Source organism: Xenopus tropicalis, chromosome 6 (assembly GCF_000004195.4).
Source record: "Xenopus tropicalis strain Nigerian chromosome 6, UCB_Xtro_10.0, whole genome shotgun sequence".
NCBI classification, from domain to species: Eukaryota; Metazoa; Chordata; class Amphibia; order Anura; family Pipidae; genus Xenopus; species Xenopus tropicalis.
In genome coordinates, this window is record NC_030682.2 from 5904704 (window position 1) to 5965651 (window position 60948).

General features: G+C 44.5%; 2 protein-coding genes across 7 annotated transcripts; both read left to right on the plus strand.

Moving 5' to 3' along the window:
• The first annotated feature begins 375 nt into the window (after positions 1-375).
• LOC100489238 (oocyte zinc finger protein XlCOF6-like) lies at positions 376-9488 on the plus strand. Of its 5 annotated transcripts, none has more exons than XM_002931752.5 (5): positions 376-520; positions 2410-2506; positions 3139-3249; positions 3492-3584; positions 6698-9488. In XM_002931752.5, the coding sequence occupies exons 2-5, from the start codon at positions 2458-2460 to the stop codon at positions 8947-8949; spliced, it is 2505 nt and encodes an 834-aa protein (XP_002931798.3). In that variant the 5' UTR covers positions 376-520; positions 2410-2457; the 3' UTR covers positions 8950-9488. The 5 variants fall into 5 exon arrangements, with proteins under 5 accessions (XP_002931798.3, XP_031760212.1, XP_031760213.1 ...); XM_031904351.1 differs by lacking the exon at positions 376-520 and adding an exon at positions 734-1154; XM_031904352.1 differs by lacking the exons at positions 376-520; positions 3492-3584 and adding an exon at positions 728-1154.
• A 19242-nt stretch (positions 9489-28730) lies between these two features.
• On the plus strand, positions 28731-47092 carry LOC100493516 (zinc finger protein 585A-like). Of its 2 annotated transcripts, none has more exons than XM_012965701.3 (5): positions 28731-29052; positions 38341-38437; positions 38856-38966; positions 39591-39683; positions 42507-47092. In XM_012965701.3, the coding sequence occupies exons 1-5, from the start codon at positions 28885-28887 to the stop codon at positions 45224-45226; spliced, it is 3189 nt and encodes a 1062-aa protein (XP_012821155.2). In that variant the 5' UTR covers positions 28731-28884; the 3' UTR covers positions 45227-47092. The 2 variants fall into 2 exon arrangements, with proteins under 2 accessions (XP_012821155.2, XP_017950219.2); XM_018094730.2 differs by lacking the exon at positions 28731-29052 and adding an exon at positions 31972-32078.
• Positions 47093-60948: the final 13856 nt, after the last annotated feature.

A 60948-nucleotide genomic window follows, 5' to 3' on the forward strand; every position in this document is an offset into this window, starting at 1 on the left:
CACACCCCACTGCCGCCGGACGCTTCATAGGCAGGCCCAGTATGGCACACTGATGGGGGGCAAGCACCTGCCCCCAGACCCACTAACCGCAGTTGGGAGGGCACATGGATCAGGAACAAACAAGTGATATCTGCCATACAACCAACCGTGCCCTCCTGATCCCAGACATCAAGGACTCCAAAAAAATGAGGTAATGTGCTTGGGGGGGATAAAAGATCTCAAGGACCAAAACCCCCAGTTCCTAGGATTCTTTCAGGCAGCCCTAATGCTTCCCCAAGGCTAAATGGGAGCAAAACAAAAAGACACCAGAATGGAGGTAGGATTTGTCTTTTAAAGCTTTGGGGAGGGGCCTTCTGATGGGAGCAGAGGGGAGGGGCCAGGGAAAGTAAAACAGAGCTGGGCAGGTTAATGAATAGATGCACCGTGCAAGGGTTTGGGATTCCCGTTGGCACTTCCTGTGGGATAACCCTGCCCCCCCCCCACATGGGGAAGTTTTAGTGCACACGGATCTGCTCCCTGGGTAAGTGGCTGCTCCCATGTAATGTCATTGCTATATATTCTATTCCCTGTTATACTGTCCTACAGCCTGGCCTCCCCCCGCTGCACTGCTTATTCACCCCCAGCAATTAGCTACTAATTAGCAATTAGCTGTGTGTGTGTGTGTGTTAGTGTGTGTGTGTAGGGGAGCTGAGTACACTTGTCTCCCCTCTGTGCTGTTACTGTGCAGGAGGAGCCCCCCCCCCTGTGTGAGCCGACAGGAAGGAAGTGAGAGAGACAAGGGGCTGGGAGCGCACACAGGGTTCTGTATAAGGAAGTAATTGGGAACCCTCAGTGGCAGGAAGTGCGTTATTTTAGGGTGCGGAAGGAAAGGGGGTCCCTGTCAGATCTCTGAAGTACTTGCCCCATAAGTGGGGATTCCCCTCAGCAGTTCAGGAAGTACCGGCTGGGTTATGTGAGGGAAGTTGCCCCTGGCTGGCAGGCTGTAGCTAAACTGCACCTCCCAGAATCCTCTCTGCCTGTATTCAGCAGTCTCCCAGAAGAATTTAAGTGTGCAACGAGAAATAAGTTCCCCCAGCCTATGGATCTGGTACACAGACAGTTACAAACAGCACATAATGCAAAGTTTTCATTTCAGTACAAACACAGACAGAGAGGTAATTGTTACTGGGAACCCCTGGAACTATAGCGGGGTGACTGTTACCCCAATGTTTCTATATATCTGTAACCTTGTTATGGGCTAAGGGGGCCCAGCCTGAAGGCCAGTTAGGGGGGGATTTGGGGTGAGTGCTTATTTGTGCCCTGGGTACCCCTGGAACTATAGCGGGGTGACTGTTACCCCAATGTTTCTATATATCTGTAACCTTGTTATGGGCTAAGGGGGCCCAGCCTGAAGGCCAGTTAGGGGGGGATTTGGGGTGAGTGCTTATTTGTGCCCTGGGTACCCCTGGAACTATAGCGGGGTGACTGTTACCCCAATGTTTCTATATATCTGTAACCTTGTTATGGGCTAAGGGGGCCCAGCCTAAAGGCCAGTTAGGGGGGGATTTGGGTGAGTTTCTATTTGTGAATATCTAAAATACATCTGTGTTTGGGGATGTATCTGTAAGTGGCCAAATATAGAAGTGGCCCTAGAACCTAAAAAGTCTGCAAGCAACTGTAGATGGTTTCATATGATTTATTTCTTTTCAGAAATGAGAAGTTAAATGAAAATGATCTAAATTCTTCTTGTAGTGACATGTAGCTTTTAAATGGGCAGCCAAAACCTATTGCTCTGTGAGGCTCCAGTTTTATTGTTTTTTTTATTGAGGTTCTCTCCTATTCATATTCCAGTCTCTCATTATAACCACTCCCTGGTTGCTAAGGTAATTTGGACCCTAGAAACCAGATAGCGCTTGAAACTCCAAACTGGAGAGCTGCTAAATAATTCAAAAACAACAAAAAATGAAGACCAATTGCAAAATGTCTCAGAATATTAGTCTCTACATCATACTAAAAGTTAACTCTACGGTGAACAACCCCTTTAAGAGCCCCACTTCTAGCTTCAGTGGCGTCTATGTATAGACGTGCGTCCACCCAGCCCTGCCCCCACTGAAGCTAGAAGTGGGGCTCTTCATGGGGTTATTCACCGTAGAGTTAACTTTTAGTATGATGTAGAGACTAATATTCTGAGACAATTTGCAATTGGTCTTCATTTTTTGTAGTTTTAGATTTATTTAGCAGCTCTCCAGTTTAGAGTTTCAAACGCTATCTGGTTTCTAGGGTCCAAATTACCTTAGCAACCAGGGAGTGGTTATAATGACGAATTAGAGTCGACTTGGACATCCCTGACTTTTTGGTTTAAATCACAATAATTGTGTTATTATGTAACATCTGTATAACAAACTGCTATAAATGTTGCTTCTGTATCAGTCTCAGCTCCCCGGTCAGAGATACTGCGGCGCCTGTTCTGCTGCCGATATGGACAAAAGGCGACTTACCAGTGATACCCAGGATTCCCGGCTGCTCAGTAAGGAAATACTCCATGTGATATCTCAGACCCAGGGCTGGAACTAGGGGCAGGCAGAAGGGGCAGGTAGGTAGGGAGCATTGGTTGGGGGGTGCCCCTTCTGTTAACCCCTCTTTAACTTTGGTTTTTGCAAAAGTTGTGAGGGGTCTAATGAAGGTGGTGACTTGACTTGAGCACCCAATATTAATGAATCAGATGTTGTTATTAACACATATTTAAAAAGCACCAACATATTCTGCAGAGCAGTACAATAAATGGGTGTATATACATGGGTATTAACCAAGCAAGATTCCATACAAAAACAACCAATAACCCATAAAAAAGGTAAAGATGGCCCTGCCCAAAAGAGCTTACAATCTAAATGGAGGAGGGAGTATGAGACACGGGGTGTGGGGAGGGGCAAGATGGGGAGTTGGCAAGGTGAGGGGTGTGGCACTGAGCATTACATGTAGCAGCATATAGAGCTCACTGAGGGTATGTAAGGCTACATGGGGGGAAGCTTCTCTAGAGAAATGTGTGTAAGAAACTGTTTAAAGGCTGAGTAATGGGATGGGTTGGGCCTGAGTTAAGGGAGATTTTCATAGTTCAGTTTCTCAGACTCAATGCAATTCATTTAAACCCCCCCCCCCCAGGTTTCCCAGTAGTTAGACTGGAAAGGATAAAGAATGATTCTGGGAAATATCAGCCAATATCTGAAGAATTGCAGAAGATGGAGCAAAGGAAAATGAGTGGCCTTCCCCAGAGTAAGTATCAAATAAGCCTTGTACCTCATGCCCAGAATATTAACTGAGCCCCTAAATGTCACTGTGCCCCCAACTGTCATTTTCCCACCGGAGAAATGTGTGTAAGAAACTGTTTAAAGGCTGAGTAATGGGAAGTTGGGAGTTGAGGCAGGTTCAGTGGGAATAAGCAGAAAAGAGAGAGATTTTTTCAATATAAGATTATCAGGCATTCCAATGAATAAATTTTATTCTTGCATTTAAAGGATCCCCAGTGGTTCTGTTGGAGAGGATAAAAGTTTATTCTCTGAATAAATATTCTGAAGATCTTCGATGGGAACTGAATGGCCCTCAGATGAGTAAGTGCCCCCCATTCCTTCCCTAATGTATGTGTATCATTTAGGCTCAGATCTTGATCCGGCAGATTTCTCCGTCAGATCAGGGACTGCATCAACTCATTGATGGCGCCTATGCCCACCATTTTAATTTGATTGAATTAGCCCGATATCACCCACCCGTAGGTGAACATATCGGGAGAATATACGCTCGCTCCAATCGAGCAGATCTTACCCCTGACTACATTTCCCAGATTCCCAGTAACCGGAAACCTACCGGGCTTTCATAACCTTGTCATGCCCCGTCATCTTGACCCATTTTTATTTTTTCCTTGGGGCCCATTTCTACTCCAAACTGCAATTCTTTCCTAAGGTTATCTTTTATAAAAAAAAAGAAAATCCTTAAATGTTTTGAAAAATCAGCACAAGGTGTCCAGTTTACAGAATCTTATCTCCCACAGGTCATTTGGTACTCACATAATATATTCTAAATATAAATTACAGGGGAACAGTATGCATAGGTTTACCCGTGAGGACCGCCAATATATAAAAAAAATACCCCACTATGATCTATCATTTGTCATTTCAGCTACTGCAAAATCAACGCGTTTTAGTTATACATATATGTATATACCATGGGTCAACTAAATAGCAATATGAATAAGTTTACCAAACCATGTGGCCTGTAGGGAGGGGAGCCTAAATGAAATTTTCCATATTTAACGCGCTACTTCATCCTTCACCTAATGAATCAGTCGTATCTGAACCCCCCCAGGACTTTGCTGACTTTAAAAGCAAAGTCAATTCTATCCGCAAACAATTTTTCCAACCTTCACATACCGGTAATCTCAACCTTCCAGAATCTCATCTTTCCTTATTCAGCTCCTTTGATCTCGTAACAAAGTCTGATGTTTCTCAGCTTCTCCGTTCCTCTCCGCCTTCTCCCTGCTCACTGGGCCCTATGCCCCCATCCCTACTAACAGTGTGCCCCTGCCCTTACTCCAGCTCTTACCCACATATTCAATTCCTCTCCGCCTACTCCCTGCTCACTGGGCCCTATGCCCCCATCCCTACTAACAGTGTGCCCCTGCCCTTACTCCAGCTCTTACCCACATATTCACTTCCTCTCCGCCTACTCCCTGCTCACTGGGCCCTATGCCCCCATCCCTACTAACAGTGTGCCCCTGCCCTTACTCCAGCTCTTACTCACATATTCAGTTCCTCTCCGCCTACTCCCTGCTCACTGGGCCCTCTGACCCCATCCCTACTAACAGTGTGCCCCTGCCCTTACTCCAGCTCTTACTCATATATTCAGTTCCTCTCCCCCTACTCCCTGCTCACTGGGCCCTATGCCCCCATCCCTACTAACAGTGTGCCCCTGCCCTTACTCCAGCTCTTATTCATATTCAGTTCCTCTCCGCCTACTCCCTGCTCACAGGGCCCTATGCCCCCATCCCTACTAACAGTGTACCCCTGCCCTTACTCCAGCTCTTACTCATATATTCAGTTCCTCTCCACCTACTCCCTGCTCACTGGGCCCTATGCCCCCATCCCTACTAACAGTGTGCCCCTGCCCTTACTCCAGCTCTTACTCATATATTCAGTTCCTCTCCACCTACTCCCTGCTCACTGGGCCCTATGCCCCCATCCCTACTAACAGTGTGCCCCTGCCCTTACTCCAGCCCTTACCCACATATTCAGTTCCTCTCTGGTTTCTGGTACTTTTCCCTCTGTATTCAAACAAGCCTGTGTCAAACCCATTCTTAAAAAGGCGACACTGGACCCGTCTTGCCTATCTAACTGCCGTCCCATCTCTCTCCTGCCCCCCCCCCCAGCCTCTAAACTCCTGAAACGTCTTGTCTTTTCTCGTGTAACTAACTCCCTCTGCCCCATAATCTGCTGGCCTCTATGCAGTCTGGTTTTCGGCCTGCGCCCCACTGAGACAGCCTTATGTAGAGGGGCAAATGATCCCCAGACTGCCAAGGCCAAAGGGCGCTACTCAGTCCTCATTCTCCTAAACCTTTCCTCTGCTTTTGATACTGTCGACCATTCTGTCCTGACAAATTCTCTATTCTCTGGGTATCCGGGATCAGGCTGCATCCTGGTTCTCTTCCTATCTCTCTAACCGCTCCTTCTCTGTTGCTCTTACTAACAAATCCTCTACCCCGGTTCAGCTCAGTGTGGGGGTTCAGTTTAGTGTGGGGGTGCCTCAGGGCTCTGTACTTGGCCCTTTGCTGTTCTCCCTGTACACTCTCTCTCTAGGAGACCTGATCTCTTCTTTTGGTCTTAAATATCGCTTATATGCAGATGACATCCAGATATATTTAGAAACTGCCAAAACCTGCCGCATTTTCCTCCACAATATTGCCAAGAAAATCACGGAAGTTTCCTCTCAAGGCAACTTCCATGATTTTGTGTAATTGGAATTAAACAAAAATTCTACCATATTTTGAAAGCATAGGTAGTCCTGAAAAAAACTATATATTGTTTTCCTGGGTAAACTAAAAGTCCCCCCGAGGCCCCTAAAGTGAAACAGTGCAAAATGTTCAAAAACTGTCTGGCAATACAAGTTCCGCTTTGACCAAAACAGCTGGCAGTAAAAGGGTTAAACAAGATGGGAAAAATGGGAGCAGATTGGCTTTTTCCTTCAGTGGTGTAGAAGTGTTGGCCATTTGCTTTCAATGGAAACTGGGGCCCTAAACCCATGGAAAAGTGCCCCCCGGCCATTATTCCTGCCCCCCCAATATTACCATCAGTGTTATACAGTCAGGCAGGTAGTGTCCTTCTGGTATGTGCCAAACCCAGGCTCATCCCTCAGCCTGACACATGGTGAGATGCCATTTATCCCTCCAGAGAACATGTACCCCCTGCTCCAGAATCCAGGGACGGTGCCTTTATACCTCTCCAGCGATGCCTGGCATTGCACATGGGGATATTAGCCTGGTTTGCCCCAATATATTATTTTCAAGGGTTAAATAGAATAGAAACTAAATTCCTCTGTTCGAATCAAGTTGTACTGGCTTGTATTTAAGGATAAGGGCATACAAGTAAAAAACACACATATAGTTATATAAATCACACAATGGAACTATTTTCTATGACTGAAATGGGTAAGTTCTGTGTTTTTATTTGGGCAGAGAACAAGGAGGAGAGGAGGAGACTCAGTGCTGCTGGATACAGACTGGATACTTATGAATCAGGAATCACAGAGATGAACAGGGAGAGGAGAGAAGGGCTTGGTGCAAGGAAGCAGACAGGAAGTGACACAAACAGGAAGTCCTCTACATGCAATGGCTTTGTTGCCAGATCTGCCCACAGTAACCAACCTCTGGTGCTTCAGAAACCTCACGCCCAGGAGATGAATTCTGCCCCAAAAGCCCAACAGAACCAAATGCCCCAACTTTGCACAGTAACTGGGGGGAAGCTGATTGTAACCCCCAAATTAACAAAACACACACAGCCTGATGCTGAGGAAAAGCTACATGGAAGTCAGAAAAAGATAAACATTATTTCAGGGAAAAACCTAAAGCCAAGAAAGACATTAGCCCAAAGCACAAAGCAAACTGTGTTCCCTAAACCATTTGGGGTTATAAATCCGTTTGCCTGTGTTAAGTGCAAGAGAAGGTTCGGCAGCAATGGGAACCTCCTCATCCATCAGCGCATTCACACAGAGAGACCGTTCTCTTGCACTGATTGTGGGAAATGTTTCTCCCACAGAACCATCCTCCGAGAGCACCGCCGGGCTCATATGGGAAAGGGGCCCTTCCCCCACAGCACTGGGGGCAATAAAATCCCATCAGGTAAGGGCAACTTTCAGAGGCACCAAGGGGCGAGTGCTAAAGGGAAACCACTTACCTGCACTGAGTGTGGGAAATCATTCAAACACAAATCTTATTTGCTCATACATGAACGCACACACACCGGGGAGAAACCTTATGTTTGTACCCAATGTGGTAAAGGCTTTTCCCAGAAGGTGCATCTTGAAACACATTCACTTAGTCATTCTACAGAGAAACCTTTTAGCTGCACAGAGTGTGGGAAATGTTTCCGTTTGAAGCAACATCTCAAAATTCACGAGAAGACTCACACTGGGGTTAAAGATTTTGTCTGTACAGAGTGTGGGAAACGGTTCATTCAAAAACACAGCCTCCGCCAACACCAGCGGATTCACACTGGTGAGAAACCATTTGTGTGTAATGTGTGTGGGAAAGGCCACAGTCGAAATGAGCATCTAAAAGCTCATCTGCGAGTTCACACAGAAGATAAACCCTTTGCCTGCACAGAGTGCAATAAAACCTTCCGATCAGATCGTTGGCTCCATGCCCACAAACTGACTCACACTGGTGTGAAGCCTTTTAAGTGCAAAGAGTGTGATCAATCCTTCACAACGAACGGGGATCTTACAAAACATTCACTTATACATTCTACAGAGAAACCTTTTATCTGCCCAGAATGTGGGAAATGTTTCCGCATAAAAAGCAACCTCAAATCTCATGAGAAGACTCACACTGGGATAATAGATTTTGCCTGTACAGAGTGTGGGAAACGGTTCACTGACAAACGCAGCCTCCACCATCACCTGATGATTCACACCGGTGAGAGACCGTTTGTCTGCAGTGAGTGTGGGAAAAGCTACAGGCAGAAGAAGAGCCTAAATATTCATCTGCGAGTTCACACAGGAGAGAAACCCTTTGCCTGCACAGAGTGCAATAAAACCTTCCGATTAAGGAGAGGGCTAGATATCCACAAACAGACTCACACTGGCCTGAAGCGCTTTCAGTGCAATGAATGTGGTAAATCCGTTAGTACAAAGTCAGACCTTAACACTCATCATCGGACACATACAGGAGAGAAACCCTACCCCTGTTCCAAATGTGGGAAGAGTTTTTCCACAAAGAAAAGCTTACACCAACACGGTCACACTCACACTGGGATAAAGCCATACGCCTGTACAGAGTGTGGGAAATGTTTTAGAAATAAGGCTGATCTGAAATGCCACCAATCTGCCCATACTGGGGAGAAACCATTTCAGTGTACAGAGTGTGGGAAAAGCTTTCCATCTCAAACAGTGCTTAATATTCATCAAAAGATTCATACAGGGGGAAAACCATTTCAGTGTACGGAATGTGACAAGTGCTTCTGTTATAGACAGGCTCTTACAGCTCATCAGCGGATTCACACTGGGATTAAAGCTTTTGGATGCACCGAGTGTGGAAAACAGTTCCTGGCCAAGTACAGCCTCCAGCGGCACCTGATGATTCACACCGGTGAGAAGCCGTTTGTCTGTACTGAGTGTGGGAAAAGCTACAGGCACAAGAGGAACCTAAATATTCATATGAATTCTCACACAGGAGATAAACCTTCAGCCTCTAGAGACTGTGGCAAATGAATCAGACACGCGTTTCACACAAATATAAAGACTATTAAGGGCACCGTGCATGGAAATGGTTTCTCAACAAAGACAGAACCCCAGGTTCCTGGGAGAACTTGCACTAAAGAGAAGGGCTTTTATACAGGGGGGTCACTTGCGGGAGCCAGGTCCCCCCTTCAAAAGAATTCCCTGGTGTCTGGGGTGGCAGTGGGGGCTGGTGTGGGAGCTGCTACGATACAGCTGAGCCTCTGACCACATGTATAAAATGAGTGGCCCCCCTTGTACTCCTGTATTGTACAGGTTCCAGCTATTGAGTTTGTCTGCATTCAGATTATGTAGAGGGGCACATCTGGGGGCAACATGGTGCGTGTAGTCAGAACCACTGGTACAGAATAGAATGGGATAGCAAAGGCCAGACACAAACTGCTTTTAATCCCAACTGCATAAATACATGACTTTTAAGTTGGAACATTTGTGTATTTAAAAGAGTTACATTTGCCTACAAATGTTATATTTGGGTTAACCCTTTAAATAAAAAAACAACCATTTTATAAATATATTTTGTAAAGACTTATTTTGGTCAGTGGAAAAATGCTTTGAAAAGAATTCAATGTGGTGACATCCCTCCATTAAAAATAAAATAAATTACTAGGTTTCCTGCTAGGCCCGGTCTGGCAATCTCTAGTCTCTGGGAAATGTGAAGGGGCTGCTGTAAGGTGCCACAGACAGTCACTATTTATTGGGCTGGGGGGGGCTGTTTGTTCCTCTGGGTACTGGGAATGCCAGGGGGGCTGTAAGGTGCCACAGACAGTCACTATTTATTGGGCTGGGGGGGGGCTGTTTGTGCCTCTGGGTACTGGGAATGCCAGGGGGGCTGTAAGGTGCCACAGACAGTCACTATTTATTGGGCTGGGGGGGGGCTGTGTGTGCCTCTGGGTACTGGGAATGCCAGGGGGGCTGTAAGGTGCCACAGACAGTCACTATTTATTGGGCTGGGGGGGGGCTGTTTGGGCCTCTGGGTACTGGGAATGCCAGGGGGGCTGTAAGGTGCCACAGACAGTCACTATTTATTGGGCTGGGGGGGGCTGTTTGTGCCTCTGGGTACTGGGAATGCCAGGGGGGCTGTAAGGTGCCACAGACAGTCACTATTTATTGGGCTGGGGGGGGGCTGTTTGTGCCTCTGGGTACTGGGAATGCCAGGGGGGCTGTAAGGTGCCACAGACAGTCACTATTTATTGGGCTGGTGAAGCTTGTCGGGTAAATTAGGGGAGACCTGGTGGGATGAAAAATGCGACTGGGCTGTGAATTTAAATGGTTATACACTTTTTAGGAGGGACAGAGAGATTTAAAAGGGTGGAGGGGTTTGTCTTTATTACATGGCTTTAACTCAAGACATTACCAATGAAAACGTTGAATCTCTTTGGGTAGAAATTTCAGTAGGGCTGAAGGTCACAAAGAAAATGATCATTGGTGTATGCTATAAACCCCCCCCCGTATAGATGAGGGGGATGAGGCCCAGCTATTGTTGCAAATGGAGGAGGCTTCAAAACTGGGTCAAGTTGTTATTATGGGGGACTTTAATTATCCGGACACTGACTGGAGTAATGGGGGGGCTAAGTCCAAAAAAGCTAGTAGGTTTGTAAACATGCTAAATGGCAACTTTTTATTTCAGGCGGTTCAAGAACCTACTCGGAATGACTCCATTTTGGACCTGGTGATTTCTAATAATAATGAACTGATCTCTAACATTTGTGGGGGGGGGGCATTTGGGGAACAGTGATCACAACATGGTCTCCTTTGGGATAATGCTGCAGAGACAGCGCTATAAGGGAGTAACTAAAATGCTCAATTTTAGACGTGCAGACTTTGCCAGTATAAGGGCATCTCTGCAATGTGTCAACTGGGAAAGGCTTTTCATGGGGTTAGGCACAGAAGGAAAATGGAACATCTTTAAAACATTGCTTTGCAGGTATACACAACAGTATATCCCCCTAGTAAGCAAGGAGAGGCATCGCAAAGCAAAACCTTTATGGCTGAATAAAAGTGTTAGTGTCGAGGTTGGTAAGAAAAAGCATTCAAGTTAGCTGGGGCAGCTGGGGCTTTCATCAGGTACAAGGGGCAAATAAAGCAGCAAAAAAGCTATCAGGCAGCTAAAATAGAAATGGATAGGGATATTGCAGCTAGGAGTATAAAGAATCCAAAAAATTGAAGCAACAAAGGGGTGGGAACCTTATTATCACAGGGGGTAAGTTGGTTGTAGACAATGGGGGGAAAAGTAGAAATTTTAAACTCAAGAGACCTGAACATGTAAAGGGAAACAAAGGTCCAGGGCCGGATGGGATTCATCCCAGGGTATTAAATGAGCTGAGCGCTGTGATTGCCAAACCTCTTCACTTAATTTTTCAGCATTCATTGAGGGCTGGCATGGTGCCGAGAGACTGGCGGATTGCTAAAAAGAAATTCCGTTCTCAGCCTGAAAACTATAGGCCTGTTAGTCTGACATCAGTAGTAAGAAAGCTTCTGGAAGGGGTAATAAGGGATAGGGTACTTGCATACATTGCTGTTCACAATACTATTAGTTTGTGCCACATGGTTTTATGTGTAACAGATCTTGCCAGACTAATTTAGTCGCCTTTTATGAGGAGGTGAGCAGGAACCTCGATGCGGGAATGGCAGTGGATGGGATCTACTTGGACTTTGCTAAAGCGTTTGATACAGTACCTCACAGAAGGTTAATGATCAAATTGAGGAATATTGGCCTAGAACATAATATCTGTAATTGGATAGAGAACTGGCTGAAGGATAGAGTACAAAGAGTGGGGTAAATGGAACATTTTCTAATTGGACCAGTGTGGTTAGTGGGTACCGCAGGGGTCAGTCCTTGGTCCTTTGCTTTTTAACTTGTTTATTAATGAGGGGGGCATAGACAGTACTGTTTCTATTTTTGCTGATGACACAAAATTGTGCAAAACCGGAAAATGGGGTTCAATGTTGACAAGTGCAAAGTTATCGTTCAATAAAATACTCAAGTGTTTGGACTTTAGCAATGAGGTCTTATGAGGAAAAGAAAAGAAAAAATATATAGCGTAATACTGTTATTGCTTTACAATGTGCACTCTCATGTTCTTTTTAACACCTGTGATGACTCTTACTTATATCACCTTTTTGTGCCCAGTTGTGATATTAGGCAGTGTTAGGAACTACTTCACATAGGTAAATTTCCAACTTTAGGTTAATTCCACGACTTTTCCGTTTCCCCTTCTGTGCACTTACTGTGGAATAAATGCATACGCCATATGTGTAAAAACCTAAATACTTTAATACAAATAAAACATCCCAATACACTCACAAAGTATAGGATGCGTATGTCAGTGGTATGGATCAGGGGGCTGCTCCTTTTTCTTTCCCTGTTCACGACCTGCAGTGTCGTTCCTGGGTTCAGCAGTCCTGCCCTGTATAGTGCTCCTCTCTGCGTCCTCTCTCACCGCTGACGCATTTCAATCTGATCACTCAGGAGGAAGCCGGAAGTGGTGAAACACGTCAGCAGTGAGAGAGGATGCGGAGTGGAGCATTATGCCATTTGTCCAAAGTACATTTCGTCTACAAAATTCATTCTGTATACAAAGGACACTCCCCAGTAAATAATGAATATGCGGCCATATACACTCATATACACTGGTAACAATTTTTTAAATTATATATTTTTGAGAATAAAATCAATTTTATGCACAAAAAGATATTATTATATTACAAACTTCATTCTGTAAATTTTAACAAGCATTCTGTCTCACAAATATTTAACATCCATACAGCAGAACCAGTTTTTTTTACAGAATGAACTATATAAAACAAAACTTTGACAAAATATATAATGGTGTAACTGAGTAGCATATTGCAAGCTGGATTTCATGACAAAATAGATGCTTGTGACAAAAAGGAAGATTCTATAGCACAGAATTCATTCTATCGACAAAATGAATACTTAGTTCATAGTAACATAGTAAGTTGGGTTGAAAAAAGACATACGTCCATCAAGTTCAACCATAATGCCTATATATAACCTGCCTAACTACTAGTTGATCCAGAGGAAGGCAAAAAACCCCATCTGAAGCCTCTCTAATTTGCCGCAGAGGGGAAAAAATTCCTTCCTGACTCCAAGATGGCAATCGGACCAGTCCCTGGGGCAACTTGTACTGAGAGCTATCTCCCATAACCCTGTATTCCCTCACTTGTACTGAGAGCTATCCCCCATACCCCTGTATTCCCTCACTTGTACTGAGAGCTATCTCCCATAACCCTGTATTCCCTCACTTGTACTGAGAGCTATCTCCCCTACCCCTGTATTCCCTCACTTGTACTGAGAGCTATCTCCCCTACCCCTGTATTCCCTCACTTGTACTGAGAGCTATCTCCCCTACCCCTGTATTCCCTCACTTGTACTGAGAGCTATCCCCCCTACCCCTGTATTCCCTCACTTGTACTGAGAGCTATCCCCCCTACCCCTGTATTCCCTCACTTGTACTGAGAGCTATCCCCCCTACCCCTGTATTCCCTCACTTGTACTGAGAGCTATCCCCCCTACCCCTGTATTCCCTCACTTGTACTGAGAGCTATCTCCCCTACCCCTGTATTCCCTGACTTGTACTGAGAGCTATCTCCCCTACCCCTGTATTCCCTCACTTGTACTGAGAGCTATCCCCCCTACCCCTGTATTCCCTCACTTGTACTGAGAGCTATCTCCCCTACCCCTGTATTCCCTCACTTGTACTGAGAGCTATCTCCCCTACCCCTGTATTCCCTCACTTGTACTGAGAGCTATCTCCCCTACCCCTGTATTCCCTCACTTGTACTGAGAGCTATCTCCCCTACCCCTGTATTCCCTCACTTGTACTGAGAGCTATCTCCCCTACCCCTGTATTCCCTCACTTGTACTGAGAGCTATCCCCCCTACCCCTGTATTCCCTCACTTGTACTGAGAGCTATCCCCCTACCCCTGTATTCCCTCACTTGTACTGAGAGCTATCCCCCCTACCCCTGTATTCCCTCACTTGTACTGAGAGCTATCCCCCTACCCCTGTATTCCCTCACTTGTACTGAGAGCTATCTCCCCTACCCCTGTATTCCCTCACTTGTACTGAGAGCTATCTCCCCTGCCCCTGTATTCCCTCACTTGTACTGAGAGCTATCCCCCCTACCCCTGTATTCCCTCACTTGTACTGAGAGCTATCCCCCTACCCCTGTATTCCCTCACTTGTACTGAGAGCTATCTCCCATACCCCTGTATTCCCTCACTTGTACTGAGAGCTATCTCCCCTACCCCTGTATTCCCTCACTTGTACTGAGAGCTATCCCCCTACCCCTGTATTCCCTCACTTGTACTGAGAGCTATCTCCCCTACCCCTGTATTCCCTCACTTGTACTGAGAGCTATCTCCCCTACCCCTGTATTCCCTCACTTGTACTGAGAGCTATCCCCCCTACCCCTGTATTCCCTCACTTGTACTGAGAGCTATCTCCCCTACCCCTGTATTCCCTCACTTGTACTGAGAGCTATCTCCCCTACCCCTGTATTCCCTCACTTGTACTGAGAGCTATCTCCCCTACCCCTGTATTCCCTCACTTGTACTGAGAGCTATCCCCCCTACCCCTGTATTCCCTCACTTGTACTGAGAGCTATCTCCCATACCCCTGTATTCCCTCACTTGTACTGAGAGCTATCCCCCCTACCCCTGTATTCCCTCACTTGTACTGAGAGCTATCTCCCCTACCCCTGTATTCCCTCACTTGTACTGAGAGCTATCTCCCCTACCCCTGTATTCCCTCACTTGTACTGAGAGCTATCTCCCCTACCCCTGTATTCCCTCACTTGTACTGAGAGCTATCTCCCATACCCCTGTATTCCCTCACTTGTACTGAGAGCTATCTCCCCTACCCCTGTATTCCCTCACTTGTACTGAGAGCTATCCCCCATACCCCTGTATTCCCTCACTTGTACTGAGAGCTATCCCCCCTACCCCTGTATTCCCTCACTTGTACTGAGAGCTATCTCCCCTACCCCTGTATTCCCTCACTTGTACTGAGAGCTATCCCCCCAACCCCTGTATTCCCTCACTTGCTAAGAATCCACCCAGCCCCTATATAAAGCTATATAATGTATCAGCCAGTACGACTGATTCGGGGAGGGAATTCCAGAACTTCACAGCTCTCGCAGTAACAAACCCTTTCCGAATGTTTAAATGGAACCTCCCTTCTTCTAAACGGAGTGGGTGCCCTCGTGTCCGTTGGAAGGACCTACTGGTAAATAAAACATTAGAAAGGTTATTATATGATCCCTTTATATATTTATACATAGTTATCATGTCACCTCTTAAGCGCCCCTTCCCCAGTGTAAACAAACCCAACTGGGCCAGTCTTTCCCCATAACTGAGACTTCCCATACCCTTTACCAGCTTAGTTGCCCTTCTCTGGACCCTCTCTAACTCAGTAATGTCCCGTTTGAGCACTGGAGACCAAAACTGAACAGCATAATCTAGATGGGGCCTTACCAGCGCTCTGTAAAGGGGAAGAATAACCCCCTCCTCCCGTGAATCTATACCCCTTTTAATACAGCTCAAAACCTTGTTTGCCCTTGCAGCTGCTGCCTGGCATTGCTTGCTACAGCCAAGTTTATTATCTACAAGGACTCCAAGATCCTTCTCCATTATGGATTTGCCTAGTGCAGTCCCATTAAGGGTATACGGGGCTTGCATATTTTTACATCCCAGGTGCATGACCTTACATTTATCCACATTAAATCTCATCTGCCACTTAGCTGCCCAGATTGCCAGTTGGTCAAGATCCTGCTGCAGGGATGTCACATCCTGGGTAGAATTGACTGGTCTGCAGAGTTTTGTGTCATCTGCAAACACTGATACATTACCCATAATCCCCTCCCCTAAGTCATTTATGAACAAATTAAACAAAAGTGGACCCAGTACAGAACCCTGAGGGGCCCCACTGAGAACCTTATTCCAAGTAGAGAATGTACCATTAACAACCACCCTCTGTACCCGATCCTGTAGCCAGTTTTCTATCCATGTGCAAACGGCTTCACTAAGACCAATAGACCTTAGCTTAGAGAGCAGTCGTTTGTGGGGAACAGTATCAAATGCTTTGGCAAAATCCAAATAGATTATATCTACTGCCCCCCCACTGTCCCACTACTGCCCCCCCACTGTCCAGCTTCTTACTTACCTCATCATAAAAAGCAATTAAATTGGTCTGACATGACCTGCCCTTCATAAAGCCATGCTGATTACTGCTCATAATGCCATTCTCCACTACATAATTTTGAATGTGATCCCTTAACAAGCCTTCAAATAACTTGCCCACCACGGATGTCAGACTTACAGGCCTATAATTGCCAGGTTGAGATCTTACTCCCTTTTTAAATATGGGAATGACATTCACCTTCTTCCAATCCCTAGGTACCATACCTGATGAGAGCAAGTCTGAGAATATCAGAAACAGGGGCCACTGCAATTCTGCCCCTAGCTCTCTCAGTACCCGAGGGGGTATTCCATCTGGCCCAGGTGCCTTGTTTACATTTATCGTGTGTAACCCTTTAAGCACCATATCCTGTGCCAGCCACTGTGTAGTTGGAGCTGAGGCAACAGTGCAGCTATTGGGTGGGACTTGGCCCTCTGGCTCCCCCTACTGGATACACAGAAGAAAAGAACTGGTTAAGCACATCTGCCTTTTCTGTACCCGCTGTAACCATATTGTTATTATAACTCAATGGGGCCACACCCTCAACCTGCATCTTTTTACTATTAATATACTTAAAAAACTTTTTGGGGTGAGTCTTGGCCTCGGCCGCGATGCGCTCCCCATTTTCTATCTTTGCCTTCCGGATTGCTGTTTTACCCACTTGTTATAGTGTTTATATTCATTAAACGCATCTACTGTCCCCTCTGACTTATATTTCTTAAAAGCTTTCCTTTTTCTCCCTATTAACTTCTTTACCTCAGAGTTAAGCCACATGGGGGGATTCTTACACTTCTACTTTTTCTTATTAATGGAATGAATTGAGAACAGTAATGATTTAATATCAGTTTAAATGACAACCATTTCTGCTCTGTGTTTTTATCAGAAAACATAATGCCCCAATCTATGCCCTGAAGCGCTGCCCTTAAGGAGCTAAAATTTGCCTTCCTAAAATTCAGTGTCTTTGTTGCCCCCGTGTAAATTTGTTTCCTGCACCAAACATCAAATGAAATAACATTATGGTCACTATTACCCAGGGGTTCAACCACTTGCACATTTGCTATACGTTCTGGGTCATTAGAGATCACTAGATCTAGTATAGCAGGTTCCTGGTTGGCTCCTCAACAACCTGTGACATAAAGTTGTCATGCAGCAAGTTTATAAAATTGTTCCCAGTTACTGTCCTGGCAGTACTATTGCCCCAGTCAATATCAGGGTAATTAAAATCCCCCATTATTATCACTTGCCCCAAACTAGCAGCCTTTTCTATTTGCAACAGGAGCTGGACCTCCTCCTCTTCGCTTACATTAGGGGGGCTATAGCATACCCCTACAATTAGTTTGGTAGATTCTTTACTATCTGTGAGAAGCTCAACCCATAAGGATTCAGCTCCCTCTGTTACCCCCATCACTTCCTTTATCAGTTCAACAAAACTGATAAAATATCCATTCTGTGAAAGAACACGGTCAGTCAAATTACTGAACCAATTAGAAGCAAGTATATTCATTATCCAATAACATGCCAGTTTCAATTGAAGTCCATTTACTGGTGTTTCTTTCCACTGTTTGAATTGTTTCTATAAAGCAGCGTTTTTCAACCGCTGTTCCTGGTGTGCCGTAGGCAGGGCCGCAATTTTTACTTTCAAAAAAAAAATCTGGGCCCTGTCATTGGTTGCGCCCCGTGTGTACGGGTGACGTCAGTACGCACGGGGCGCAACGTTATAAAAGGGCCTGTGTGCGGTCGCGTGTAGGCAGAAGTGCAGAGGCGGCGCGCGTGGGGGGAAGATGCTGCTGAAGCCGCCGAAGAGTAAAATGCTGCTGGGCACCAATGTATTAGGGGGGGCCACGGGGCACACTGACTTATGGGGGCACTGCTGCTGGGCACCAATGTACTAGGGGTGCTGGCTCTTGGCACCAATGTACTGGGGGGCACTGCTGCTGGGCACCAATGTACTAGGGGGGCACTGCTCTTGGCACCAATGTACTAGGGGGGCACTGCTGCTGGGCACCAATGTACTAGGGGGGCACTGCTCTTGGCACCAATGTACTAGGGGGGCACTGCTGCTGGGCACCAATGTACTAGGGGGGCACTGCTCTTGGCACCAATGTACTAGGGGGGCACTGCTGCTGGGCACCAATGTACTAGGGGGGCACTGCTGCTGGGCACCAATGTACTAGGGGGGCACTGCTGCTGGGCACCAGTGTACTAGGGGGGCACTGCTCTTGGCACCAATGTACTAGGGGGGCACTGCTGCTGGGCACCAATGTACTAGGGGGGCACTGCTGCTGGGCACCAATGTACTAGGGGGGCACTGCTCTTGGCACCAATGTACTAGGGGGGCACTGCTGCTGGGCACCAGTGTACTAGGGGGGCACTGCTCTTGGCACCAATGTACTAGGGGGGCACTGCTGCTGGGCACCAGTGTACTAGGGGGGCACTGCTGCTGGGCACCAGTGTACTAGGGGGGCACTGCTGCTGGGCACAGAGTTAAATTTTTTAAAATTTTCTAATGGTGGTGTGCCTCGTGATTTTTTTCATGAAACAAGTGTGCCTTTGCCCAAAAAAGGTTGAAAAACACTGCTATAAAGTGTTGACCCTGCCCTCCCACGTGCACACACATAGAAGGATTTGTTTGTAGGATTTATTTAACAAGATAAAAAAAACTGCCAGCTCTGCCCCACATGGCTGCACCATCCCCAGTGCATAGATGATGTGTAGCCTGATATACAGGGTGCCCTCTAATGTCAGCTATGCTACATAGCAATAACCATTAACAAAGGGCAGCTGTTAAATATTACAGGTTCTTAAATGGAATGTCTCAGAGATGGATGAGAAATATAATGCTGTACTGATTCTGTGGTACAAAACTGAGCTAATGATGTTTGTATGGATTGTGCAGCTAAAATGAATTTTAAATTAAAGCATCCAAAACATAAATATGATACCTAGAAGTAAGTCAGCTATCACCATCATTATAATAGGCCTAATATCCCCTCATTATTTGGATAGTGAATATACTTGTTTCTTATTGGTTCAAGAATTTGATTGACATTGTTGTTTCACAGAATGGATATTTTATCAGTTTTGTGGAACCAAGTATTCATTTTGTTGATGAATGAATTCTGTGCTATAGAATCTTGCTTTCTGTCACAAGCATCTATTTTGTCATGAAAATCTAGCTGGAATATGCGATTCCGCCATTGTAGATTTTGTCGAGGTTTTGTTTTAAGTAATTCATTCTGTAAGTAACTTTACAAATAACTGGTTTTGTTGTATGGATGTTATACATTTGTGAGATAGAATGCATGTTAAAATTTATAAAATAAAGTTTGTAATATAAAAATATCCTTTTGTGCACAAAATTGATTTTTGTTCATTCTTCACTAGAAATATATCTTTTGTATATTTTTTACCAGTGTATATGTCCACACATTAATTCTGAGTACTATGGATTGTTTTTTGTATATAGAATGTATTTTTATAGATAAAGTGTGCTTTGGACAAATGACACCCCATATTTCTCATCCATCTCTAAGACATTCCATTTAAGAACCTGTAGTGTTTAACAGCTGCCCTTTTAAGAGTGTTTGTTCTTTGTTAATGGTTATTGATATGCAGCACAGCCACCATTAGAGTGTGCCCTCTATATGAGGCCACACATCATCTATTCACTGGGGATGGTGCAGTCATGTGGGGCAGAGCTGGCAGTTTTTTATCTTGTTAAATAAATCCTACAAACAAAACCTTATTTCCTTCTTTGTGTGTGTGTGGGGGGGGGTGCATGGTCAACAAAAAAGTAAATGGACTTCAATTGAAACTTGCATTTAATTGGATAATGAATATACTTGCTTCTTATTGGTTCAGTAATTTGACTGACAGTGTTGTTTCACAGAATGGATATTTTATCAGTTTTGTGGAACTAAGTATTTATTTTGTCGATATAATGAATTCTGTGCTATAGAATCTTCCTTTTTGTCACAAGCATCTATTTTGTCATGAACCAATGTGTTAGAAGCGCATAAAAAATACAAATACAAAATAGTGCAATATGTTTCAAAAGTTATTGAAACTAAAGTGAAAGAGTTGTGCTTATAACTCTAAATAATAAAGTGCACATAAAATCCAAAATGGCAGTGTGGTGTAGTTGCACACTCACCAGATGGTAATTAAGAAATGCAGAGGTAAATAAAATCCACTGTTGATAGAAGCTCTACGCGTTTCTGATTTTTTTCTTTGGAGGAAGAGATTTGAGCACTACGTTTATTGCCTACATTGAAGACTGAACGTAATCCAGCTTGCAATATGCTAGTCAGTTACACTATTATATATTTTGTCAGTAAGTTTTGTTTTATATAGTTCATTCTGTAAAAAAAACAGATTCTGCTGTATGGATGTTATATATTTATACTGTATATACTTACAGTATCTGGAGCTCTACGCATTTCTGATACGTTTTTTTGTTATTCAGATACTTTAAGTAGCCTGTACTGCAGCATTCTACCTCCCACATACTATTAGGTACCAAGGTAAAACACCCTAATTATGAGCCCCAGGGGCCCACTGAACAGTTTGATGCCCAATATGTGTAGGTTTAGCTAAGTATGTGGCATGTAGGGGCCCCAATGGGAACATACACCCATATGTACTGTCATTTCTGTCATTTCAGCTCCAGCAAAATCAACACATTTACATCATTTTATGTGGGATAAAGCTAGTAAAAAGAAAATTCATATATTTTTGGAAAGTACACATTCCCCCAAATCTAAAATGGGTACCCATGTCTTTCTACTCCAAAGTACCAAGCCGCAAAGCTTTTCTAAAAGTGTCGATTTTGACGAAACTACTGAAAATCACCTCAATACTTCCACTTCGCACCATCTTTTCTCTCACATGTGATTAGGTAACCATATAAACCCCCTGTCAGGAGCAGCCACAGGTGGGGGGCTGGCAGGTAGGAGCTTATATGCCGTGTAATATGGATAAAGGGGGTACTGCGCTTGTTGATAGGCAGGAAACACCGTTATGTTGCTGAAACATGATTTATTAAGTAAGCAATGAGAATGAGCGATAAGAAATATGGATGTCCTTACAACGGGCCAGTGGTCAGAGGCAGGCAGAAGATGAAACAAATCCGTAAAACAGGCAGGGGCAGCAAACAAGGAGGGTCTGGAATAACAGGCAGTGGTCAGGGGCAGGCTGAAGACAGGGAAAGTCCAATAATCAGGCTGAGGTCTATACCGGGAGATCCAACAGAGGTCAGGTTGTGGGAGCAGGTTCCACTGCTTAGGGGGGCACATGAGATGTGCTGGTTTTGGCCATGGGTCTGACGTGGTGTTGTGGAGTTTCCGCGGGATCATCCTCAGAAAATAAGGCCACGTCACTGCCACATTCCCCAGACCGTCTGTCACTAGCATCCCCACTGAATATTGTTTCTTCCATTTCAGGATTGCGTTGTTGTGGCAAGTGGAGATGACTAGTGGACTGTCCTGCGCATCTTTGGCCGCCTTTTGGAAAAAAAAAAAAAGGTTTTGAATTATGTTCATGATGCCAGGAAAACTTCATGGACAATAATGTTTATCATTTCTTTTACAACATGACAAAGTTTATTTTTGCAAAAATATTTGTGGACATTGATTCATTCCAAATGAGCAAAAAAGGTAAATTGTTTTGCCATACAGAGTGCAGGGGCAAAATCAAGTTGGAAAGATTGACTGTCCAAAAGTAGAAGATGAACTGACTGCACCTAACCCAGCAAGGCACACTTGGCCAATAACACCCCTATCTTATTAGCAATACACTGCACTTATGGAATTGAAACACCTGCAATATACACAGACACAATTCCCTCTCATCCCATTGCACAAGCCTGACACAAACCCACGTCCTACAAAATTAGTAACAATATTACCTGGAATGGGAGCAACTGAGCATTGTCTGCCTTTGCTTGTGCCAGGTGGGGGAAAGGATGAATCTGTTTTATAAAACATTGTATTCCATTAATATTAAGCTTCTCTGCAAGAGAAAATACACTTGTATTAAAGGAACAGTAACATCAAAAAATTAAAATGTTTTAAAGTAATTAAAATATAATGTGCTGTTGCTCTGCAAAAAACTGGTGTTTTTGCTACAGAAAAGCTACTATATAAATAAGCTGCTATGTAGCCATGGGGGCAGCCATTCAATCTGGAAAAAAGGAGAAAAGGCACAGGTTACATAGCAGATAACTAGTAGATAAGCCCCATATAATGTGGATTTATCTGTTATCTGCTAAGTAACCTGTGCCTTTTCTCCTTTGAATGGCTGCCCCCATGGCTACACAGCAGCTAAGTTATATAAACTATAGTAGTCTTTCTGAGGCAAACACACCAGTTGTAGCAATGCAGGGCAACAGTACATTATATTGTTATTACTTTTATACACTTTCATTTTTTGGTGTTACTGTTCCTTTAAAGTCATTACACTTACCTTGGCCAACATTCCAGTCTGAATCAAAGAAGCAGGCCACACCAGTCACGCTCCACCATGTATGCAAGGCGTAAGCTGCTCCTCATACCTGATGAAAAATGCTTTCTTTGAAGGGCCACCTCCAGTTCCAGACCTAAATAAAATATACAAATGATTTTATTGTGTTGGCTCCAATAAGCAAGCCATAACAATGCACTCACTTTTTGTTACTCATTGTTGCCCATCAATTCCCTTTACCTTCAAGTGTAACAATACTAAGGCTCTGACACAAACCCTACTAACCTGCTGCTGCTAAGTGGCCTCACTAACTCCCAGGGCTCTCCCTTATACTCTGTATTAAACACTGCTTCCACAATAATCCTCCTTCATAAAGGAGAGTACAGGGCATTAATTATTGTGGGAAATATTTATTAAATGACCCCCCCTATTTACTGGCCTAATTTGTTGTTCTACTCCACAGCTTTGAGGCCATAAGTTGCACATAATAGGCGTGCCATACATACATACATACATACATACAAGTAAAGTAAGCAGGAAAGCAGACAAAAAGGAAGGAAAGACAGTAAGCCAAAAGGAAAAGCTGGTTGAGTAGAAAAGCAGATGAGCGAGTGTTAAATAGAAAGATGAATGTAAGATATTTACCTGTATCTGGAGTCTGACAGTTTTTTCTTCAGGGCCCTCTTTATGTCCTGGTAGCACTTTTTACAGTTCTGCACACTCCTCAGACACACCCCTCACTATTCACATAGTCCGCGATACCTTCCATGCCCTGTTTTTTTACACCTGTCGGGGTTTTGGCTGCATATTTCTGATTATTTTGTGGTACACAGGCACCATTTTTTCCACCAGAGCCTCATTTTCATATTCTGAAAATTTTAGATTTCGGAGCCTGCTCTCCTGCTTTATTTTCTTGCTCCTTTTTGGTGATGGGGGGGAGCTCCTCACTTTCCTCCCCACTGGCTGATATTCTCTATCTGTGCCCCCCATATCAGACACATCTGGGCTGCTGATGAAGCCAGGCCTCTGTCCCTCAGTGTCACTGCTGGAGCCATGTGATGGGGCAGAAGTGGCAATACTTGCAGTTGTGGGTTTGGCAAGTGTCCCTTCCTGTGCAGCTTTGGGGCTGTGGGTTCTCATGTGGAACCTGCTTGGTTCCTGTAGGCTTTTCCGTTTTGGCCTCTGATCTAAAATCTAAAGTATGCAGCTTTCAGAAGCAGTGCTTTAGGAATTTGGTAGTGTACTGCTGGGAGTTTTTGATTTATATAAGTGAGAAATCTCCATAAAACTATATATATTTGGTATTGGAATGTTCCAGAGGCATTTAACTTTCTGTAGGGACCCCAAAGAATTGGGCCCCTTCCAGGGTCAGACTGGGGTTTGCAGGGCCCACCGGGCTCCCCCCTAACCCCCATGCAGGCCCCCATCTGATGTCCTCCCCGAGCGCGTATAAATTGAATGTGTCAGGGGAGGAACAGTCAGTAGGGGGATCACCGGCAAAGGTCAGACTGGGCCACTGGGGCCCACTAGGGCCGGAGCCCACCGGAATTTGTCCCGGTGTCCCGGCGGCCCAGTCCGACCCTGGCCCCTTCAGGATTAGTTCCCCTTTAGACAGGCACCATGAGGGTGGCTTTATGTGATTTGGATACCTAAAGGTGATCCTAGCTGTTTATGTGTGAAAAGGGAGTTTCCCTGTTGTTCAGCAGCAACCACTAGGTGGCAGTGTGCTGCAATATAAAAAGGGATGACACCCATTTTGTGAAGGTCTTTCTGCCTGGGACCCCTCTGTAAGGAGGTTAACAACAGGCTAGTGTTCTAGTACAGGAGGTACTGTAATAGGTCACTCTAGGAGTGAAAGGCAGGCTAGAGATAACGGAGAGAGAGGGGTTAAGACCCCCCAGCACTCATGGCTGGAGTTAAGGACCTGTAGTGTGCAGTAAGAGGAGCCAAGTCAGCACCTGGGAGTGTTCCCAGTGAAGGGGCCCTACGCATGGACCGGGGTGAGTTCCTAGGTGGGATCATCCGGCGGGAGTACCGGGGGTAGCCCAAAGAGAGAGTGTGTGACTTGAGCCGTCTGTGGGACATCCTCTGAATGTTCTGCCTGCATCAATAAAACAAGTTCATCTGGTTCACCATTTTAACCGGTGTCTTGGCTCTTCATATACTGAGGATCCTCAACTGCCTGGTAAGCAGCTACCCCAAGGGAGGGGCAAGGTACCGGGAGTTGCTGGGAGTCCGGGTCCAAGGAGGACTTCATAGAGTTTTCCCAGGGAGGAGACATATAGTTCTAGCTATACCTACCCTGGGTGGAGGAACGCCATTCATTTATATCATACCTGTCCCCCATAATAAGTGGGGGCTCAGGGCTCCTGTAGCACCACACGCAGGTGATTGCATGTTATAAGTACCACAGTAGCCAAAATAGGGTTACATTTCCAAATCACTAAACGTACCAGTTTTTATAAAAAAATTCTGATAACCATTTCAAAGCTTCCACTCTACAGCTTCTTATATTATCTTCCACTCTATCTTCTTATCTTTAGAGTCTTTTATCTTTACAATGTTAAAACACCCTAAATATGAATGCCAGGGGTCCCCTGAACAGTTTGATGCCCAATATGTATAGGTTTAGCTAAGTATGTGGCATGTAGGGGCCCCAATGGGAACATACCCCCATATGTACTGTCATTTCAGCTTCTGCAAAATCAACACATTTACTGCATTTTTGGGGGGTAAGCTATAAAAGCTATTAAAAAAACTAAGTTTACCCTAGAAAACCATATATATTTTAGGAAAGTAGACATTCCTCCAAATCTAAAATGGGTACCCATGTCTTTCTACTCCAAAGTACCAAGCCGCACAGCTTTTCTAAAATTGGCGATTTTGACGAAACTTCTGAAAATCACCTCAAAACTTCCACTTTGCACCATCTTTTCTCTCACGGGTGATTAGGTAACCATATAAACCCCCTCAATATGAACCCCAGGGGTCTATCAATATCAGGAATCTGCAGAAGATAATGCTGGAAGGACTCGTTGAAGAAGGACCTCGCGTCTATCACAAGGAAACGATCACTTCGCAAAGACTCCCTGTTTCTGGCGTCCCTTTAAACACAATGCGCATGTGCCGGCGTCAACGCGCACGCCACGACTAGGCGTGCGCCGGTAGTTATGTGCGCGCTGGCGATAACGCGCGCGCGGGCGACTATTCGCGCATTGCACATTGGCGACAATGCGCGCACCAGTCAGGACGAGCGCCGGCGGCAGGACACGCGCCAATCTTGGCGGCGGGCGGACGGCCACGGAGACCAGGTACCTTACAATCAAACAGTTTGATGCCCAATATACATAGGTTTATCCAAGTACATGGCTCTTACAGATCCCCAAATATACCCTGTGCACTAATTTCATGGCTTACATTTACCTAATTCATAAGCACACAGACAGTTTTGTGTGGGGTAAAAGAGGCAAAAATTTAGGGTGACACATTCAGACAAATCAAACATGGGTGAAGGAGTCTTTCTACTCCAAAGTACCAAGCTTCCCCAAAGTTAGCATGTTTTATGCATTTTTGAAAGTCACCTGCAATTTGCCATTTTTTGCAATTTTTTACATACTGTAGTACTGCATTTTGGATATTCAGTAGTGAGCCCACATGTACACAAAGGGTTAACAGATATCTTTGCTTTCCATCACATGACATCTGCTGAGGTGTAATTCTGGACAATAGAGATCCTGCCATAAAACTACACGACAACCCTTACAGCAATAGTACAGTTCATATGAAAGAGAAGCAAATGACTGTACGCACTGGGGTGGGGGCAGGGCCAGAGTTCCTAAGGAAAGGAGACCCCACTGAATCAACAGGAATGCCTGCAGCATTGGGCTCAATGGGGTTTGCTCTACAGTGCAACCTAACTTAAGCTACCTCTCTTAGCTGACTGAGATGAATCATTGTAAAAACAACTCACATCGACCTGATTGGCTGGGACTGTCATTTGGGTGTGTCTTGGGAAAAAGGGTAGTATGGGTTATGCTTGGTTGAATGGTCTTCATCATGTATATAAACAGCATTTGTAAATACTTTGTTAGTAAGGCACTTTCCTCTCCCCTCCATTGCACCTTTCCTCTCCCTTCTTCCTCCCTCCTTTTTAGTTATTTTCCCTCCTTATGTTTTACCTTTTATCTCTTTGTAAATAAATATATCACTTATTTAATAAACCAGGCTGCCTCAGTCCAATAGTTAAATACCCCAGAATAGAGCAGGTCCAACACATACAAAGGCAAATCTCCCCAAATATCAGCGCCAGAGGTCTACTGAAGAGTTTGATGGCCAATATGCATATATATATCTTCTCCCGATTCCCCACCTAAGGTGAGCAATATTGGGCTAATTTGATTGGGCCCTAGGGTATGATTTGGCCCAATCAACAAGCTGATGTAGTCCCAGACTAGAGATCAACATCGGGCCAATTGTAGGCCAGATGTCAGTCAGGGGGGGTGCCCCCACACAAGCAGATAAGCTGCTGAATTGGTCTGATGGACTTGAATCAGCAGCTGAAATCTGCCCGTGTATGGCCACTTTTAGACTCAACAGTCTCCTTGGTCCTCTCTCAGGCCATGTCCATAAAGTCTGTTGCGTGTAATTGGTCTCCTGCCAAACCCCCAACTTCTATCATAAGATAGAGACTTTGCATTCTCACGCATTTTCATGCGTATATCGGCTACTTGTGCCTGCACCCGAGCGTATTCCATTTATTCGGGTGCAGGCACAAGTAGCAGGCATAGGGCTGAATTTTCGGCAAGTGTTTTTCAGCTTGCCGACAATTTTAGCCCTACGCCTCGTGTGGCATCAGCCTTATGTCTGTAATGTGTGCTAAAGTCTGCTGCATTGGTTTTAATGCAAGGGTTCACACGGGTGAATGGTAAATTTCCTATGTTCTATTTTTCCTTCTTTCCATGGCCCCTAATGCACTTTTCTGTCTTTATTCTGAATCTGTCAGCGCCTGTCTGTCATGTATTTTGTGTTATATTTAAATGTGCAAGATATTCATGTATGGGAAAAGTAATGCATTAGTTAGACGTATTGCTATCAAGGCATTTAAAATACTTAATTACAAGTACAACTTTAAATGTACAAGTATTCCCATCGCTCTGATCCAGCCGGGTGTGGGGGCTGCACCTCTAAGAGGCGGGCCAGCAGCACTTCCTGGAATTTCAAGGGAATATTGCAGTGCATTGTGGGAGCTCTGACTCCTATAAAAGGCTGAAGCCAGCAGGAAGTCATTGTAAATGGGAGGGGCAGTTTCCAGTGTCAGTGAGCCCCTCAGGGGTTGCCCCTCTGAAAACACACTTGGGCTTCTCCTGTAGGCATACTCACTAACCCGGGAGCAGAACCAGTGCCAGTGAGCCCCTCAGGGGTTGCCCCTCTGAAAACACACTTGGGCTTCTCCTGTAGGCACTCGCTGACCCGGAAGCAGAACCAGTGCCAGTGAGCCCCTTAGGGGTTGCCCCTCCGTTAAAATGGGCTTTGCTTGGTTTATCCCCAAAGCCAGAAAGCAGAATCCGTGCCAGGTGGATTCCCAGCGGTTGCCCCCACACAGTTCCAGGGCCTGTCAAACACCATATGGGGCCCACATTGCCACCTCTCCTTTGCGGATCAGTTTTTGATGCTTGTAGTGACTTAGTAATCCTATACTTGGGAGGGAGGTTAGTTATGATCCCTCTCTGTGTGCTACTTTTAAGTCCCCCTACACCTATTCCCACCCCCTAGTTTTCCCCTCCTCTATAGCAGCCCATTGTTTCCAGACAAACTCCCTAACTGGCTCCACTGCCCATTGTTTTTCAATTAATAAACCTCCCAGACTGATTTCAGTGCCATTCCCATCACCCATTGTGTATTAATTAATAAGCCCCCCACACTGATTTCATCCGGCCCATTACCCACACAGCCCTTATGGGGCTTCTTTTGCATTCACTGCACTCAGTCTCTTCTTATCCTGCACCTTAAACACACACTTTCCTGTACATATTTAGGCAGCTGCGTTTCCTATACACACTGTCACACCAAACTGAAACTTTTACTTTATCTATTGTGCTCTCTGCACTAGTGATATGACCTTTCAGGGAGGCACAGACCCCAGAGACATTCCTGTTCTCTCCCTATTTTTTACCCATAAACAGTACAAAAATAAGGAATCTGGGGCTAAAGCACCGTGACTGGCTCATACTCCTTCCTATGTCTCCCTATGGCACCCAGCTGTGCCTGTCAGTCTAGCCCAAGGGGGGCTGCACAAGTGTTTGGGATTTGGGACTGGGCCGGTGGGTGGGATTCACATTGGCACTTCCTGTGGGATAACCCTGCCCCCCCACATGGCAGAGAGGGAAGTTTTAGTGCACACGGATCTGCTCCCTGGGTAAGTGGCTGCTCCCATGTAATGTCATTGCTATATATTCTATTCCCTGTTATACTGTCCTACAGCCTGGCCTCCCACCGCTGCACTGCTTATTCACCCCCAGCAATTAGTTACTAATTAGCAATTAGCTGTGTTTGTGTGTGTGTGTGTGTGTGACTTTCCTGCTAAACTGCAACTCCCAGCATCCTCTCTGCCTGCACTAAGAGTGCTTATTTGTGCCCTGGGTACCCCTGGAACTATAGCAGGGTGACTGTTACCCCAATGTTTCTATATATCTGTAACCTTGTTATGGGCTAAGGGGGCCCAGCCTGAAGGCCAGTTAGGGGGTAGAGATGTAGCGAACTGTTCACCGGCGAACTAATTCGCGCGAACATCGGGTGTTCGCAAGTCCGCAAATTCGCGAACTTTTCGTGATGTTCGCAATTTGGGTTCGCCGGCACCGAAAAATCGCAAAACTTACGATAACGGTACGAATTCTCCGAAAAAATCGCAAAACTTACGATAACGGTACGAAAAAGTCGCAAAACTTACGATAACGGTACGAATGATCCGAAAAAGTCGCAAAACTTACGATAACGGTACGAATGATCCGAAAAAGTCGCAAAATTTACGATAACGGTACGAATGATCCGAAAAAGTCGCAAAACTTACGATAACGGTACGAATGATCCGAAAAAGTCGCAAAACTTCCGATAACGTTACGAAAGCTACGAAAAAGTCGCAAAACTTACGATAACGTTACGAAAGCTCCGAAAAAGTCGCAAAACTTACGATAACTTTACGAAAGCGCCGGAAAATACGAAAAAGTCGCAAAATTACCGATCATTTCGAAAAACGGCGTGTGTCAATTTTTCAGAGGTTTTTGCCCTTGATCCCCCTCCTGCATGCCACTGTCCAGGTGGTGGCACCCTTTAAACAACTTTAAAATCAGTTTTCTGGCCAGAAATGGCTTTTCTAGGTTTTAAAGTTCGCCTTCCCATTGAAGTCTATGGGGTTCGCAAAGTTCGCGAACGTTCGCAATTTTCGGCGGAAGTTCGCGAACAGGTTCGCGAACTTTTTTTTTGAGGTTCGCTACATCCCTATTAGGGGGGGATTTGGGGTGAGTGCTTATTTGTGCCCTGGGTACCCCTGGAACTATAGCAGGGTGACTGTTACCCCAATGTTTCTATATATCTGTAACCTTGTTATGGGCTAAGGGGGCCCAGCCTGAAGGCCAGTTGGGGGGGGATTTGGGGTGAGTGCTTATTTGTGCCCTGGGTACCCCTGGAACTATAGCGGGGTGACTGTTACCCCAATGTTTCTATATATCTGTAACCTTGTTATGGGCTAAGGGGGCCCAGCCTGAAGGCCAGTTAGGGGGGGATTTGGGGTGAGTGCTTATTTGTGCCCTGGGTACCCCTGGAACTATAGCGGGGTGACTGTTACCCCAATGTTTCTATATATCTGTAACCTTGTTATGGGCTAAGGGGGCCCAGCCTGAAGGCCAGTTAGGGGGGGATTTGGGGTGAGTGCTTATTTGTGCCCTGGGTACCCCTGGAACTATAGCAGGGTGACTGTTACCCCAATGTTTCTATATATCTATATATGCTGAAGCCAGCAGGAAGTCATTGTAAATGGGAGGGGCAGTTTCTCAGAGGAGCTGCTGTATGCTGTGAATAGCAGGGTTTTGTTTTATTTTTTGTAACAAAGTCTGCTTTGCTTTGTAAGTCTCTACTATATGTGTAAATAAGAGCCTTGCTTATTTATTTATTTTTTTATGGAGGTCTTGTGAAATAAAATAAATCTCTGATTTTTTTTTTTATATCAAGACAAGAATTCTCCATGCCTCACAGTCATGTTTATTAAAATGTTTACTTTAAATTCACCGAATAAAATGCGGGCCCCAAATCATTCCCATTAAAGGGAGAACACACTTTGCACTGTTGGAAATGGGCAGGCCCACCCCCAGTTGTCATAGTAAATATATATGGGCTTCTCCTGTAGGCATAACCCGGGAGCAGAACCAGTGCCAGTGAGCCCCTCAGGGGTTGCCCCTCTGAAAACACACTTGGGCTTCTCCTGTAGGCACTCGCTGACCCGGAAGCAGAACCAGTGCCAGTGAGCGGCTTAGGGGTTGCCCCTCCGTTAAAATGGGCTTTGCTTGGTTTATCCCCAAAGCCAGAAAGCAGAATCCGTGCCAGGTGGATTCCCAGCGGTTGCCCCCACACAGTTCCAGGGCCTGTCAAACACCATATGGGGCCCTCATTGCCACCTCTCCTTTGCGGATCAGTTTTTGATGCTTGTAGTGACTTAGTAATCCTATACTTGGGAGGGAGGTTAGTTATGATCCCTCTCTGTGTGCTACTTTTAAGTCCCCCTACACCTATTCCCACCCCCTAGTTTTCCCCTCCTCTATAGCAGCCCATTGTTTCCAGACAAACTCCCTAACTGGCTCCACTGCCCATTGTTTTTCAATTAATAAACCTCCCAGACAGATTTCAGTGCCATTCCCATCATCCATTGTGTATTAATTAATAAGCCCCCCACACTGATTTCATCCGGCCCATTACCCACACAGCCCTTATGGGGCTTCTTTTGCATTCACTGCACTCAGCCGCTTCTTATCCTGCACCTTAAACACACACTTTCCTGTACATATTTAGGCAGCTGCGTTTCCTATACACACTGTCACACCAAACTGAAACTTTTACTTTATCTATTGTGCTCTCTGCACTAGTGATATGACCTTTCAGGGAGGCACAGACCCCAGAGACATTCCTGTTCTCTCCATATATTTTACCAATAAACAGTACAAAAATAAGGAATCTGGGGCTAAAGCACCGTGACTGGCTCATACTCCTTCCTATGTCTCCCTATGGCACCCAGCTGTGCCTGTCAGTCTAGCCCAAGGGGGGCTGCACAAGTGTTTGGGATTTGGGACTGGGCTAGGGGGGGGGTGGGATTCACATTGGCACTTCCTGTGGGATAACCCTGCCCCCCCACATGGCAGAGAGGGAAGTTTTAGTGCACACGGATCTGCTCCCTGGGTAAGTGGCTGCTCCCATGTAATGTCATTGCTATATATTCTATTCCCTGTTATACTGTCCTACAGCCTGGCCTCCCCCCGCTGCACTGCTTATTCACCCCCAGCAATTAGCTACTAATTAGCAATTAGCTGTGTGTGTGTGTGTGACTTTCCTGCTAAACTGCAACTCCCAGCATCCTCTCTGCCTGCACTCAGAGTGCTTATTTGTGCCCTGGGTACCCCTGGAACTATAGCAGGGTGACTGTTACCCCAATGTTTCTATATATCTGTAACCTTGTTATGGGCTAAGGGGGCCCAGCCTGAAGGCCAGTTAGGGGGGGATTTGGGGTGAGTGCTTATTTGTGCCCTGGGTACCCCTGGAACTATAGCAGGGTTACTGTTACCCCAATGTTTCTATATATCTGTAACCTTGTTATGGGCTAAGGGGGCCCAGCCTGAAGGCCATTTGGGGGGGATTTGGGGTGAGTGCTTATTTGTGCCATGGGTACCCCTGGAACTATAGCAGGGTGACTGTTACCCCAATGTTTCTATATATCTGTAACCTTGTTATGGGCTAAGGGGGCCCAGCCTGAAGGCCAGTTAGGGGGGGATTTGGGGTGAGTGCTTATTTGTGCCCTGGGTACCCCTGGAACTATAGCAGGGTGACTGTTACCCCAATGTTTCTATATATCTGTAACCTTGTTATGGGCTAAGGGGGCCCAGCTTGAAGGCAAGTTAGGGGGGGATTTGGGGTGAGTGCTTATTTGTGCCCTGGGTACCCCTGGAACTATAGCAGGGTGACTGTTACCCCAATGTTTCTATATATCTGTAACCTTGTTATGGGCTAAGGGGGCCCAGCCTGAAGGCCAGTTAGGGGGGATTTGGGGTGAGTGCTTATTTGTGCCCTGGGTACCCCTGGAACTATAGCAGGGTGACTGTTACCCCAATGTTTCTATATATCTGTAACCTTGTTATGGGCTAAGGGGGCCCAGCCTGAAGGCCATTTGGGGGGGATTTGGGGTGAGTGCTTATTTGTGCCCTGGGTACCCCTGGAACTATAGCGGGGTGACTGTTACCCCAATGTTTCTATATATCTGTAACCTTGTTATGGGCTAAGGGGGCCCAGCCTGAAGGCCAGTTATGGGGGATTTGGGGTGAGTGCTTATTTGTGCCCTGGGTACCCCTGGAACTATAGCGGGGTGACTGTTACCCCAATGTTTCTATATATCTGTAACCTTGTTATGGGCTAAGGGGGCCCAGCCTGAAGGCCAGTTAGGGGGGATTTGGGGTGAGTGCTTATTTGTGCCCTGGGTACCCCTGGAACTATAGCGGGGTGACTGTTACCCCAGTGGTTCTATATATCTGTAACCTTGTTATAATGATTAGAAGGTACTTTGGGGTGTATCTGGAAGTGAATAAATATAGAAGTGGTCCTTGAACCAAAAAGTCTGCAAGCAACTGTTTTAGTCATTTTATATGATTTATTTTATTATTATTTTTTTTAGAAATGAGACTTTAAACTAGAAACAAAAGTTTGAGAACAAACTTCATGTTGATTTGAAAAATGTGAAGTCGCCGAATGAAATCTGATTGGCTGTTGTTGGCTCCACCCAGTTTTTCTAATCTTGTATCACAATTATATAGTAAAACCCACTGTGCAAAGTTTGTGGATCCTGGTCATAATAGTGTCTGAATGGCAGCAATTTAAATTTCCCGACTGAAAGTGAATGAGTGACATCTGATTGGTGGTTAGTGGCTCCATCCACTTTTTCTAACCAGAAACTGCAGTTACCCAGTGACTTACTGCAAAGTTAAGGACCCTGGGATTAATAGTTACAGAACGGCAGCAATATAAATTTAAACCAGTAGGTGAATTGTGATTGGTGGTTGGTAGCCCCGCCCCCTTTTTCTAACCTTTAGTTGAAGTCGCACAGTGACAAACAGTGGGCACCCTGCCATAAATAGGGTGAGAAAGGCAGCATTTTACATTTAAAAAAAAAATTTCATTGGTGAAGTCTGATTGGCTGTTGGTGGCTCCACCCACTTTTTAAAACCTAAAATTGCAATCCTCTAGTGGCCAACTTTGAAAAGTTTGGGGACCCAGATTTAATACTGTGAGAATGGCAGCAGGTTGATAAAAGTCAATAGGTAAAATCTGATTGGCTTGTCACAGCTCCGCCCAACAATTATTATATTTTCATTCAGACTGAGCCCCTAACTGTGTGATTCAGGTTTGGGGTGCAGTCTCAATGGGTGACATTTGATATCACACAGTTATGGGCTCAGCCTGAATGAAAATATGATGATTGTTGGATGCCCAAAAGTGGGCGGAGCTGTGACCAGCCAATCAGATTTTACCTATTGACTTTTATCAACCTGCTGCCAGTCTCTCAGTATTAAATCTGGGTCCCCAAACTTTTCACAGTTGGCCACTAGAGGATTGCAATTTTAGGTTTTAAAAAGTGGGTGGAGCCACCAACAGCCAAGCGGGTGGAGCTGTTAACACCAACAGCAAATCAGATTTCACATATTGATTTTTCATTGGTTTGATGCCAGGGTTCCCAAACTTTGTAGTCAGTCACTGGGTGACTACATAGTTACATAGTTACATAGGGTTGAAAAAAGACCTGTGTCCATCAAGTTCAACCCATCCAAGTAAACCCAGCACACCTAACCCACACCTACCAATCTATACACTCACATACATAAACTATAAATACAACCACTAGTACTAACTGTAGATATTAGTATCACAATAGCCTTTGATATTCTGATTGATCAAGAACTCATCCAGGCCCCTCTTAAAGGCATTAACAGAATCTGCCATTACCCCATCACTAGGAAGGGCATTCCATAACCTCACTGCCCTCACCGTGAGGAACCCCCTACGCTGCTTCAAATGGAAACTCCTTTCCTCTAATCTATAGGGGTGACCTCTGGTGCGCTGATTGTTTTTATGGGAAAAAAGAACATCCCCCAACTGCCTATAATCCCCTCTAATGTACTTGTACAGAGTAATCATGTCCCCTCGCAAGCGCCTCTTTTCCAGAGAGAACAACCCCAACCTCGACAGTCTAACCTCATAGTTTAAATCTTCCATCCCCTTTACCAGTTTAGTTGCAGTCTCTGCACTCTCTCCAGCTCATTAATATCCTTCTTAAGGACTGGAGCCCAAAACTGCACTGCATACTCAAGGTGAGGCCTTACCAGGGACCTATAAAGGGGCAAAATTATGTTCTCATCCCTTGAGTCAATGCCCTTTTTTATACAAGACAGCACTTTATTTGCTTTAGTAGCCACAGAATGACACTGCCTGGCATTAGACAACTTGTTATCAACAAAAACCCCTAGATCCTTCTCCATTAAGGATACCCCCAACACACTACCATTCAGTAGATAGTTTGCGTTTATATTATTTCTACCAAAGTGCATAACTTTGCACTTATCAACATTGAACCTCATTTTCCAGTTTGCTGCCCAGTTTTCCAATTTTGTCAAATCGCTCTGCAAAGCGGCACATCCTGCATGGAACTTATAGTTTTGCCCAATTTAGTGTCATCAGCAAAAATAGAAACAATACTGTCTATGCCCACCTCCAGGGCATTAATAAACAAGTTAAACAGCAAAGGCCCAAGGACTGACCCCTGCGGTACCCACTAACCACACTGGCCCAATTAGAAAATGTTCCATTTACAACCACTCTTTGTACTCTATCCTTCAGCCAGTTCTCTATCCAATTACAAATATTATGTTCTAGGCCAATATTCCTTAATTTGATCATTAACCTTCTGTGAGGTACTGTATCAAACGCTTTAGCAAAGTCCAAGTAGATGACATCAACTGCCATTCCAGCATCAAGGTTCCTACTCACCTCCTCATAAAAGGCGACTAAATTAGTCTGGCAAGATCTGTTACGCATAAAACCATGCTGGCACAAACTAATAGTATTGTGAACTGCAATGTATTCAAGTACCCTATCCCTTATTACCCCTTCCAAAAGTTTTCCTACTACTGATGTCAGACTAACAGGCCTATAGTTTTCAGGCTGAGAACGGGATCCCTTTTTAAATAACGGCACCACATTAGCAATCCGCCAGTCTCTTGGCACCATGCCAGACCTCAATGAATCCTGGGAAATTAAGTGAAGAGGTTTGGCAATCACAGCGCTCAGCTCATTTAATACCCTGGGATGAATCCCATCCGGCCCTGGACCTTTGTTTACCTTTACATGGTCAAGTCTCTTTTGAATTCCCCCCCGAGTGACCCATGCGTCAGTAGCTAAATTACTAGAACTGGGCATATTACAAGGGAAGCCTTCATTATCTGGCTCCTCAGATGTATAGACAGATGAAAAATAAGAGTTCAAAATTTCAGCTTTTTCCCCGTTCTCATCAACCAACGTACCCCCCCGTGATAATAAAGTTCCCACCCCTTCTTGCTTCATTTTTTTACTATTCACATAATTAAAAAATAATTTTGGATTCTTTTTACTCCTAGCTGCAATATCCCTTTCCATCTCTATTTTAGCTTGCCTGGTAGTTTTTTTGCTGCTTTATTTGCTTCCTTGTACCTGATGAAAGTCCCCGCTGTCCCAGCTAACTTGAATGCCCTAAAAGCACGTTTTTTCTTACCAACCTCGACAATAACACTTTTATTCAGCCATAAAGGTTTTGCTTTGCGATGCCTCTCCTTGCTTACAAGGGGGATATACTGTTGCGTATACCTACAAAGCAATGTTTTAAAGATGTTCCATTTTCCTTCTGTGCCTAACCCCATGAAAAGCCTTTCCCAGTTGACACATTGCAGAGATGCCCTTATACTGGCAAAGTCTGCACGTCTAAAATTGAGTGTTTTAGTTACTCCCTTATAGAGCTGTCTCTGTAGCATTATCTCAAAGGAGACCATGTTGTGATCACTGTTCCCCAAATGCCCCCCCCACACAAATGTTAGAGATCAGTTCATTATTATTAGAAATCACCAGGTCCAAAATAGAGTCATTCCTAGTGGGTTCTTGAACTGCCTGAAATAAAAAGTTGTCATTTAGCATATTTACAAACCTACTAGCTTTTTCTGACTTAGCCACCCCATTACTCCAGTCAATGTCCGGATATACATATTCAAGGTTTGTTTTTTTAAAGAAAAGTGGGCGGAGTCACCAACAGCCAATCAGATTTTACCTATTGACTTTCAATGGGGAAATCCAACCTGCTGCCATTCTCACAGTAATAACTCCAGGGACCTCCAACTTTTCACAGTTGGTTTTTTTCACAGTTTTAGCTTTGAAAAGTGGGTGGAGCCACCAACAGCCAATCTGATTTTACCTATTGAATTTTATTGGTTTGATGGTATTGGATGATTGGTTTGCACAGTCACTGGGTGACTACTTATTCAAGTTTTTTTTAAGTGGGTGGAGCCACCAGCAGCCAACAAGATTTTACCTATTGACTTATGGGGAAATTTAACCTGCATCCATTCTCACAGTATTAACACCCGGGTCCCCAAACTTTGCACAGTTTGTCACTGGGTGACTATGTTCCAAGTTAAGAAAAGTGGGCGGGGCCAATAACAGCCAATCACATTTTACCTATTTACTTTCAATGGTGAAGTGTAAAATGCTGACAGTCCCACAATTTTTATGTCCCAAACTTTGCACAGTTGGTCACTGGGGGACTGCAGTTCAGAAATAGGAAAAGTGGGTTGGGCCACTAACAGCCAATCAGATTTCATCCATTGAATTTTATTGATTTTAAATGCTGCTATTCTCACACTATTTATGCCAGGGTGCCAACTGTTTGTCACTGGGTGACTTCGACTCAAGGTTAGAAAAAGTGGGCGGAGCCACCAACCACCAATCACAATTCACCTATTGACTTTTATTGGTTTAAATTTAAACTGCTGCCGTTCTTTAATTATATTAATCCCAGGATCCCTAAACTTTGCAGAGTTAGTCACTGGGTAACTGCAGTTCCAGGTTAGAAAAAGTGGGCAGAGCCACCAACCACCAATCAGATGTCATTCTTGACTTTCAGTCGGGAAATTTAAATTGCTGCCATTCAGACACTATTAAAACCAGGATCCCCAAACTTTGCACAGTGGGTTTTACTATATAACTGTGGTCCAAGGTTAGAAAAAGTGGGTGGAGCCAACAACAGCCAATCAGATTTCATTCAGTGATGTCACGTTTTTCAACCCAACATGAAGTTTGTTCTCAAACTTCCCTTTCTAGTTGTGTTATTATGTAACATCTGTATAACAAACTGCTATAAATATTGCTTCTGTATCAGTCTCAGCTCCCCGGTCAGAGATACTGCGGCGCCTGTTCTGCTGCCAATATGGACAAAAGGCGACTTACCAGTGATACCCAGGATTCCCGGCTGCTCAGTAAGGAAATACTCCATGTGATATCTCAGATCCAGGGCTGGAACTGGGGGGAGGCAGAAGGGGCAGGTAGGTAGGGAGCATTGGTTGGGGGGTGCCCCTCCTGTAAACCCTTCTTTAATGGCTGTCGGCATAGCCCTGCCCATAAGAGCTTACAATCTAAATGGAGGAGGGGGTATGAGGGGGTGTGGGGGAGGGGTGTGGCACTGAGCATTACAGGTAGCAGCATATAGAGCTCACTGAGGGTATGTAAGGCTACATGGGGGGAAGCTTCTCTAGAGAAATGTGTGTAAGAAACTGTTTAAAGGCTGAGTAATGGGATGGGTTGGGCCTGAGTTAAGGGCTCAGTGAGTTGGGAAAAGAGAGATTTCATAGTTCAGTTTCTCAGACTCAATGCAATTCATTTAAACCCCCCTCCCAGGTTTCCCAGTAGTTAGACTGGAAAGGATAAAGAATGATTCTGAGAAATATCAGCCGATATCTGAAGAATTGCAGAAGATGGAGCAAAGGAAAATGAGTGGCCTTCCCCAGAGTAAGTATCAAATAAGCCTTGTACCTCATGCCCAGAATATTAACCCCTAAATGTCACTGTGCCCCCAACTGTCATTTTCCCACCGGAGCTGGAAGCGCTTGGCCTGTGACTGAATGACCAACATGTGCCCATTAAGCAGCCGGGACACTTACCCCTATACTCCGTGCAGGGGAAGGGGGGGCTCTTAATAAAATTCTCTGATCCAGAGAGTGGGCTCTGTTATCCTGAAGCTCTGGGGGGGGGGATAGTGACAGGTTTCCTGTAACAGAAATGGCATAATATATTTATTAGATTAGCTGCAGTTATGTTTAGTTTATGGGTGATTAAGCTGTTCAATGCCCACCCAGTAATATCCATAGTTACCCACATGAAGTAGCCTTGAGTAAGGGAAAGACAATGAATTTTCTTTTAAAGAGTAATTTTTGAAATTGAACTGTATAACATGACCCAGTGACTGAGAGGGGGAAGCATTTGTTTCATAAAACTGAATTTCCCAGGGCAAAGAGCAGATCTAAACAGAGGGGTTAGAAGAAAAGGGATGGGTATTGCTGCCAATTGTCTGGTTCCCCATGTGAGATTATTATCAGGCATTCATATGAATACATTTTATTCTTGCATTTATAGGATTCCCAGTGGTTCTGTTGGAGAGGATAAATATTTATTCAGGGAATAAACTTTCTGAAGATCTTCGATGGAAATGGAATGGCCCTCAGATGAGTAAGTGCCTGAAATGTATGTGTATCATGTAGGGTCAGACCAGGAGAAATCCTGATGGGCTGTGTGGGCCCCAATGGACCTGGCGCATTTCCTCCCTGGGATCTAGGGGGGGTGGAAACTGGGGGGTGGGAAGGATTTTGGCAGGGCAGTGGCCTACGTGGCTGGGGTTTGGCTGTCACAGGTGTATATTTTAGTTTGCAGGCAGGGTCCCTGTTATCAGCAGTGTAGGGGCCCAGGCATAGCAGAACTTGCAGGGGAACCACTGATATATATATATATATATATATATATATATACATCCCCTTTCTTGGCAGTATCACCTTTTCCCACTGCTCCCAGGCAGAACACTTCCCTGCTGGGCCCTCCCCAAAGTGTTGGAGGAAGGGAAATGGAAGCTGTGACCCGTCAATCCTGTTATTATTACATTTATTGGATAAATGGAAAAATCCCTAATTTTGTAGGCGTAAGTTATGGTACTGGTTTTACATTGGTCTAAAATGGAATACTGTCTGTAAAAATGGCCCCCTTTTTGATGGGTGGGACTACATTCCTACATGCATACATCTATATACATCACTACATTCCCTCACTGGTCTCCCTGCCCCTCACTACATTCCCTCACTGGTCTCCCTGCCCCTCACTACATTCCCTCACTGGTCTCTCTGCTCCTCACTACATTCCCTCACTGGTCTCCCTGCCCCTCACTACATTCCCTCACTGGTCTCCCTGCCCCTCACTACATTCCCTCACTGGTCTCCCTGCCCCTCACTACATTCCCTCACTGGTCTCCCTGCTCCTCACTACATTCCCTCACTGGTCTCCCTGCTCCTCACTACATTCCCTCACTGGTCTCCCTGCCCCTCACTACATTCCCTCACTGGTCTCCCTGCTCCTCACTACATTCCCTCACTGGTCTCCCTGCTCCTCACTACATTCCCTCACTGGTCTCTCTGCTCCTCACTACATTCCCTCACTGGTCTCCCTGCCCCTCACTACATTCCCTCACTGGTCTCCCTGCCCCTCACTACATTCCCTCACTGGTCTCCCTGCCCCTCACTACATTCCCTCACTGGTCTCCCTGCTCCTCACTACATTCCCTCACTGGTCTCCCTGCTCCTCACTACATTCCCTCACTGGTCTCCCTGCCCCTCACAACATTCCCTCACTGGTCTCCCTGCTCCTCACTACATTCCCTCACTGGTCTCCCTGCTCCTCACTACATTCCCTCACTGGTCTCCCTGCTCCTCACTACATTCCCTCACTGGTCTCTCTGCTCCTCACTACATTCCCTCACTGGTCTCCCTGCCCCTCACTACATTCCCTCACTGGTCTCCCTGCTCCTCACTACGTTCCCTCACTGGTCTCCCTGCCCCTCACTACATTCCCTCACTGGTCTCCCTGCTCCTCACTACATTCCCTCACTGGTCTCCCTGCTCCTCACTACATTCCCTCACTGGTCTCCCTGCCCCTCACTACATTCCCTCACTGGTCTCCCTGTTCCTCACTACATTCCCTCACTGGTCTCCCTGCTCCTCACTACATTCCCTCACTGGTCTCCCAGCTCCTCACTACATTCCCTCACTGGTCTCCCAGCTCCTCACTACATTCCCTCACTGGTCTCCCTGCCCCTCACTACATTCCCTCACTGGTCTCACTGCTCCTCACTACATTCCCTCACTGGTCTCCCTGCTCCTCACTACATTCCCTCACTGGTCTCCCTGCTCCTCACTACATTCCCTCACTGGTCTCCCTGCTCCTCACTACATTCCCTCACTGGTCTCCCTGCTCCTCACTACATTCCCTCACTGGTCTCCCTGCTCCTCACTACATTCCCTCACTGGTCTCCCTGCCCCTCACTACATTCCCTCACTGGTCTCCCTGCCCCTCACTACCTCCTCTGCTCCTCTCAGAGCCTCCGTCTCTTTACACCATCTGCACCCATTTGGCTGTAAAACAGGCAATCACCAGCTAGAATGGCTTTAGAGCATGGGGTACATAAGACTCATCAGATGGGTTTTTGCTGTGTGGAAATATCCCTGGGGTGTTAGTGCAACTACAACTCACTTATGTCTATGAAGATTTTCATTCATCCAGGTCATGGATGTATGTATTAGGATCCCAACAGCCGATTATGGATCAGGGGTTTCACTAGCCTGATTCCTATATCTTAACCGTGGCCCTATACTAAGGCAACAATGCCTGTAAGGAAGGTACTTTCACCTACTTCTCCTGGTTGGAGCCAGATACTGCTCTTACTTCCTTTCCCTATCTGCCTCACTTTTCTAGAAAGTGATCTACTGAGTTCTTCTGTCTATTTATTCCTCATTCATGGGGTCCCTGTCCCCCGACTTTGCTAGTGTTTGGATGGTTACTCTAGGGCAGAACAGCTTTACTGGGGCCCTGTTGATCCCAGGCTCAGTGGAACTTCCACCTGAGACACAGAGGCAGCCAAAGAGGAAGATCCACCCCTTTGCTAAACACTATATGGGAGTGCAAAGGGTGTGGTCAACCTAATAGCCAATAGGCACATAATGCAAATTGTAAATTAGATACATGGGGCTTCGCCCCGTAAAAGCAAAATAAGAAGGAAGTGGTAGGGCGTAAAGCCATAGGGGCATATTAACCCTATAGGTCCCTACACTAAATTCCACTGTTCATATCAACTTGTACAGGGCATAGTATAAGGGCATACAAGTATAAAAACACACACAGATATATAAAGCACAAGATATTATTTTGTAAGTGGAACTTATTTCTGATTTCTGTGACAACCAAAGCCAAATTTTGAAAAAATGGGACATTTTTGTGTTTTTATTTGGACAGAGAACAAGGAGGAGAGGAGGAGACTCTGTGCTGCTGGATACAGACTGGTTCCATATGGATCAGGAATCACAGAGATGAACAGGGAGAGGAGAGAAGGGCTTGGAGCAAGGAAGCAGACAGGAAGTGACACAAACAGGAAGTTCCCTACATGCAATGGCTTTGTTGCCAGATCTGCCCACAGTAACCAACCTCCGGTGCTTCAGAAACCTCACGCCCAGGAGATGAATTCTGCCCCAAAAGCCCAACAGAACCAAATGCCCCAACTTTGCACAGTAACTGGGGGGAAGCTGATTGTAACCCCCAAATTAACAAAACACACACAGCCTGATGCTGAGGAAAAGCTACATGGAAGTCAGAAAAAGATAAACGTTATTTCAGGGAAAAACCTAAAGCCAAGAAAGACATTAGCCCAAAGCACAAAGCAAACTGTGTTCCCTAAACCATTTGGGGTTATAAATCCGTTTGTCTGTGTTAAGTGCAAGAGAAGGTTCGGCAGCAATGGGAACCTCCTCATCCATCAGCGCATTCACACAGAGAGACCGTTCTCTTGCACTGATTGTGGGAAATGTTTCTCCCACAGAACCATCCTCCGAGAGCACCGCCGGGCTCATATGGGAAAGGGGCCCTTCCCCCACAGCACTGGGGGCAATAAAATCCCATCAGGTAAGGGCAACTTTCAGAGGCACCAAGGGGCGAGTGCTAAAGGGAAACCACTTACCTGCACTGAGTGTGGGAAATCATTCAAACACAAGTCTGATTTGCGCGTACATGAACGCACACACACCGGGGAGAAACCTTATGTTTGTACCCAATGTGGTAAAGGCTTTTCCCAGAAGGGGAATCTTAATACACATTCAGTTATTCATTCTACAGAGAGACCTTTTAGCTGCACTGAGTGTGGGAAATGTTTCCGTATGAAGCAATGTCTCAAAAAACACGAGAAGATTCACACTGGGGTTAAAGATTTTGTCTGTAGAGAGTGTGGGAAATCATTCAACCGCAAATCTGAGTTGCAGAAACATGAACGCACACACACCGGGGAGAAACCTTATGTTTGTACCCAATGTGGTAAAGGCTTTTCCCAGAAGGTGCATCTTGAATCACATTCACTTATTCATTCTACAGAGAAACCTTTTAGCTGCGCAGAGTGTGGGAAATGTTTCCGTTTGAAGCAACATCTCAAATCTCATGAGAAGACTCACACTGGGGTTAAAGATTTTGTCTGTACAGAGTGTGGGAAACAGTTCACTCACAAACGGAACCTCCGCCAACACCTGCTGACTCACACCGGGGAGAAACCATTTGTGTGTAATGTGTGTGGGAAAGGCCACAGTTGTAAGAGGCATCTAGAAGCTCATCTGCGCGTTCACACAGGAGAGAAACCCTTTGCCTGCACAGAGTGCAATAAAACCTTCCGATCAGATCGTTGGCTCCATGCCCACAAACTGACTCACACTGGTGTGAAGCCTTTTCAATGCAAAGAGTGTGATCAATCCTTCACAATGAAGGGGAGTCTTAAGAAACATTCACTTATACATTCTACAGAGAAACCTTTTATCTGCACAGAATGTGGCAAATGTTTCCGTATAAAGGGCAACCTCAAAATTCATGAGAAGACTCACACTGGGGTTAAAGATTTTGCCTGTACAGAGTGTGGGAAACAGTTCATTGACAAACGCAGCCTCCGCCAACACGAGCTGATTCACACTGGTGAGAGACCGTTTGTCTGCAGTGAGTGTGGGAAAAGCTACAGGCTGAAGAGGAACCTAAATGCTCATCTGCGAGTTCACACAGGAGAGAAACCCTTTGCCTGCACAGAGTGCAATAAAACCTTGCGATCAAGGAGAGGGCTAGATATCCACAAACTGACTCACACTGGCCTGAAGCGCTTTAAGTGCAATGAGTGTGGTAAATTCTATAAAACAAAGTCAGATCTTAACATCCATCATCGGACACATACAGGAGAGAAACCCTACCCCTGTGCCGAATGTGGGAAGAGTTTTTCCACAAAGAAAAACTTACACGTACACGGTGACACTCACACTGGGATAAAGCCATACGCCTGTACAGAGTGTGGGAAATGTTTTAGAAATAAGGCTGATCTGAAATACCACCAATCTATCCATACTGGGGAGAAACCATTTCAGTGTACAGAGTGTGGGAAAAGCTTTCCATCTCAAAGAGTGCTTAATATTCATCAAAAGATTCATACAGGGGAGAAACCATTTCAGTGTACGGAATGTGGCAAATGCTTCTGTTATAGACGGTCTCTTACGGTTCATCAGCGGATTCACACTGGGATTAAAGCTTTTGTCTGTACCGAGTGTGGGAAACAGTTCTTGGCCGAGCGCAACCTCCAGCAGCACCTGATGATTCACACCGGTGAAAAGCCGTTTGTCTGTACTGAGTGTGGGAAACAGTTCCTGGCCGAGTACAGCCTCCAGCAGCACCTGATGGTTCACAGCGGTGAGAAGCCGTTTGTCTGTACCGAGTGTGGGAAAAAGTTCCCGGCCAAGCGCAACCTCCAGCGGCACCTGATGATTCACACCAGTGAGAGGCCGTTTGTCTGTACTGAGTGTGGGAAACAGTTCCTGGCCAAGCGCAGACTCCAGCGGCACCTGATGGTTCACACCGGTGAGAGGCCGTTTGCCTGTACTGAGTGTGGGAAAAGCTACAGGGACAGGAGGAGCCTAAATAATCATATGAATTCTCACACATGAGAGAAACCTTCAGCCTCTAGAGATTGTGGCAAATCCTCTGAATCAGACACACGTTTCACACAAATATAAAGACTATTAAGGGCACCGTGCATGGAAATGGTTTCACAACAAATACAGAACCCCAGGTTCCTGGGAGAACTTGCACTTAGGAGAAGGGCTTTTATACAGGGGGGTCACTTGCGGGAGCCAGGTCCCTCCCTGTCAAAGAATTCCCTGGTGTCTGGGGTGGCAGTGGGGGTGGGAGCTGGTACGGTACCGCTGGGCCTGTGACCTGAGCCACCATCTCCCCCGGCTGTATTGCAGCTGAGCGACTGCTTTTTAATGTAACCGTGCCTTTCCATGAAATTAAATAATGACAGTCGTGGCCATTACTGGCTGATAATACCCCATGCAGAAAGATGATGTTATCATGGAGCAGCAGCCACTATGTCTGGAAAAATATTTAATATCTTGGTATGAAATGAGTGCCCCCCCCCTTGTACTCCTCATGAATTGTACAGGTTCCAGCTATTGAGTTTGTCTGCATTCAGATTATGTAGAGGGGGCACATCTGGGGGCAACATGGTGCGTGTAGTCAGAACCACTGGTACAGAATAGAATGGGATAGCAAAGGCCAGACACAAACTGCTTTTAATCCCAACTGCATAAATACATGACTTTTAACTCGTGGAACAATTGTTAAGTGTTTTAGAAAGAGTTACATTTGCCTACAATTCTTACATTTGGGTTAACATACCCTTTAAATAACCATTTTGTAAATATATTTTGTAAAGACTTAGTCAGTGCGCAATGTTTTTAACATAATTAAATGTGGTGACATCCCTCCATTATAAACAAAAAAGAAACTAGGTTTCCTGATAGGCCTGGTCTGGAATACGTGAAGGGGCTGCTATAAGATGCCATAGACAGTCGCTACTTATTGGGCTGGGACAGTAAACGTAAAGGGCAACTACTGTGAAAAATGTTTTTAATATAAACTTCATCTCATGGAAATAAGATTCCTTTTTCATTCTGTCTTCATGGAGGAGTCAGAGTCGGATTTTGATTGACAGATCTAATAAATGTCTTTTTTGGGGGGGCGGAACCTTTGCCCAGATGATTCATTAGAGCTCAATCATTCAAAACAACTCTGGCACCAAACCTGCATGTAGAGAGACTGCTGAGAGAGGGATAGTGAGAAATAACCTTATTATTTCAGAATCAATAACAGAATTTGTCATTCGTTGTGTTTCAAGTGTTTACTTCTTTGACATGAAGCTCATTTTCATGATCATTTTTATAATAGTTCCCCGGAAAGAATTTTCATGGAACAAGAGTGCATCCCCCTAGTAACTATGTAGGGTTTTGGGTTGGCCGATTATGCTCTGGATCAAAATGGGCCATTGATAACAGGTCACATGACCTGAAACGTAGGGAGCTGCCACACATATTTCCCCAAGGAGCAGGAACAAGCTGACTTACCCTCCTTCACTGCTTGCTGAGGACATTAGTGAAAACTTACCCCCCCAATAGATCGGGGAGACTGCAAACGCTGACAAACCCTGGTGCCCAGTGGAGGAGAAGGGCTTATACATTGGCTACAATAGCAGGACTCAAGGTGAACACTGATAATTCTGCTAATTAAGGCCCAAATACTATGTAACCTGATCCAACAGACTGTTACCCGCACACTGGGAAAGGCTACTTGCCTGATATGGCTTGTGAGTTTGATTTTAATGAATAAAATATGTTATAAATGTTTTTATAATCACTACTATTGGCGCTCACCACTTGATTTTATTGTTTGCTGTTTAGTATCAGGGGGCCTTGTAAGATTTTGTCTCCAGTAAGAATTAGTTATATCTTAGTTGGGATCAAGCACAGGTACTGTTTTATTATTACAGAGAAAAGGGAAATCATTTAACCATTAAATAAACCCAATAGGGCTGTTCTGCCCCCAATAAGGGGTAATTATATCTTAGTTGGGATCAAGTACAGGTACTGTTTTATTATTACAGAGAAAAGGGAATCATTTAACCATTAAATAAACCCAATAGGGCTGTTCTGCCCCAATAAGGGGTAATTATATCTTAGTTGGGATCAAGTACAGGTACTGTTTTATTATTACAGAGAAAAGGGAATCATTTAACCATTAAATAAACCCAATAGGGCTGTTCTGCCCCCAATAAGGGGTAATTATATTTTAGTTGGGATCAAGTACAGGTACTGTTTTATTATTACAGAGAAAAGGGAATCATTTAACCATGAAATAAACCCAATAGGGCTGTTCTGCCCCAATAAGGGGTAATTATATCTTAGTTGGGATCAAGTACAGGTACTGTTTTATTATTACAGGGAAAAGGGAATCATTTAACCATTAAATAAACCCAATAGGGCTGTTCTGCCCCAATAAGGGGTAATTATATCTTAGTTGGGATCAAGTACAGGTACTGTTTTATTATTACAGAGAAAAGGGAAATCATTTAACCATTAAATAAACCCAATAGGGCTGTTCTGCCCCCAATAAGGGGTAATTATATCTTAGTTGGGATCAAGTACAGGTACTGTTTTATTATTACAGAGAAAAGGGAATCATTTAACCATTAAATAAACCCAATAGGGCTGTTCTGCCCCAATAAGGGGTAATTATATCTTAGTTGGGATCAAGTACAGGTACTGTTTTATTATTACAGAGAAAAGGGAATCATTTAACCATGAAATAAACCCAATAGGGCTGTTCTGCCCCAATAAGGGGTAATTATATCTTAGTTGGGATCAAGTACAGGTACTGTTTTATTATTACAGAGAAAAAAGATTTTTTTTTAATAATGTGAATTATTTGATTAATATGGAGTCTATGGGAGATGGTCTTTCTGGATAACCGGTTTCTGCATAACAGATACCATACCTGTACTGTCTGCAAACATAAAGTATGTTTTCCATGATTTCTGTGTTGATTTATTTTGCCCAATGTAAGATTTTTCACTATATATATATATATACAGTATATATAAATAATAATAATATTAATAATACAAATCACCCCTCTTACTAGGGTTCTGGTTCTTTTGAGAAGCAGACAAATAACCCACACTAATAAGTGTATATAAAAATTAATATATTGAATAACAAATCAATTGACTGTTACAATTAAGTGATTAGTTAAAACAAAAATATATTTACATTATTTACAGTTACAGATTAATAACAAAGTCTACATCATCACAGCTACCGACAAACACAGAACATGGGGGTCTGGTTCCTTTTCTCTAACCAGCTGATCATGGCTCCCTCTGGTCTGTACCCCCACATCTGCCCGGCCACTTCTGACTCCAGCCCCCATTTATACACTTTCAGCCACTGCCCCACATACCAACTGATCAGATGGGGTTGATAAGAGCCACACCCGCCTTTGTTCAGTAACTGCTGAGAAGGCTTCTCCCATACAGTAATGAGTGTTTATGGCTCCTGTACAGCCGCACTGTCCCACCATCTACAGAAATACCCTTTGATATGGAGATTTGGCTTCGGGTGTAACAACTGGTTTATAGTAATCAGTAGAACTCCCCCATACACTGTGTATAACACATAAATATGTATAGAAACACAAACACATATGTATATAACACAAATAGTGGCACCCAAGATGAGCAATTTCTTACATGTCACATACAACTTATGCAAGTCTCCTCCCCCATTTTCCCTTACTATGCCCCCCTACCCCATCTATCCTGTCTCCCACAGAATTACCCACTGTACCCCCCCACTCCTAGTTTAAAATCTCCCCCAACCCTCTAGCCACCCCCTTCCCCCAAAGCAGCTGCCCCATCATTGAGGTGCCCCCCATCCCTGGCAAAGAGCTTGTAGCCGATTGAGAAATCAGCCCAGTTCCCCAGAAACCCAAAGCCCCCTCCCTGCCCCAATCTCTCAGCTGGGCATTAATCTCCCTGAGCTCCCACTGCCTTCTTAACGTTGCTCGTGGCACAGGGAATATCTCTGAGAAAATTACCTTGGAAGTCCTCCCCCTCTACCTATGTGTACCAAGACCGCCGGGTCTTCCCCAGCCCCTCCCAACAATTTGCCCACTCGTTCCCCCACATGCAGAACCCTAGCACCAGGCAAGCAGCACACAGTTGGGCATGTACAACAGATTCCCCTATCCACCTTTCTAATAACTGAATCCCCTATAACTAACCTGCCTTCCCTTCCTGGCTTTACTCCCCCAACCTGTATTAGAGTTGCTGCCCCCCAGGGTGCTCTGAGAGTCAGCCTGCCCCATACATGCCTCCCCAGCATCTTTTTGGACAAGCTGGGGACCAGCCCCCCTACCCTTCTGTCCACTATTTCCCCTCCTGACTGTAACAAACCTATCTCCCTAATTAGCCTCCCAAGTCCCTCCCCCTGCCCCACTACAGCGGCCCCTGCCAGTGGTTGCTCCATGTGGCACATGAGGCCCATTCCCATCATTGCCTTATACTAATATGCAGTGGCAAAAAAGTAGAACCACAGGGTATATTTCTAATCTGTAAGCCTTGAGTCCAAAGTAGCAGATTACTGGCGCCATCTTGTGTCACAAAAATGTAACTGCAATTCAGTCAAGAATAAAGGAGTTGCTCAGCTTTCAATTAACTTTTACTATGGTAGATAAAAGAAAATTAATTCATACTTACCGAAATTTTCTTTTCCTGGTTAATAGATGGCATCATTTACAAAAGGGTAATCTCCACCCCTACCTCTGACTGGACAGAACACATCCCTTAGCAATTAGATCTAAATTATAGTCTACATATGCAGGCTCCCTCCCCCTGCACATTCGTCTTAGTGATAAAGCCTATTAGGGAGGGTATTGTAAATGATGCCATCTATTAACCAGGAAAAGAAAATTTCGGTAAGTATGAATTAATTTTCTTTTTTCCCTGGTTAATATGGCATCATTTACAAAAGGGACGTGCCAAGCAATGTTGTGGGAGGGTATATTTGAGACAACCAGATAAAAACAAAAACTGCTTAGATGCTTAAACACAGAATATCTTTATTCCCTCCTAGTTTGAACTGTTTTTAAAACACTTTGTCCAAACTCAGTCTCTGACGTTGAATTAACGTCTAATTGGTAATGCCTCAGAAAAGTATTGAAGGAACTCCAAGATGCAGCTCTACATATTTCGTCTGATGAAACATTTGCTTCCACAGCCCATGAAGCGCTGACTGCCCTGGTGGAGTGTGCCTTAATGCCTATTGGCATTTGTTTCCCCTTGGAAGTATAAGCCTTCTGTATAGCCATTACTATCCAACGACTTATTGTGGATGTTGCCGCCGGCTGTCCTTTTCTTACTCCTGCGGGAATAACAAACAGCTGTTGTGACTTTCTGTATTTTGATGTTCTTTTCAAATAGATTGATAAACATCTGACAAGGTCTAATGTACTCCATTTCCTCTCTTGTTCTGATTGTGGCTGTGGAAAAAAAGCTGGAAGTACAATCTCCGAGTTCAGATGAAAGGAAGTCATTACTTTCGGTAGAAAAGCTGGGTTAGTTCTCAAGACAACCTTGTCCAACAGGAAAATTGTATACGGTTCTTGAGCTGATAGAGCTTGTAATTCACTCACCCTCTTTGCTGAGGTAACCGCTGTCAGCAAGACTATCTTGTAAGTCATTATCATGTCTGAAGCTTCTTGTAAAGGTTCAAAAGGTTGCTCCGTCAATGCCTCCAACACCAAAGGCAAGTTCCATGACGGTGAAAGACTCCACTTTGGAGGCCTTAGTCTTAATACTGCTGCCATGAATTGAATAATTGCTGGTCCTTGTGCCCAAGCCTTCCCTGTTAAGGCCGAAATTGCTGAGACCTGTGATTTCAGCGTCCTCAAACTAAGGTTCTTTTCCAACCCTCTTTGCAAAAAATCTAAAATTTCTATTGTAGTAAATTTTTCTGCTGACATGTCTTTTTCTTCTAAATATGTCATGAATATTCTCCAAGTCTTGTGATATGTCTTGTAGGTAGACCCCCTCCTGGACTCCTCTCAAACGCCATGCCTTGAGGGCTAGCGTATGGACCATTGGATGCTGCACTGGTCCCTGGCTCAGAATCCAAGGAAACAGTGGTAACTTCATTGGCGCCTCTATCATCATCCGTCTGAGTAGCGGATACCATGCTCTCCTTGGCCAGTCCAGAATGACTGCTATTACTTCGGCTCGATCCTGCCTTATTTTGCTCAGAACTCTTGGTATCATTGGGATTGGTGGAAAACCATATAGGAGGCCTGAACTCCAATCTTGCATCAGTGCATCTGTTGCCATCGCTTCTGGCTCCGGTACTCTGGAATAAAAGCATTTCACTTTTCTGTTGGCTTGTGTTGCCATCAAGTCTATGTCTGGTTGACCCCATCTGTTGACCATCTTTTTGACCATCTCATGACTGAGTTCCCACTCGTGCTTGTTCAATATACTCCGACTCAAAAAGTCTGCAATCTTGTTCTCCTTCCCTGGAAGGAATATTGCTGACAGATCTTCCAAATTGTCTTGAGCCCAAAGCATGATTGGCTGCAGTACTTGCATCATCTGCTTGCTCCTTGTGCCTCCTTGTTTCTTTATGTAATACATTGCCGTAATGTTGTCCATCCGGACTAGCAACGATCTGTTGCTTAACAAGTGCCCAAAATCTTCTAGGACTAATGCTACGGCTTTTAATTCTCTGACATTTGCTGGGAGTGCACTGTCTTGTGCTGACCAAACTCCCTGGGTCATCTCTGACCCCCAATATGCTCCCCACCCTGTTGAACTGGCATCGGTGGTCATCATCACCTCCCAATAAACATCTCCTAGTCTCTTTCCTCTTGATAGATGACTGTCCTTTAGCCACCATCCTAAGGCTGTTTTCACCTCTTCTGAAATGAATATCTCTTGTTCCCAATCCGGGTTTATCTTGTCCCATTGAGACAGGAATTCTGTTTGTGGAACCCTGACATTCCATCTTGCCCATTGCATCATTGGTATTACCGATGTTAACAGGCCTATTAGGCTCATGAACTGTCTTGCCGTACATACTGATCTCTCTTGTATCCAATGCACCATTTGTTTTATCTTCATCTTTTTGTCCTCCGGTAATGTAACTACCGCTCTGTCTGTACGGAATCTTGCCCCCAAGTATGTCAGGTCTTGAGAAGGAGACAACTGACTCTTGTTTAGATTTATAATCCATCCATGTTGCTGTAGATATGAGATTACTTGATCTCTCTGTTCCTGTAAGACCTGCGGCTCTCTTGCTATCAGCAGGATGTCGTCCAGGTAATAATAGATGTTGATTGCTCTCCTCCTCAATTCTGCTATTAGAGTAACTAGCACCTTTGAGAATACCCTTGGTGATGTTGCTAACCCAAAGGGCAGGCAAGTGAACTGATAATGCTGATGGACCCCGACCATGAATCTCAGGAACTTCTGATGCGACGCTGCGATTGGCACATGTAGGTAAGCGTCTTTTAGATCTATTGAAATCATCCAATCCCCTGGTGTTACCTCTGGAATTATCGTGTATAATGATTCCATCTTGAATTTCTTTACCAATAAATATTGGTTGAGATGTCTGAGGTCTAGAACTGGTCTGAAGTCTCCTGTCTTTTTCCTTAACATGAATAGGGGTGAGTAAAATCCCATCTTTCTTTGTGAGCCTGATACCACCTTGATTGCTCCTTGAGCCTGCAATTGCTCCACATATTGCAACAGGATTTCTCTCTTTTGTCTGTCTCACGGGATGCGTGAAACTACAAAATGATTCTGTTGGGGGTTTTTCGTAAATTCTAGAAAATATCCTCTTCTTATTGTTTCCAACACCCAGACATCTGATATTGACTTTGCCCAGACCTCTAAAAACTTTGATAACCTTCTGGGGATCTTCTCGGTCTGGGCTGTCCCCCCTTCAGAAATACTTCCTTGTTCCCCTAGCAGAGGAACCTCTGCTTCTTGAGGGTCTGGAAGACATATTACTGTCTCTTCTCCAGTTTTGTGCCTGTGTATATTCCCTACCAGGCCTATATGTTCTTTGTTCACGAAAAGTTGGTCTATCCCGAAAGGACTGCCTTTGTCTATCTAAAGTTGATGCTGAAGAAGGAAAATTTTGTCTTTGTTCCTGAGGCAAAAACACGCTTTTACCTCCTGTAACTTTCTTTATTAGTTCCTCTAGTTTCGATCCAAAGAGCATATCACCCTCGAAGGGCATGTTGCATAGATTTGCCTTAGAGGCCTTGTCTGCACTCCAGGTTCTTAGCCATAGTGCTCGCCTCGCTGCTACTGATAATGCTAGAGCTCTAGACGAGGTCTTTACCAGATCGATTGACGCATCTACGACAAAATCCGTGGCCAATTTCATTTCTGAAAGAGATTTTATAATCTCTTCTCTCTCAACTCCATGTTTAAAGGGGGCATATTGGATAAATGGGAACCCCCCTAACCCTGTAGGCAATTATGAATAATATCGGGTGCTGGTTTCCCTTTGGGCTAAACATTAACAATGTAACAATGTAACAATGGCCCCTTTATTGGGGCTCCCTATAGATCCTCTCAGGTCCCTGTCTGGGTTTCACATGAGGGGTGGGCGTGTCCTAACGGTCCCTGCCAGAAGCACAGTAGGAGGGGGATAGCCAATCACAGCCCTGCACTCACACAAGCACAGACAGGCTTCAGTTCCCTATCAGGTCAGCCTAGCTGCTGATTGGTTCCTATCCTACAGTGCTGTGTAGGGAGGGCCGCCGGCTCCCCAGCTCATCCAGCAGGAAGTGGAATAGATGGGCGGGGCTAGTGGGGTTTTGTGCAAATTTCTCAATAAATCAGTCAGAAACACAACTTTAAGCACAATCCTTCTATATCTAGAGGAGTATAATTCCCTGGTACATTGTTAATTTTTATAGGATATGTCTCCTTTAATGGCTCTTTCTATGCCATGAAGCCAGGATTGCATAGCCCGTGAAACTGATGTAAGGGCAATAGCTGGTCTGCAAGAAGCTGCTGTAGCTAAGTAATTCTTTTTCAATACCGTCTCCATCTTTCTGTCCATTGGATTAGAAAAAGATGAAATATCATCCACTGGAAGCACTGTTCTCTTGGATAATCTGGCTACCGCCGCATCCACCTTAGGCGGTTTTTCCCAAATCTTTTCCTGATCAGCCGAAAAAGGATATCATTTTTGAACCTTATTTTGCACTGTAAATCTGGCATCCATCTTCTCCCATTCAGCAGTAATTATCTCTTTAATTGCTTCATGTAATGGGAAAGTTGCACGTTCCCTTTTTAAGATCTTAAAGGGATTGTTTGAAGATGGTTGACTGTCTTGAGTGTCTGTCAGTTTTAATTCTTGCCTCACTGCTTTAACCAAAGGCTCAACTAAAGCAAAGTCAAATCCTGCAAATTGTTCCAAATTCTCCTCCTGTTCTTCCTCAGATATTTCCCCTGTTGACGATTCCTCCAATGGTGAATCCTCTCTAGAAAATATCTCTCTTTCAGCTACTCTCTTTCGGATTTGTCTCGAAGTGCTTGGTACTGTCGCATCCTTAATACCCTGAGCCACTGCCTCCTTGATCCAAGTCATGATATCAACCGATTCTGCAGATGTTTCTCCTGATAGTTAGAGATGTAGCGAACTGTTCGCCGGAGAACTAATTCGCGCGAACATCGGGTGTTCGCTAGTCCGCAAATTCGCGAACTTTTCGTGATGTTCGCAATTTGGGTTCGCCGGCACCGAAAAAATCGCAAAACTTACGATAACGGTACGAAAAAGTTGCAAAACTTACGATAACGGTACGAATGATCCGAAAAAGTCGCAAAACTTACGATAACGGTACGAATGATCCGAAAAAGTCGCAAAACTTACGATAACGGTACGAATGATCCAAAAAAGTCGCAAAACTTACGATAACGGTACGAATGATCCGAAAAAGTCGCAAAACTTACGAGAACGGTACGAAAAAGTTGCAAAACTTACGATAACAGTACGAATGATCCGAAAAAGTCGCAAAACTTACGATAACGGTACGAATGATCCGAAAAAATCGCAAAACTTACGATAACGGTACGAAAAAGTTGCAAAACTTACGATAACGGTACGAATGATCCGAAAAAGTCGCAAAACTTACGATAACGGTACGAATGATCCGAAAAAATCGCAAAACTTACGATAACGGTACGAAAAAGTTGCAAAACTTACGATAACGGTACGAATGATCCGAAAAAGTCGCAAAACTTACGATAACGGTACGAATGATCCGAAAAAGTCGCAAAACTTACGATAACGGTACGAATGATCCGAAAAAGTCGCAAAACTTACGATAACGGTACGAATGATCCGAAAAAGTCGCAAAACTTACGATAACGGTACGAATTATCCGAAAAAGTCGCAAAACTTACGATAACGTTACGAAAGCTCCGAAAAAGTCGCAAAACTTACGATAACTTTACGAAAGCGCCGGAAAATACAAAAAAGTCGCAAAATTACCGTTCATTTCGAAAAACGGCGTGTGTCAATTTTTCAGAGGTTTTTGCCCTTGATCCCCCTCCTGCATGCCACTGTCCAGGTCGTGGCACCCTTTAAACAACTTTAAAATCAGTTTTCTGGGCAGAAATGGCTTTTCTATTTTTTAAAGTTCGCCTTCCCATTGAAGTCTATGGGGTTCGCAAAGTTCGCGAATATTCGCAATTTTCGGCGGAAGTTCGCGAACAGGTTCGCGAACTTTTTTTTTGAGGTTCGCTACATCCCTACTGATAGTTTCTTTGAACAGGATTGGCAGAATTTTGCATGTCTGGCTGCTGGGTTATCACAAGCTGCACATCTTGGTCTCTCCTTAGTTCTTATTGGGGAAGACACACTGCAGGACAAACAGAGAGTAGGTAATCCATGAAATGATTTCTCTTTTTCCTTTTTCTTTTTTTTTTTAATTTTTTTTAAAACTTTTTTTTTTTTTTACCTCCTATCCTCTCTGCTAGCACCTTCTGGGCTATGCGAATGGCGAGATTCCATGCTGTTGCTGAAAACAAACAAGCTTTTATAAATGGTGTATCCTTGTACAGCCTTCCCTTATTTCTCTATCCTGCAGCAAAAGTTTAGAGACAATACCTGTTCTCTATGTTCTTTCTCCTCTCCCGACGCCACAGTGTAAGTTTGCCGGCACCGTGCCCCCTAGAGGCACTTCCTTATATGTCACTTCCTCTCCATCACATGACCGCACAGACTCGTGAGGCTCTGTAATTCTCCTATGCGCTGTCGTGTATCAGCACTTTCACACTCGCCAGCCACCAGGTCTGACCCCTTATAATATAGCGCTCGCTGCTCTAACCTCCACCAGGCAAGTAACGCACAGCGTTGGGATGCTATGTTATTTTACTCGCTGGCCGGCCACCAGGAGTGCCTTCTGCGAGTCCCCCAGCAAAAGCTACCATTCAGCTTGGAAGTTGTTCAGTCTGCCTTCATTCGTACCAGGCAAGTTCTCCTCTTTAATCCAGTCAGTTTTGTAGGACAGAGAAAAAAAGACGAATGTGCAGGGGGAGGGAGCCTGCATATGTAGACTATAATTTAGATCTAATTGCTAAGGGATGTGTTCTGTCCAGTCAGAGGTAGGGGTAGAGATTACCCTTTTGTAAATGATGCCATATTAACCAGGGAAAATGATATTCTGAAACAGTTTGTCTTGTTTTTTTGTATTATTTGGTGTTTTTGATGTATTTAGCTTTTCTTTTTTAGCAGTAGTGATGAGCGAATCTGTCCCATTTCGCAAAATTCGTGAATCTTCCAAAAGATTCACAAAACGGCAACAATGTTGCACATCAAAAAAAATGTAGATGCGGGCAACAATTTTTGGACAGCAAATTTTCTGTGGTGAATTTTGTCGCCCGTTTCCCATGAAAAATCCAGCAATGGCGAAACACGGAAATTCGCCGCAAATCCAAGCTTGGCAATTTTTTTCAGCCATTACTATGTAGCAGCTCTCCACTTTGGAATTTCAGCAGCTATGTGGTTGCTAGGGTTCAATTTAACCTAGCAACCAGGCAGTGGTTTGAAAGAGATACAGGAATATGAATAGAGGAAGGGCCTAAATAGAAAGTAACAAAAGCAATACAAATGATTTGAAAATGATAAAAAATGAAGACCAATTAAAAGGGGCCAAAAATAGGCCTTTGTATAACATACTAAATCTGAAGGTGAACCAACCCCTTCAAGGTATCATTGGTCCCTCATGGAATGAGGCAAATCTATTGGGCAAATTACATGAAGGGTTAGAGTGGCATCTTGTGGCTATAATAAAGAAGACAGGTCACTTTCTTTCAACTGTAAAGTTGAAAGAAAAGCGGTGACACAGTAGTGACAAAAAAAGAGACAAAGATGTTTTGTTGGCAAAATGTGAGTCAACAGATCAAGCAAAAGAATGGTGGTGTTTGGTCCAGAATGAATTCTTATAAACCCCAAGATTGTAGCGTTAGTGGCCATGAATGATACGTAAACCTATATAAAAACAAAATAATTGCAGGTCTGTCCAACTGGAGGTAAATGGGTGACATCTAGTGGTGACAATAAATAAGACAGTTTGACTCCTACAGAGGAGGAAGGGATAGGGTGACATCTTGTGGCCATAATAAAGAAGACAGGTCACTTCTGTAAAGTTGAAAGAAAAGTGGTGACACAGTAGTGACAAAAAAGAGTCAAAGATGTTTTGTTGGCAAAATGTGAGTCAACAGATCAAGCAAAAGAATGGTGGTGTTTGGTCCAGAATGAATTCTTATAAACCCCAAGATTGTAGCGTTAGTGGCCATGAATGATACGTAAACCTATATAAAAACAAAATAATTGCAGGTCTGTCCAACTGGAGGTAAATGGGTGACATCTAGTGGTGACAATAAATAAGACAGTTTGACTCCTACAGAGGAGGAAGGGATAGGGTGACATCTTGTGGCCATAATAAAGAAGACAGGTCACTTCTGTAAAGTTGAAAGAAAAGCGGTGACACAGTAGTGACAAAAAAAAAAAGATGTTTTATGGTAACATGGTACTGTCTATTGGTTACCTATATACACACACACACATATATATATATATCAGAATGCAAGCTAAATTACATTTCCTCATCAGGCATTTTGATGATGTTACATGATATGTTACAAGGCTATATATATATATATATATATATACACACACACACGCGCACACACACACAAAATAATTACATCCGTTACAGAGGTTCCATCAGTAGGAATTTAACATGGACCTGTGAAATGGAAAGTAGACAAGAAACGACTAAATAAAGATGAAGTGGAACACGTGGTCATGTGATGCTGTCGGGCCCCTTGGAATGTCATTGGTGCAGCCTGGGGGGTTATAGCTTGTAATTGCACAGTACAACATTCTACTATTAGCGGTGAGTGAAAGTTGGCTCCTACAGAGTGTGAAGGAAAAGGGTGGCATTCAGTGGTAACAATAAAGATGACAGTTACACTGCTGCTGAGTGGAAGGCTAAGTGGTGACCTTTTTGCAGTGGAAACGTGTGATTACAAGTCATTCATATACACGACGCATTTAGCGGCTAACTAGTAAAGTGGCGAGTTATCTGTAGCGCGGCTCCATAGGCAGGTCAGGCTGTATGTGGCGTTTATACAAATGACCTGTAGGTGTCACTGTTTTCCTAACCTAAGCTGTAAATATAAAGAGTACTTTCTATAATAAAGCTGCCCATGCATGCACCCATATAATCGTACAAAACTTTGTCCCAATTAGTCGTCTAGTCAATCGGACCGGTTGGATAAGGATAAAATCTGCGCACGTATTGTGTATCTAATGGGATCTTTGGGGGCCTACAGTGTATTTCCGCGACATGACTTTCGTACCATTGTTGCCTGGCAATAATTTATTTTTAGTACTTTATCCTACAATTTCAGTTTTAGGTCGTTGCATGTAAACATAAAACTTCTTTGTAATGACATTAAAATCTGAGTCGGCTTAAGGCACACTGATAGAATCAAAAGGCAACCTGTGTGTGCCAAGGACTATGTCATATAAAGGAATACATGGTACTGCTTTTGTGTTGTGTTCACTTTAACTATTGTTGTTTCTTGCATTTTCATCACTTACAAAAGATTCCTTTTGTACTATGGGGGAATATGAGGTGTTTATACAAATGGCCTGTAGGTGTCGCTGTGTTCAAGCCTTACACTGTATATTACATAGTACTTTCTATGTTGCTATTAGTGTTAGAGTCGGAGATCCTGCTTGACTGTAATGGCTGACTATCAATGAGAGAATTTTTTCAACAGCCGTGGATTCCCTGCACAATTCCACATTTCGCCATTGGCAAATTTTTCCACAAAAATTCAGCAACTGAGGAAAAAGCTCTTGTTTACAATTTTTTCACAAAGCCAAATGGGACGGCTTTGCTTATCGGCTACCAAAACATTGTATAAACAGTGTAAACAGTAAAATCAAACAGCGGTTTGGTGACCTCTCATGGTGGAAAGTGATGGGGACAAGATATCCGGTTGGGAAGGGACATTCATGTTGCTGTAGTTGTGCCGGCGGCTTTTGCTAGCTATGTGATACAGTGGCCGTGAATGTGGCCAGTAAAGGCTGCACTATATACATGTGGGTTGGCGACATCTAGTGGTCAGTTGGATTAATAGCAAAAGCGTCTCAAGCAAGAAGCTCTGTATAAAGGGATTCCAGGTAATGAATGGAAGCATTTGCCTTGTATGCCGATACCATGGCCATTACTCTGTTCTACATGAGCAGAAACGGAGGGAAGGATACATAACAATATGTAAAAAGAAGTAATTAAGAGACTAAAGAACGTGAATGAACAGAGAAGGGGAGAGTGGGTCTAAGGGTTTCTAGTGGGCCCCCGGCACCCCAGTCCCACACTGAATGGAAATGCCATAGGGGATATCAGCAGGAGATGTGCTTGGTTTGGGGGCCTGGAAACAAAGGATTGGTGGCCCCCATTGTGCAGTGTAGCAAGTTATGTTAACCCCACCCACATTAATGAGTGCTTCCAGCGAATGTTGAGGAAAACCAACCCATAGCAGTGGGGGCAACATTTGCTTAACGTCTGATAACCCAGCACAACATGATATTGAGATTATAAGTGCAGTAACCAAGAGATGGCTGGTCGCTATGTATGGGTTATGTGACCCACAGCAAACCTGGTACCAGCTACTATGTTTCTGCTGAAAATCCCAAACGGATGGAACAATTGAAGCTGAACACCAGGTAAATGACTTTAAGTTTCTTTTGAGAAAGAACATGATATGCAGAGACTGTGGGACACCCCAAGGGCATTATATACAGAGAGAAGCAGCGGGTACTGATCCCCCAAGGACATAAGATATAGAAGTTCTGGAACCACAATCCCTATACAGAACATTATATAGTGAATAAAGTGCCCCCTATTGTATCATATAGGAATATTATAAGTCACAGAGGAGTTCCTTATAATATATAGTGAATAAAGTGCCCCCTATTGTATCATATAGGGATATTATAAGTCACAGAGGAGTTCCTTATAATATATAGTGAATAAAGTGCCCCTATTGTAACATATAGGGATATTATAAGCCCCCGAGGAGTTCCTTATAATATATAGTGAATAAAGTACCCCCTATTGTAACATATAGGGATATTATAAGCCACCAAGGAGTTCCTTATAATATATAGTGAATAAAGTACCCCCTATTGTAACATATAGGGATATTATAAGTCCCCGAGGAGTTCCTTATAATATATAG

Excerpts from the sequence above, each read along its gene's own strand:
- LOC100489238 (XM_031904351.1), top strand. The coding sequence starts at position 1,116 with ATGCAAAGTTTTCATTTCAGTACAAACACAGACAGAGAG. Across the intron at positions 3,250-3,491 it reads AATGAGTGGCCTTCCCCAGA|GATCCCCAGTGGTTCTGTTG; the intron begins GTAAGTATCAAA and ends TTGCATTTAAAG. Across the intron at positions 3,585-6,697 it reads ACTGAATGGCCCTCAGATGA|AGAACAAGGAGGAGAGGAGG; the intron begins GTAAGTGCCCCC and ends TTATTTGGGCAG.
- LOC100493516 (XM_012965701.3), top strand. The coding sequence starts at position 28,885 with ATGGCACCCAGCTGTGCCTGTCAGTCTAGCCCAAGGGGGGCTGCACAA. Across the intron at positions 38,438-38,855 it reads CCAGGATTCCCGGCTGCTCA|GTTTCCCAGTAGTTAGACTG; the intron begins GTAAGGAAATAC and ends CCCCCCTCCCAG. Across the intron at positions 38,967-39,590 it reads AATGAGTGGCCTTCCCCAGA|GATTCCCAGTGGTTCTGTTG; the intron begins GTAAGTATCAAA and ends TTGCATTTATAG.